The sequence below is a fragment of the Hyperolius riggenbachi genome, chromosome 11 (genome assembly GCF_040937935.1).
Source record: "Hyperolius riggenbachi isolate aHypRig1 chromosome 11, aHypRig1.pri, whole genome shotgun sequence".
Taxonomy (NCBI): domain Eukaryota; kingdom Metazoa; phylum Chordata; class Amphibia; order Anura; family Hyperoliidae; genus Hyperolius; species Hyperolius riggenbachi.
The window spans coordinates 225,528,715-225,600,803 of NC_090656.1; positions in this window are offsets into that span (position 1 = coordinate 225,528,715).

Genomic DNA, 72,089 nt, shown 5'->3' on the forward strand with positions numbered 1-72,089 from the left:
GCTTAGGAATGGGCTACAAACTCCCACGATCTCTTAAAACGTGCACAATTTCAACTGCGCCTAAATGTGTTATTTTAGTAGAGATAGTCAGTGGCATTCTGCTACAATCTTACCAGAAAATGACTGGCTATATTTTCACTTTGGGCTATCTATACGACAATGTCCTGCTATGTTGCTGCCGTTCTGTCTATGGGACTGCAGTTTTTGAATAGGCTCCCTACTGTGGCTTTTCCTGACTATTCCTGTGTATGCTGTGGTTCACAGGTAGCTGTGGTTCACAGGTAACTGTGATGAGGTTAATTGCCTGGTCAGAGTTGTAAAAGGTACGTGTGAACTGTCTTCTTTTGATCAAGTTAATTTAAACCAACATGTCTTCACTGGCCAGCAAACATACTTCAGGAAAAGAAAAAATGTAATTCTGATCGCTGCAATGACTGTGCAAATCTAACCAGGAAGCGATCAGACAATTGACTGTGCAAATCTTCCTGATTCGCCTGTGTTTCTCACGGCTGTTCCGCGACAGCCCTCCCTGGGGTGAAGGCACATAGGCATACATCCACAAGATGTATGCCTATGGGACGTTGCCTCTAATCTGGCTGACGGCTGCCGGTACGGCGGAATAACTCATTGGAGCCTACGGCTCGGTTCATCTGGACAGGTCGTTGTCCTTTACCCTCAGGTTTGACCCGACATGGACCTTTCTGGACAGGGCATTTGTGCCACCGCGTTCGGATGTGGCGTCTGCCAGGACTGCTGACAACGGGCAGTAGGTTGGGTAGGTCAACAGCTAGCCCACTCAAGGGTTCCTTGTTAAGTGTCTGTGGACCTAAGGGAACCCTGCGGGAATCCCTGGACTGTCCCAGCTCCTGACAGACGGCACATGTCTTGCAGTATCTTGCTACATCCATGTTCATCCTGGGCTAATAAAACTGTTTTCGAATACAGGCAAGTGTCTTGCGGACCCCCAAGTGCCTGGCTAGAGGGCTGTCATGTGCAGAGTGCAGCACATGGCCCCTGAATGCACTCGGTACCACAAGCCACTTGGTACTCGCCTGTGGCTTACCTGTAGTGGGCTGCACAGTCTTGCCATACAGTCTTCCACTTTTCCAATATACCTTGAAAGTGGCCCCGTCTGCGAGGGGCTCAGAGGCTTGCTGTCTGAGCGCCTCCAGGCTTGGGTCCCTTTGTAGCGCTGCTGTGAATGCAGCACTGTCAGTTTCAGCCAGCTGGCTCATGTTACATGAGGTCAGCGGCTGACAGTTCTCACTTCTGGGGTCAGCACTGAACTAAAAGTCCGGCACTGAGCCCGCAACCCTTGCAGCACTTTCAGTTTCAGCCAGCTGGCTCATGTCACATGAGGCCAGCGGCTGAAAGTTCTCACTGCTGGGGTCAGCACTGAACGAGGAGTTCGGCACTGAGCCCACAACCCTTGCAGCACTTTGAGTGACTGCTAGCACAGGCACAGCATTATCATTACAATAATTGACATTCTTCACATCATTGACACATGCATTAATGACAGTGACAGGTACAGGAACATTTTCATTACAGACAATTTGTACATTAAACACAGGTACCTTTGACTCAGGTACTATTGAACCCGGTACCCTTGAACTGGGTACATTCAAACCACCTCCCCCTGGTGCTCCCCCAGTGTGTAAAGTACCTGGTGGTGGATGGAGAGTCCGTCTCCTTCCGTGAGCGTCGAGGCAGTTGCGGCAGGTTCGTAATAGGACACAAGCTTGCCCAAATCAGTCCCCAACAACACAGGGACCGAGAGATCATCCACAACCCCAACAACCCTTTCTTTTTTTTTTTTATAGATAATTTTTATTATAGAGTATTCAGGTTACAGAGTGTAGAGACAATTTTACATATCATAATTTCCACATTACAGAGATGTATTTGTAACAATGTGTCAGCGAGAGCACAAGTATCTGATTATGTGGTGATCTGCAGTATCACCACCTAATGCAGATATATCCCTGAACCAAAGTAATCAGTATCTTACTGATAGTAGATCAGCGGAAGGCTCACTAGCACAAAATCAGTACTTTAATAAGAAATGTGATCACAGGTGTTTAGTGCACAGTATACAGGAGTACTCCTATGTGATAGCCCCCTGGCTGTAGGGACTATCACTAATAGAGTGGTCGTACAGGCAAAGTCGGTAACGGATCGGTCGGCAGCAGTACAGAATCGTCAGGCTAATCGTAGTCAAAAGGTAAGCTGAGGTCGGCAACGGGTCGGGCAGATAGGGTACAGAGTCGGAAGGCACAAATCAGAGTCAAAAGTACAGGCAGAAAATCGGCAACAGATCAGATAGCTAAGTACAGAATCAGGAGGCAGAAATCAGAGTCAGAATTTCGAGCAGAGGGTCATACACAATAAATCAACAATAGTAACGAGTTATAATTATAGCTATCAAACAATTCCTATCTTGTGTGAAATCCCCGGTTTCCTCCCGGATCAAAGCACACCGGAACTATCTAAGGTCTGAGCGCTAACACGAAGTATTCGCAACAGCAGACAATGAGCAAATGACATCCCCATGCTTAAATACAGACTGCATGTTTAACCAGCCCGCCCAGAGGGCTGGAACCCATGTCAGCACGTGATTGGCAGGCTGGTGTCAGCTGACTGCAAGATCAGCTGACCCGTCTCCTCAGATTATAAAGGTCCTGCCGTCCCGCCCAAGAGCGTGCTGACCTAACCTGATGTGCAGAGGGGAGACCTGTCCTGCCAGAGGCTATGCAAGATGTCTGAGAGGATGCGGCCGCCGCCGGCGTGATGTCAGACGCTGAAGCGGCAGCTGCAGCACTCTCCACTGGTGAGGTAATACTGCTATACCTGACAGTATTATTTGGGTTTCAACTAATAATGACATAGATGATAACAACACTGGTTATTCTGTATACATTTTTTAAATGTATTAACAAGACCGAATAGTTCTTGCCTGAAAGATAGACAAGTGACTCAAACTATGTGGTCTCATGAACAAAAAGAAAAAAAAAAAGAGGTTTGCATGAAATATCTACCTAAAGTTGAGTTTTTCAAGTGTACTCATTTCTTTGATAGGATACATTTCACTTAATATTGTCCTTGACTCTCACTTTATAGTAATATAGACAGTAAACTTACCAGGCAATCTAATATAACGAGAGTCTCCTTCCCCGGAGGAAAACTGATTGTCCGTGTATTGAGCGAACCTATCGGTAACAACATCTAACGTTATAGTTTCAATAATTTTTCCATTTGCATCCAACTTTTGTAATTTACCATGTTTTGTCTATTGACATCACACATATTGAAGCATTGCTTGATATGCTAGTTAATGAGAAAAGAATATATTGGAGATCTATTATCTTCCTGTCAGTTAAACTTTCATATTCCAACATCCAGAAAGCCTATAGTACACATATATGTTTACTAAGGTACCATTTAGTATATTTGAATGGCTCCATAATAGCTAAAAGATTGGATCTGGGGACATAAAATTTAATGAACGGAGTCCATAGCTTGAAAAATTTGGCTGTGTTTGTAGATCTGTGTTGCTCCGCTTCAAATTTGTTTATGTACACGAGTTTATTCATGACATCGATTACATTTCTGGATGTTGGAGGAGAAGAGAAGACCCATTGTGTTAGTATACTGTAACGATTGTGGAATTATCTCCGTGGTCAGCGCACAAGATGCGCGCCGACACTGCGGAAATCCTCCACAAGCGTTTGAATAACAGAGCCCAGCTTTGGTGCAATGCACCTGTAGAGAGGAATTCCCACCGGCAGGTGGAGCTGTGGAGTACAGAGGAATAAACCCTCTGCACTGCCACAGATGTCAGATGGAAATTGTACGAGGTGAAGCAATACAGGGCAAGATAGCCCCTAGAGAGAGAGTGAGCAAAGAGACAGAATGTATGTATGTCCACCAATCCAGTTGCCACCCGGCGACGGTTGACATACAACAGCGAAAACCAAAGTGAGAAAGCAATCGCAAGAATGGCGATTGCTAATAGAGACACAAGACTGAATAAGACAGAGTGTAACTGAGTAGGGAAGACTCAGCAAACAACCACAATCTGACCAACAAAGAAAATAACAAACGAACTACCTAAACGCGGTCACCGCACGAAAAGCGCAACAGTGACAAAACACTCCAACCCTAATTAACACATGAACCTAGCAATGACGACAGACAAATAACGCGAACGTTTGCTAATCGGTTGCCTCCCACCAGACAACAGCAAGCGTTCGTGCTGGACAAGACAGACTAAAGGAGTAACCAGTAGCAACCGCAGCTAAGGTTATACTCCAAGACAGCAGAAAACAAAGCAAGCGCTCACCAATATGGGCCGCATCTGAATGACTCACCACCTCATATGCACCGCTTAAATAGCTCAAATACACACTCAGCAATCAGACAGATGCAAAACATATGCAAAACTAAACTAAATACTTACCATGCAAAACAGGATAGCACAATGGGTGCTGCTAGCCTGGTAGTTACAGAACTGTGGATACAAAATATAGGTAAAAGGCTGCGCATCCCTGACCAAATACTATACAATTGAATGGTTAATCGCTGTGGCGCACACCGCCCCCCCCTGGACTAAAATGTACGCCCGCATCCAAACAATGCAATACTGGTCTATGGAGAAATTTTAGCTTCCATCATAGTTTTGCATGCAAAAATATAGATATACTGGACATCTGCACTAGGGATGCTCATTCGGATTCCGCGGAAATGCAATTTCCGAAATTCCGATTGGAAATTGCATTTCCGCATCGGAATGCGGAAATCGGTAATGCAAGTGCGTTAGGCGGATTTCCGCCGGAAATCGCGGAAATTTCCGCCGGAAATCGCGGAAATTCCGCCCGACTTTAACATTGATTTTCTCAAAAACTGTAAGGTCTTTTTGAAAACTTTTTTTTGCATCTTGTTCACAAGATTCAGTTTAATAACCCCTGAAAATTTGGTGTTTTTAGGACTTAAGGGGGCTTTGCTATTAACCGCTAAAGTCGGCGGATTTTTACTGTAATGTAAAATGCAGAAAATCTGCTTCTGCCTATTTTCTGCATTTACATTACAGGAAAAATACACCGATTTTAACGGTTAATAGCAAAGCCCCCGTACGTCCTAGAAACACCAAATTTTCAGGGTTTATTAAACAGAATCTTCTGAACAAGATGCAAAAAAAAGTTTTCAAAAAGACATTATAGTTTTTGAGAAAATTGATGTTAAAGTCGGGCGGAATTTCCGTGATTTCCGGCGGAAATTCCGCATTGGAATGCGGAATTTGGTAGCGGAAAGCGGAATCGGTATTTGGCAATGGCGGAATGCGGAATTACCGCGGAATCGGAAATTGGCATTTCCGACCATCCCTAATCTGCACCAACGTTGAGGTAAATCTCCAGAGCAGATGTCCTAACACTAAACTGACCTAAGTTAAAAGCACATGTCTTTACCCTGGCAGCAGCTTCGCTAAAATGTGTAACTTACATTCAATACAGACAGCAGAAAACAAAGCAAGCGCTCACCAATATGGGCCGCATCTGAATGACTCACCACCTCATATGCACCGCTTAAATAGCTCAAATACACACTCAGCAATCAGACAGATGCAAAACATATGCAAAACTAAACTAAATACTTACCATGCAAAACAGGATAGCACAATGGGTGCTGCTAGCCTGGTAGTTACAGAACTGTGGATACAAAATATAGGTAAAAGGCTGCGCATCCCTGACCCAATACTATACAATTGAATGGTTAATCGCTGTGGCGCACACCGCCCCCCCCTGGACTAAAATGTACGCCCGCATCCAAACAATGCAATACTGGTCTATGGAGAAATTTTAGCTTCCATCATAGTTTTGCATGCAAAAATATAGATATACTGGACATCTGCACCAACGTTGAGGTAAATCTCCAGAGCAGATGTCCTAACACTAAACTGACCTAAGTTAAAAGCACATGTCTTTACCCTGGCAGCAGCTTCGCTAAAATGTGTAACTTACATTCAATACAGACAGCAGAAAACAAAGCAAGCGCTCACCAATATGGGCCGCATCTGAATGACTCACCACCTCATATGCACCGCTTAAATAGCTCAAATACACACTCAGCAATCAGACAGATGCAAAACATATGCAAAACTAAACTAAATACTTACCATGCAAAACAGGATAGCACAATGGGTGCTGCTAGCCTGGTAGTTACAGAACTGTGGATACAAAATATAGGTAAAAGGCTGCGCATCCCTGACCCAATACTATACAATTGAATGGTTAATCGCTGTGGCGCACACCGCCCCCCCCCCTGGACTAAAATGTACGCCCGCATCCAAACAATGCAATACTGGTCTATGGAGAAATTTTAGCTTCCATCATAGTTTTGCATGCAAAAATATAGATATACTGGACATCTGCACCAACAATGAGGTAAATCTCCAGAGCAGATGTCCTAACACTAAACTGACCTAAGTTAAAAGCACATGTCTTTACCCTGGCAGCAGCTTCGCTAAAATGTGTAACTTACATTCAATACAGACAGCAGAAAACAAAGCAAGCGCTCACCAATATGGGCCGCATCTGAATGACTCACCACCTCATATGCACCGCTTAAATAGCTCAAATACACACTCAGCAATCAGACAGATGCAAAACATATGCAAAACTAAACTAAATACTTACCATGCAAAACAGGATAGCACAATGGGTGCTGCTAGCCTGGTAGTTACAGAACTGTGGATACAAAATATAGGTAAAAGGCTGCGCATCCCTGACCCAATACTATACAATTGAATGGTTAATCGCTGTGGCGCACACCGCCCCCCCCTGGACTAAAATGTACGCCCGCATCCAAACAATGCAATACTGGTCTATGGAGAAATTTTAGCTTCCATCATAGTTTTGCATGCAAAAATATAGATATACTGGACATCTGCACCAACGTTGAGGTAAATCTCCAGAGCAGATGTCCTAACACTAAACTGACCTAAGTTAAAAGCACATGTCTTTACCCTGGCAGCAGCTTCGCTAAAATGTGTAACTTGCATTCAATACAGACAGCAGAAAACAAAGCAAGCGCTCACCAATATGGGCCGCATCTGAATGACTCACCACCTCATATGCACCGCTTAAATAGCTCAAATACACACTCAGCAATCAGACAGATGCAAAACATATGCAAAACTAAACTAAATACTTACCATGCAAAACAGGATAGCACAATGGGTGCTGCTAGCCTGGTAGTTACAGAACTGTGGATACAAAATATAGGTAAAAGGCTGCGCATCCCTGACCCAATACTATACAATTGAATGGTTAATCGCTGTGGCGCACACCGCCCCCCCCTGGACTAAAATGTACGCCCGCATCCAAACAATGCAATACTGGTCTATGGAGAAATTTTAGCTTCCATCATAGTTTTGCATGCAAAAATATAGATATACTGGACATCTGCACCAACGTTGAGGTAAATCTCCAGAGCAGATGTCCTAACACTAAACTGACCTAAGTTAAAAGCACATGTCTTTACCCTGGCAGCAGCTTCGCTAAAATGTGTAACTTACATTCAATACAGACAGCAGAAAACAAAGCAAGCGCTCACCAATATGGGCCGCATCTGAATGACTCACCACCTCATATGCACCGCTTAAATAGCTCAAATACACACTCAGCAATCAGACAGATGCAAAACATATGCAAAACTAAACTAAATACTTACCATGCAAAACAGGATAGCACAATGGGTGCTGCTAGCCTGGTAGTTACAGAACTGTGGATACAAAATATAGGTAAAAGGCTGCGCATCCCTGACCCAATACTATACAATTGAATGGTTAATCGCTGTGGCGCACACCGCCCCCCCCTGGACTAAAATGTACGCCCGCATCCAAACAATGCAATACTGGTCTATGGAGAAATTTTAGCTTCCATCATAGTTTTGCATGCAAAAATATAGATATACTGGACATCTGCACCAACGTTGAGGTAAATCTCCAGAGCAGATGTCCTAACACTAAACTGACCTAAGTTAAAAGCACATGTCTTTACCCTGGCAGCAGCTTCGCTAAAATGTGTAACTTGCATTCAATACAGACAGCAGAAAACAAAGCAAGCGCTCACCAATATGGGCCGCATCTGAATGACTCACCACCTCATATGCACCGCTTAAATAGCTCAAATACACACTCAGCAATCAGACAGATGCAAAACATATGCAAAACTAAACTAAATACTTACCATGCAAAACAGGATAGCACAATGGGTGCTGCTAGCCTGGTAGTTACAGAACTGTGGATACAAAATATAGGTAAAAGGCTGCGCATCCCTGACCCAATACTATACAATTGAATGGTTAATCGCTGTGGCGCACACCGCCCCCCCCTGGACTAAAATGTACGCCCGCATCCAAACAATGCAATACTGGTCTATGGAGAAATTTTAGCTTCCATCATAGTTTTGCATGCAAAAATATAGATATACTGGACATCTGCACCAACGTTGAGGTAAATCTCCAGAGCAGATGTCCTAACACTAAACTGACCTAAGTTAAAAGCACATGTCTTTACCCTGGCAGCAGCTTCGCTAAAATGTGTAACTTACATTCAATACAGACAGCAGAAAACAAAGCAAGCGCTCACCAATATGGGCCGCATCTGAATGACTCACCACCTCATATGCACCGCTTAAATAGCTCAAATACACACTCAGCAATCAGACAGATGCAAAACACATGCAAAACTAAACTAAATACTTACCATGCAAAACAGGATAGCACAATGGGTGCTGCTAGCCTGGTAGTTACAGAGATTTACCTCAACGTTGGTGCAGATGTCCAGTATATCTATATTTTTGCATGCAAAACTATGATGGAAGCTAAAATTTCTCCATAGACCAGTATTGCATTGTTTGGATGCGGGCGTACATTTTAGTCCAGGGGGGGGCGGTGTGCGCCACAGCGATTTACCATTCAATTGTATAGTATTGGGTCAGGGATGCGCAGCCTTTTACCTATATTTTGTATCCACAGTTCTGTAACTACCAGGCTAGCAGCACCCATTGTGCTATCCTGTTTTGCATGGTAAGTATTTAGTTTAGTTTTGCATATGTTTTGCATCTGTCTGATTGCTGAGTGTGTATTTGAGCTATTTAAGCGGTGCATATGAGGTGGTGAGTCATTCAGATGCAGCCCATATTGGTGAGCGCTTGCTTTGTTTTCTGCTGTCTGTATTGAATGTAAGTTACACATTTTAGCGAAGCTGCTGCCAGGGTAAAGACATGTGCTTTTAACTTAGGTCAGTTTAGTGTTAGGACATCTGCTCTGGAGATTTACCTCAACGTTGGTGCAGATGTCCAGTATATCTATATTTTTGCATGCAAAACTATGATGGAAGCTAAAATTTCTCCATAGACCAGTATTGCATTGTTTGGATGCGGGCGTACATTTTAGTCCAGGGGGGGGGGCGGTGTGCGCCACAGCGATTAACCATTCAATTGTATAGTATTGGGTCAGGGATGCGCAGCCTTTTACCTATATTTTGTATCCACAGTTCTGTAACTACCAGGCTAGCAGCACCCATTGTGCTATCCTGTTTTGCATGGTAAGTATTTAGTTTAGTTTTGCATATGTTTTGCATCTGTCTGATTGCTGAGTGTGTATTTGAGCTATTTAAGCGGTGCATATGAGGTGGTGAGTCATTCAGATGCGGCCCATATTGGTGAGCGCTTGCTTTGTTTTCTGCTGTCTGTATTGAATGTAAGTTACACATTTTAGCGAAGCTGCTGCCAGGGTAAAGACATGTGCTTTTAACTTAGGTCAGTTTAGTGTTAGGACATCTGCTCTGGAGATTTACCTCAACGTTGGTGCAGATGTCCAGTATATCTATATTTTTGCATGCAAAACTATGATGGAAGCTAAAATTTCTCCATAGACCAGTATTGCATTGTTTGGATGCGGGCGTACATTTTAGTCCAGGGGGGGGCGGTGTGCGCCACAGCGATTAACCATTCAATTGTATAGTATTGGGTCAGGGATGCGCAGCCTTTTACCTATATTTTGTATCCACAGTTCTGTAACTACCAGGCTAGCAGCACCCATTGTGCTATCCTGTTTTGCATGGTAAGTATTTAGTTTAGTTTTGCATATGTTTTGCATCTGTCTGATTGCTGAGTGTGTATTTGAGCTATTTAAGCGGTGCATATGAGGTGGTGAGTCATTCAGATGCGGCCCATATTGGTGAGCGCTTGCTTTGTTTTCTGCTGTCTGTATTGAATGTAAGTTACACATTTTAGCGAAGCTGCTGCCAGGGTAAAGACATGTGCTTTTAACTTAGGTCAGTTTAGTGTTAGGACATCTGCTCTGGAGATTTACCTCAACGTTGGTGCAGATGTCCAGTATATCTATATTTTTGCATGCAAAACTATGATGGAAGCTAAAATTTCTCCATAGACCAGTATTGCATTGTTTGGATGCGGGCGTACATTTTAGTCCAGGGGGGGGGCGGTGTGCGCCACAGCGATTAACCATTCAATTGTATAGTATTGGGTCAGGGATGCGCAGCCTTTTACCTATATTTTGTATCCACAGTTCTGTAACTACCAGGCTAGCAGCACCCATTGTGATATCCTGTTTTGCATGGTAAGTATTTAGTTTAGTTTTGCATATGTTTTGCATCTGTCTGATTGCTGAGTGTGTATTTGAGCTATTTAAGCGGTGCATATGAGGTGGTGAGTCATTCAGATGCGGCCCATATTGGTGAGCGCTTGCTTTGTTTTCTGCTGTCTGTATTGAATGTAAGTTACACATTTTAGCGAAGCTGCTGCCAGGGTAAAGACATGTGCTTTTAACTTAGGTCAGTTTAGTGTTAGGACATCTGCTCTGGAGATTTACCTCAACGTTGGTGCAGATGTCCAGTATATCTATATTTTTGCATGCAAAACTATGATGGAAGCTAAAATTTCTCCATAGACCAGTATTGCATTGTTTGGATGCGGGCGTACATTTTAGTCCAGGGGGGGGCGGTGTGCGCCACAGCGATTAACCATTCAATTGTATAGTATTGGGTCAGGGATGCGCAGCCTTTTACCTATATTTTGTATCCACAGTTCTGTAACTACCAGGCTAGCAGCACCCATTGTGCTATCCTGTTTTGCATGGTAAGTATTTAGTTTAGTTTTGCATATGTTTTGCATCTGTCTGATTGCTGAGTGTGTATTTGAGCTATTTAAGCGGTGCATATGAGGTGGTGAGTCATTCAGATGCGGCCCATATTGGTGAGCGCTTGCTTTGTTTTCTGCTGTCTGTATTGAATGTAAGTTACACATTTTAGCGAAGCTGCTGCCAGGGTAAAGACATGTGCTTTTAACTTAGGTCAGTTTAGTGTTAGGACATCTGCTCTGGAGATTTACCTCAACGTTGGTGCAGATGTCCAGTATATCTATATTTTTGCATGCAAAACTATGATGGAAGCTAAAATTTCTCCATAGACCAGTATTGCATTGTTTGGATGCGGGCGTACATTTTAGTCCAGGGGGGGGCGGTGTGCGCCACAGCAATTAACCATTCAATTGTATAGTATTGGGTCAGGGATGCGCAGCCTTTTACCTATATTTTGTATCCACAGTTCTGTAACTACCAGGCTAGCAGCACCCATTGTGCTATCCTGTTTTGCATGGTAAGTATTTAGTTTAGTTTTGCATATGTTTTGCATCTGTCTGATTGCTGAGTGTGTATTTGAGCTATTTAAGCGGTGCATATGAGGTGGTGAGTCATTCAGATGCGGCCCATATTGGTGAGCGCTTGCTTTGTTTTCTGCTGTCTGTATTGAATGTAAGTTACACATTTTAGCGAAGCTGCTGCCAGGGTAAAGACATGTGCTTTTAACTTAGGTCAGTTTAGTGTTAGGACATCTGCTCTGGAGATTTACCTCAACGTTGGTGCAGATGTCCAGTATATCTATATTTTTGCATGCAAAACTATGATGGAAGCTAAAATTTCTCCATAGACCAGTATTGCATTGTTTGGATGCGGGCGTACATTTTAGTCCAGGGGGGGGGGCGGTGTGCGCCACAGCGATTAACCATTCAATTGTATAGTATTGGGTCAGGGATGCGCAGCCTTTTACCTATATTTTGTATCCACAGTTCTGTAACTACCAGGCTAGCAGCACCCATTGTGCTATCCTGTTTTGCATGGTAAGTATTTAGTTTAGTTTTGCATATGTTTTGCATCTGTCTGATTGCTGAGTGTGTATTTGAGCTATTTAAGCGGTGCATATGAGGTGGTGAGTCATTCAGATGCGGCCCATATTGGTGAGCGCTTGCTTTGTTTTCTGCTGTCTGTATTGAATGTAAGTTACACATTTTAGCGAAGCTGCTGCCAGGGTAAAGACATGTGCTTTTAACTTAGGTCAGTTTAGTGTTAGGACATCTGCTCTGGAGATTTACCTCAACGTTGGTGCAGATGTCCAGTATATCTATATTTTTGCATGCAAAACTATGATGGAAGCTAAAATTTCTCCATAGACCAGTATTGCATTGTTTGGATGCGGGCGTACATTTTAGTCCAGGGGGGGGCGGTGTGCGCCACAGCGATTAACCATTCAATTGTATAGTATTGGGTCAGGGATGCGCAGCCTTTTACCTATATTTTGTATCCACAGTTCTGTAACTACCAGGCTAGCAGCACCCATTGTGCTATCCTGTTTTGCATGGTAAGTATTTAGTTTAGTTTTGCATATGTTTTGCATCTGTCTGATTGCTGAGTGTGTATTTGAGCTATTTAAGCGGTGCATATGAGGTGGTGAGTCATTCAGATGCGGCCCATATTGGTGAGCGCTTGCTTTGTTTTCTGCTGTCTGTATTGAATGTAAGTTACACATTTTAGCGAAGCTGCTGCCAGGGTAAAGACATGTGCTTTTAACTTAGGTCAGTTTAGTGTTAGGACATCTGCTCTGGAGATTTACCTCAACGTTGGTGCAGATGTCCAGTATATCTATATTTTTGCATGCAAAACTATGATGGAAGCTAAAATTTCTCCATAGACCAGTATTGCATTGTTTGGATGCGGGCGTACATTTTAGTCCAGGGGGGGGGGCGGTGTGCGCCACAGCGATTAACCATTCAATTGTATAGTATTGGGTCAGGGATGCGCAGCCTTTTACCTATATTTTGTATCCACAGTTCTGTAACTACCAGGCTAGCAGCACCCATTGTGCTATCCTGTTTTGCATGGTAAGTATTTAGTTTAGTTTTGCATATGTTTTGCATCTGTCTGATTGCTGAGTGTGTATTTGAGCTATTTAAGCGGTGCATATGAGGTGGTGAGTCATTCAGATGCGGCCCATATTGGTGAGCGCTTGCTTTGTTTTCTGCTGTCTGTATTGAATGTAAGTTACACATTTTAGCGAAGCTGCTGCCAGGGTAAAGACATGTGCTTTTAACTTAGGTCAGTTTAGTGTTAGGACATCTGCTCTGGAGATTTACCTCAACGTTGGTGCAGATGTCCAGTATATCTATATTTTTGCATGCAAAACTATGATGGAAGCTAAAATTTCTCCATAGACCAGTATTGCATTGTTTGGATGCGGGCGTACATTTTAGTCCAGGGGGGGGCGGTGTGCGCCACAGCGATTAACCATTCAATTGTATAGTATTGGGTCAGGGATGCGCAGCCTTTTACCTATATTTTGTATCCACAGTTCTGTAACTACCAGGCTAGCAGCACCCATTGTGCTATCCTGTTTTGCATGGTAAGTATTTAGTTTAGTTTTGCATATGTTTTGCATCTGTCTGATTGCTGAGTGTGTATTTGAGCTATTTAAGCGGTGCATATGAGGTGGTGAGTCATTCAGATGCGGCCCATATTGGTGAGCGCTTGCTTTGTTTTCTGCTGTCTGTATTGAATGTAAGTTACACATTTTAGCGAAGCTGCTGCCAGGGTAAAGACATGTGCTTTTAACTTAGGTCAGTTTAGTGTTAGGACATCTGCTCTGGAGATTTACCTCAACGTTGGTGCAGATGTCCAGTATATCTATATTTTTGCATGCAAAACTATGATGGAAGCTAAAATTTCTCCATAGACCAGTATTGCATTGTTTGGATGCGGGCGTACATTTTAGTCCAGGGGGGGGCGGTGTGCGCCACAGCGATTAACCATTCAATTGTATAGTATTGGGTCAGGGATGCGCAGCCTTTTACCTATATTTTGTATACTCCAAGACAGACAAAGGAGTTCAACCGCCTCTACTGCCAGGGCGAATGCGATCTAGGAACGAGACCAAACGATTTACTGCCAGCCGCCGCAGTCGACAATACAATCGCATGGACCAGACAAAACAGCACAGGAATAAACAGTACAAATAATACAAAGCCTGACTGCACTATAGAGAATGCAAGATGCACTCCCCAATAATTAACTACACTAAAATATTCGCAAACAATCAGCAGAGGGGCTGAAACTCAAGGTAAGTCCAGCAGAACCAAACCTTTATGACCAGCAGGGAATTCTGGGAGGAAATGGTATTTATACTGCAAGCCATCAAAGGAAGCAGCTAAGCAATTTGCATGACAAGTGGATGTTAATTCCTCACCAGAACAGCAACTCTGAAACTTGCAGAGTGAAGACAGGTCTCTTTTCCAGGGACCTGCAGCACTCAGACCTAAAAAATGGTCAAAAAGCTGTCTGCAGAGCAGATCATTACAGTACCCCCCCCCCCCCCCCCCCCTCTAGGGACGGCTTCCAGACGTCCCTCAAAACTGATATTTTCAACAAAACAGTCTGACTGAACACTCATGAAGGTCGGGTCAGCCCGACAAGGCCCAATTCCAGAGTCAATCCTCCCGAAACCGAACTCATCGGAAGCAGAAGCCACCGAAACATGCCCATCAGTACTACAAGCCTCAGCGTAACACCCATCAAAACTGTGGGTGCCAGAGAAGAACCCATCGAAACTCTTCGAGCAATACCCACCTCCTTCCAGGGACCGTCCAAAAATACCAAACCTCCCACAATACCTATTTGAAGTGTCCCTATCAAGACAAAAGCCGCTGTTGATCCCATTCAGGGTACCAAGAAAAATTTCTCCCAGAATCTCCCAGAACACTTTGAAGCTCCACAGAGATCCCAAGAGGCCAGAATGCTCATTAGGCTCACATGGAGAACTATCAAGAACCCCTATGGAACCCATGGCAATTCCGGATTCAGGATTACCAGGACAACCATCAAGCTCAGGGCTTTCAGGGACCACTTCTGGGCATGCAGGCAGACAGGCAATATCAGAACATGTCTCCACCGAGGAAGCATCTGAGCATGCTGGTAACTGAGACACACTTGGGCATTCACTCACAGAGTGCATCAGGGTACATTAGTACAAGAGAAACTTCAGGACATGTCGAGGAACTGCAAACCTCAGAGTCCCCATGACAAGAAAAAAAACAGGACTGGGCAGAAAATCAACACGAGTAGTGGTCACAAGTACTGGTCTTTCAAAAGAAGAAGTCTCTGTGACTGTAATTGTATCTAACCAAAACTCATCATTGACTACGCATGACTGAAGCTCCACAAGAGCTGAAAAAGTAGTCAGCACAACAGCAATGCCTACTGAAGTGGGCAATACCTCAAAAGGACCCAGGGGGCAGGAGGCATCTCCCAAAAGCTATGCACCCTTTGAGAGGAACTCGGAGACCTCCAGAACATCAACCAAAACCTCAGGAGCATCATTTCCCAAGTTTCTGACAAAGTAATCAAGGATTCTGAACTATCCATGTTACAGGGATAAAACATCAAATACATTTTGCGGACAGGGCAAATGTCCCAGGGATGGTTTTACCATACGCTGAGACTGAATTCCCTCTTCATGAACAGGAATCTGCACAGGAATATCTAGTGGAACAACCACTGATTCTTTGACTCTAATTGCACAGCACGCAAAATCCTGCATAGCAGTCAAACCAGACTGCAATTTCGAAGTGGCAGAAAAACAGATGAGATTAGCTGCAATACCTAGACGAGCCTCTGGGCTCCCTGCAGGAGATTTTATGCAAGGTAATATTGATTCATCCAGAGTACAGGGTGGAAAGTCAGTACTTTCTTCAGAGCAAGAAAGGGACTCACAAATGTCAGTGCGAGTGGACATCATAGTTTCATTCATGGTACAAGGTAGGCTCACAGAAATATTCTCTGGACAAAGCAAAGATCCCTCAGTATCAGATTCGCAAAACCAAAGCACTGTCTCATCCTTAAACTCAGCTAACAATGTCGAATCCGAGGAGTCAGAATGCAAAATTTGCGAATCCAAGATCGCTTTAGGTTGTGAAACTGACGCTTCTAAAGCGCAAGCCTCCGCAATCTGTGGACTAGACTGCAAAGTGTTCAGGACAGAAACACTGGAACAACTTTCATCTGGCAACGTGATTTTACAGGTGTGAACAGGGTGAGACATAGATTTATTTGCAGAAGAAGTTGTGACAACAACATGAGGGACTTTATTAGTCATGTTAGCATGAGGTTGCATAGTTTAGGAATTTTCCCCATAGCAGGATCATAGATGGAAGATCTTAAAGAATTACTGGGAGAAAAAGATCTGTTTTTAAATGACAAGGGATCCCACATATCTTTGACAAAACTGACACATTCATGTTGATCATAATCTGCAGGAACACCTGAGAAACAGGCATTAAATCGTACAGATTCAAACTCCACACAAGCAGTTGCCATGGGACAGAATCTTTCAGAATTCACACTGGTGTCAACAACAGTAGCACCCTCATTCATTTCAGATCGCACAGTGTCTGAACTCACTTGCTTTACCCCAGAAAGGCAGGAACAATCATCCGATAACAATGTCTCTTTATTGAAGTCAATTGATTGGTGTGTGTGCAATTCATCCAAAATCATCTGCCACACACAAATCACCGGATTCACAAAACACTCGTCACACTCATCAGATTCAATCAAAGTGTACACAGAATTAACACAAGCATTAAGAATCTCTCGATGTAAAAATCGCAAAACGCCTTCCAATCAATCTCAAACTCCTCAATCAAAGCCCCAATCTCCCACGGAGCAAATGGAGGCTTAAACAACCCTGTATCGAGGTAACACTCATACGGGTTGGGATCAGGAACATGCATAGATTTTCTTACTCCTTTAATATACTGAACTAGCCGACCCGCGGCGTAGCATACGCCACATAAGAGGGTAGAGGGCAGGAAGGGGGTATTGGGCACAGCAGCAGGGAGGGGGGTTGGACCCCCCCTTAACTGGGTCTCCCACGTGTGCTCGACCTCCAGCTTAAGCTCAGCAGGAACCCCCCCCCTCACCTGAGTCCCCCATGTGCGCTCCCCCTCCTGCTTAAGCTCAACAGGAACCCCCCCTCATCTGGGTCCCCCCTCCTGCTTAAGCACAGTAGCAGCCGCCACTATTAGTAAGAGGCAGCGGGCGGGGATGACTCACCTCTTCCGTGTTCCATCGTGCGTTTCATTGTCGTCACTTCCTGCAATACCGCACACTGTATTGGTGTAATTTGCCTTTTTAAAACAGAAGGAAATCTACAATAATTCAGCTATAAGTGAACATTTGTGGTTACCCACAATGCACTGCTACTAAATATGCAAATTATCCCTTTTCACCCTTGGTAAGCCAAGCAAGCATCCAGAGCCACTGGTGTATAGCAAGCTTATAGCTTTAAATTTTACACAGCCATATCAAACCCACATTTGACAGCCTGTTTCAGATGTTTGGTCCTCATCAGTACATTGCAGGGATTGACATGGCTGTATGAGATAGGGCTTGAACCAGTACAACAGAGTAACCAAGCAGCTCAGGGTGACCCAAACCACTCGGAATGTATAGGTGGATAAAAAAGGACCAAAAAGACCTCCAACTAAAAAAAGCAAAGCTTGGTGTAATTTGCTTTCCTAAAACAGAAGGAAATCTGCAATAATTAAGCTATAAGTGAACATTTGTGATTACCCACAATGCACTGCTACTAAATATGCAAATTATTCCTTTTCACCCTTGGCAAGTCAAGCAAGCCTACAGCTTTAAGTCTTACACAGTCATATCAAACCCACATGTGACAGCCTATTTCAGACTTTTGGTCCTCATCAGTACATGGCAGTGATTGATAAGGTTGTTTGAGATAGGGCTTGGACCAGTACAACAGAGTAACCAAAAAGCTCAGGGTGACCTAAACTACTAAGAATGTATAGGAGGATAAAAGAGACCAAAAATCCCTCCTACTAAAAAAAAAAGCAAAGCTTGGTGTAATTTTCCTTCTTAAAACAGAAGCAAATCTGCAATAATTCAGCTATAAGTGAACATTTGTGGTTACCCACAATGCACTGCTACTGAATATGCAAATTATCCCTCTTTGCCCTTGGTTTGATATGACACTACTTCTTTTTCTTGCTTGGACCAGCCCCTTCTTCTTGCTTGGACCGGCCCTGGGGGCAGGGCGCTACTTCTTCTTCTTGCTTGAAGGTTGAGGCACTTACTCTATAATATATATATAGATAATAATTCTGCCTATCATAGGATCCACATATGCTTTTGCTTGGGGTAATAAAACCTGAGACTGAGAAGTCTCTCTGGATTTATCACATTCAAGTGTGTTCCACATTTCAGAGTTTACAGAAATAATTTCTTTATTTGTAGTTGCTATGGGCAATGGATTTTTCCGCTGGGAAGCCTTCCTAGACTTTCTCCTTTTAGTTTTAGCCGCTACAAGTGGCTGCTGTCTAGATACAAGGGAGCTGTTACTGCATTCATTATCACACTGAGTAGTAAAGGTTCTATATGTCACATCAAACCGCCCACTTCCAGTAAAGTGACAGGTACCACGCCCCTTTCCCCGCCCTTTCCACGCCCCTATAGGTATGTGACGTCAAGCCGCCCACATCCGGCTTAGTGACAGGTACCACGCCCCTTTTCAACCACCCTTTTCTACGCCCCTATAGGTATGTGACGTCAAGCCGCCCACATCCGGTTTACTGACAGATGTTCCGCCCCCTTTTCAACGCCCTCTTCAGGTCTAAGGGTGTGCCCCATTGTGTTGCGAACCATTTTGCCTGATACGTACACCTTAATGAGCCCAGACCATGCCATATATACGGGGCCCATTGTTTGATACGCATCCCTTTATGTTTTATAGCACTTAATATTGTGTAAGCTTTTATTAATAAGGAAGCGGTGGCAGGTTTTATGTGCTTTTTATTAAATCATGATAAAGATACAAATTAACAGCGGGTGAATTTAAAACCGCTGTAAAAGATCATCTTCGTTGGTATAAAAAGACAAACCGAGAGCCCAATATAGTGTAGTAGGTATTAGTCCAAAAGAATGGAGATAAAGGGTAAGTATTATACTTACAAAGCTGGGTTACCGCTAAGGCAACCACTGTATAGGCAGGTGGGGAGTAAAAACCTGTCCCCACTCAGGAATAAAATGTCGCTCTCCGTGATAGAGGAAAAGAGGGTATATCACCCATCCACCAAGGGTGGTTCACTGGATCAATCGATGTACAGAGGCGCCAGTAGGATAAAAAGTACTAAAAAGTTTAAAATAACTGGGTGGTGGCGGTGGACCGACCAACCCAATATAGACACGAAGCTGTCAATTAAAGTCAATGAAAATTTATTCACATACTCCAAAACATACACTGCGACGCGTTTCACGGGCATACAAAACCCGCTTCTTCAGGCATTAAACGATAGGAGTATCACACAGCTATAGGTCCTGAGCAGGCTTAGCACCTCTGTACAGCTTCGTGTCTATATTGGGTTGGTCGGTCCACCGCCACCACCCAGTTATTTTAAACTTTTTAGTACTTTTTATCCTACTGGCGCCTCTGTACATCGATTGATCTTCGTTGGTATATACATATGGTGTTTGCTACTCAATTATACCTCTGCACTGCTTTGTGGGGGTCTAAAACGACAGGAAGCATTAGACGCGCATGACATACGGACAGCATGTATTTGTAATCACAAGCACATGGTCTGACACATAACAAGGAGGCTTTTTAAGTTTAAAAACCAAAAACCGCTGTAAAAGATCATCTTCGTTGGTATATACATAGAGACACAAATTAACAGTATCTGAACTAATAACAATTGTAAAATATTGTTTTAATTGTATGTACATAAAATAACTTTATTACAGAGCATGATATACTGAACAGAAAAAAAAAAAAACAGGTTTTATTTAACTTTATTAATCCACGGGCGGCGTTTTCGTTGTAAACGGTTACGTATCTGACACGGGTTCGATTACGGCTCCCGGCAAACCTTTTAAGTCCTTGTATGAAAATAATTAGAGAGTTAACCAGTGTGTTTGCAGCAAAGGAAGAGTTCTTTTTTTAGGAAGCAAAGTCCCCTGGGTTAGTCCTGGTGATGGAGAGAACATTCGTCGACTGACAGGTGTGCTAGGTGTCGCTGTTGATTCCTCGGGCAATTGTGCTTTTAGATGGTCGAGCATGTCTCTTGTCCTTGTATTACCAACCACACTAGACGGTACATTTAATTCAGCCATGGCATCCATAAATATTTTCCAACCAGGAGGCGCTTTACTCGCTGTCATGGCGTGGTTTTGCGTAGCGCTGCAAACCAAATCAACCATGTTGGATCCAGGAACAATATGGCCTCTGTAAACAAACTCCCCTCTTGCATTCCAAGTAACTGTATCATCAGCCTGAACCAGTCTATTTAACAACAGCGCGGCATTTTTCTTAAAACGTTCATTAACATGATTAAGTATTTCAGCAATATCATCGTATTTGTTACCATTAACATTTGTCAATTGCGTCTGATCAGATGAGGATGGCGTTATCAAAGTTAAAGAAGTTGTTTCTTTTCCAGCCTGTCTGGCAAACGTTAAGTATCTCTGTAACACAGCAGTGTATCTCTTAATTTTTTCATCATCAGGCATGTCATTCCTATGCAAAATGTCACTAATTTCTGCATCTAGACGTTGTGTAACAGTCTGACGTATATCGGGTGCTGTTGCAGAGGGCCTCTTTATTTTGTCAAGTTCTTGTTTGGACACCAAGAACATTTTCTCAGTATGATCCATCATGAGCCACCAACACGGCTAGCAATCAGACTCGTTATTAAGGGGATGGCAAACCCAAGGAGGGAGCCAATAAACCCACCAGACTGATTCACAAGTCGTTTCTTGGTTTTAATGGGAAACGTTTTATCACTCAGTTTCTTTATAGCTTTTCGCCACCTTTTAAGTAGTTTCTTTTGCCGCTCTTTCAGGGGTATCTTCCCTTTTATAATGTTGAGAGCGATCTCACCAATAGCCGAAATCAAATCGTTACTGGCATTTCGTAAAATTGATTTCCGGACAGACGGTTTTGCTTTCACTAGAACTTTTAAAATGGCCCAATTGCGCCTCAGTCTGTTAGACATCTTTACAGCTGTGTATGCACGTTTAAGAATGACAAGTAAGACGGAGAAAATCACTTTTTAGAGCTTTGATTTTTGTACACATACACAGCCGGTAGGTCCGGAGGGAACAGACCCGTTCTCAAGCGGAGCGCGTCTGGAGTATCCGAACGTAAATCTACCAGTAAATAGCCATAAGGCACTTGTGTAGCATCTTCAAAAGCCTCTAAAAAGAAACGTGTTTTACCAGGGTACATTTGTCTAGCCAACGTGGTAATTTGTAATTTATCACGTGGATTTTTAAAAAGCACCATATATTTAGTGTTCAGATTTATGGTTCTGCTTTTCTTACCCTGGCAAAAAACATTTTGAACAAGATACATTATGCTCAGGTTTCTGTGATGGACTTACTTGGTAAATGCCTGCTGTATTTCAAGGTTTTCACAAGCCGCCTCCATGAGATCATCAACAATTGCCAAATTTACCTTGTCAGGTGGGAACAGATCTTCGTCTGTAAAAGTATGCGGTAACCCCTCGACAAATTTGATGTGTGAAAAGAAACGAGAGAGGTCATCATACAGTTTTTGCCAACAAGCATAAAACCAAACAACATTTTAAGGCTTGTGCGATATAAGTGTGTCAGAGTGTAGTAAGAGCTGTTTTACAAAATAACTCTTTCCAGAGTTGGAGGGCCCCACCAAAATACAAGAAAAAGGGTGTTGAAACCGTGGGTCCATAACTGCTTCAGTAGCCAAAAGGCAGTGTGGTAAAGTCATTTACCAATTGTCTCTTAGTGTAAACGCACTTCTGTGTTTTGCGTAGAGGTCTCGTTTCTATGCGCCAAAGCTTCTTATTTCTGACAATGCCCGGCTGTTCTAGGCCTATTGTTTTCTGCGTCTTAGAATCTGAATTTCGGGGGTAATCCAGCACAATGTCTTTCAAGCTGTCAAAATTAATAAGCTGCGTGTTAGCCACATTGAGTGTTATACCCTTAACTTTTAAGGTGGTTTTACCAGTATTTAATTTGTAACCATATGTCTTGGGCCCCGCAGAGACAAACTCTGTAATGTATGTGCCATCAGGTACCTCACTTGTCAACTCACCAAGAAAATCACCCAACGGCGGATTCCAAGCACCCTCTTTACTCACAAAGATGACAGAGTCTGTGTCGTGGTAAAGGACACGTTCTTGCAAACAATCCAGTAATTGATACAATTCCAATCTGGCATAAGCTGTTGTAAAACAGGCTATAAAGATGTTTGTGTTTTTGTTTACCGTATAACGGTCTTTGGTATATTTCCAATTAGCTACAACCGTCTCATCACTAATGAAATTAACCTCGGAAAGCTCGTGGTATGGTAAAAAGGCCAGTTTGAAAAGTTCATCCGGGTCTGAAACTATGCTGGTGTGCGGTAAGTTTGATCTTTGACCAAACTTACCCCACAGGGAGTTCAGGAAAAGTTTGGATATCTGTCGTTTGGCAGGGTTCACAGCTATTTTGTCAGCTCGTAGGTGGATGCCCTCTTTTTTGTAAAATGAGTCAATATAATGTTTTTTGTCCTCATCTTTTTTACACCAGCTGGGGTAGCCAGAAGCCTCTTGCTTATCCCTGAGGTGTAGTTTAATATAAGGCGCAAACAGCTCATCTGTGGTGTTTGGGTTTTGTCAGCAATGGTGATGATCATAAGTGCAACGGTCTGAGATGCCGCATTTGTGGCGGTCGTGTATTCAGATTTGATGACCATATTTGCTTCATGCAGACATACAGTAATAAACAAATGACAGAAAAGTACATTTTCTATGACTTTGAGTGTATGCAGGAGACAGGCACGCACATACCGAATTACATTTATGCAACAACATTATACGGTCCAACATCCTGGGAATTCAGCGGTAAGACATGCACCCGAGACTTTGTACTTTTTTTCACCAGCGGTAAATTTACCGGATATACCTTCATAGCGCATAATGCCGGGAGGTATGATGTCTATTTTGTTGTTCAAGAATTTATCAGGGAAAAACTAGAAATGCGCATAGTGAATCAAGGAGGTCGTCTAATGTGCGTGACCCTGGTAAATTTAAAAATGAGATTCATAGATTCTTTAAATTTCATACCTATGAAACTCAGTAAAATGCCAGAAGCCCTGGGGTTTTCAGGGGCTAAAGGCCATTTCCCACATTTCTTCAACACAGAAGCAAATCAGAGCTATGTAGGCCCCATGCCCCATATACAGTACTATGGTGCGGAATACATGATGTCAGGTGAGAAAAAAGAAATCTTGGAGTGGTATGAGGAACATAAAAATGACACATTTAATTTTCAAGAACAGTTGAAAGCTTATTGCAAGCAGGATGTGGAAATTTTGAGAAAGGCTTGTGAATGTTACAGAGAGCGGATCATGCAAATGACTAGAAAAGAAGTGAGACAGTTCTGCAAACGTAAGAAGGAGTACATTTTAGTGACTAAATGCATTGACCCCTTTCAGCTCATTACTCTGGCCTCTGTCTGCATGGCTATGTACAGATTTAAGTTTCTCCCAACAGACACTATAGCCATTCTACCCGCTGATAACTATCATAAAACACAGAAACGTTATTCCACACCGGCTATACACTGGCTTATGTATGTACAGCATTCAGAGGGCATCTCTATAAAACACGCTCTAAGCGGTGGTGAAAAGCAGGTAGGGAAGTACTTTTTGGACGGATATGCTTTTGTTAATGACGTACACATAGCTTTTGAGTTTCAGGGCTGTTTTTATCACGGCTGCCCCGTGTGTTACAATGAGAGTGATAACAACGATGTTACCAAGTCTACATACGGCCAGTTGTACAACACATTCTTAGCAAAGAAAAGCTACCTCTTAAAATGTGGGTTTACACTGCGCATAATGTGGGAACATGAATGGAATGAAATGGTTGCAAAAGATGATAGGGTCAAAGATTATCTCCTTAAAATGGCGTTCCCAGTACCGCTGGATCCCCGTGATGCTCTTTATAGTGGGAGAACAAATGCTATCAAACTGTATCACAAAACACAAGTCGATGAAACCATTCATTATTATGATTTCACAAGTCTTTACCCTTTTGTAAACAAAACCAAAACATACCCTGTAGGTCATCCTGAAATCATTTTTGACGACTTTGGGTACATAAAAAAATACTTTGGCATTGCTAGAGTGAAAGTGTACCCACCTAGAGATTTATTTTTTCCAATCCTCCCTGTAAAACTGAACAAAAAACTCATGTTCCCCTATGCTACACATGTGCTCTGAATACACTGACAGACATCTGCAATCACACGGATGAACAACGCTCACTGACAGGTACCTGGTGCACTATAGAACTCACTTTAGCTGTAGAGAAGGGCTATAGGATTGCAGAAGTTTATGAAATCTGGCACTTCCCAAACACCACAGATGAGCTGTTTGCGCCTTATATTAAACTACACCTCAGGGATAAGCAAGAGGCTTCTGGCTACCCCAGCTGGTGTAAAAAAGATGAGGACAAAAAACATTATATTGACTCATTTTACAAAAAAGAGGGCATCCACCTACGAGCTGACAAAATAGCTGTGAACCCTGCCAAACGACAGATATCCAAACTTTTCCTGAACTCCCTGTGGGGTAAGTTTGGTCAAAGATCAAACTTACCGCACACCAGCATAGTTTCAGACCCGGATGAACTTTTCAAACTGGCCTTTTTACCATACCACGAGCTTTCCGAGGTTAATTTCATTAGTGATGAGACGGTTGTAGCTAATTGGAAATATACCAAAGACCGTTATACGGTAAACAAAAACACAAACATCTTTATAGCCTGTTTTACAACAGCTTATGCCAGATTGGAATTGTATCAATTACTGGATTGTTTGCAAGAACGTGTCCTTTACCACGACACAGACTCTGTCATCTTTGTGAGTAAAGAGGGTGCTTGGAATCCGCCGTTGGGTGATTTTCTTGGTGAGTTGACAAGTGAGGTACCTGATGGCACATACATTACAGAGTTTGTCTCTGCGGGGCCCAAGACATATGGTTACAAATTAAATACTGGTAAAACCACCTTAAAAGTTAAGGGTATAACACTCAATGTGGCTAACACGCAGCTTATTAATTTTGACAGCTTGAAAGACATTGTGCTGGATTACCCCCGAAATTCAGATTCTAAGACGCAGAAAACAATAGGCCTAGAACAGCCGGGCATTGTCAGAAATAAGAAGCTTTGGCGCATAGAAACGAGACCTCTACGCAAAACACAGAAGTGCGTTTACACTAAGAGACAATTGGTAAATGACTTTACCACACTGCCTTTTGGCTACTGAAGCAGTTATGGACCCACGGTTTCAACACCCTTTTTCTTGTATTTTGGTGGGGCCCTCCAACTCTGGAAAGAGTTATTTTGTAAAACAGCTCTTACTACACTCTGACACACTTATATCGCACAAGCCTTAAAATGTTGTTTGGTTTTATGCTTGTTGGCAAAAACTGTATGATGACCTCTCTCGTTTCTTTTCACACATCAAATTTGTCGAGGGGTTACCGCATACTTTTACAGACGAAGATCTGTTCCCACCTGACAAGGTAAATTTGGCAATTGTTGATGATCTCATGGAGGCGGCTTGTGAAAACCTTGAAATACAGCAGGCATTTACCAAGTATGTCCATCACAGAAACCTGAGCATAATGTATCTTGTTCAAAATGTTTTTTGCCAGGGTAAGAAAAGCAGAACCATAAATCTGAACACTAAATATATGGTGCTTTTTAAAAATCCACGTGATAAATTACAAATTACCACGTTGGCTAGACAAATGTACCCTGGTAAAACACGTTTCTTTTTAGAGGCTTTTGAAGATGCTACACAAGTGCCTTATGGCTATTTACTGGTAGATTTACGTTCGGATACTCCAGACGCGCTCCGCTTGAGAACGGGTCTGTTCCCTCCGGACCTACCGACTGTGTATGTGTACAAAAATCAAAGCTCTAAAAAGTGATTTTCTCCGTCTTACTTGTCATTCTTAAACGTGCATACACAGCTGTAAAGATGTCTAACAGACTGAGGCGCAATTGGGCCATTTTAAAAGTTCTAGTGAAAGCAAAACCGTCTGTCCGGAAATCAATTTTACGAAATGCCAGTAACGATTTGATTTCGGCTATTGGTGAGATCGCTCTCAACATTATAAAAGGGAAGATACCCCTGAAAGAGCGGCAAAAGAAACTACTTAAAAGGTGGCGAAAAGCTATAAAGAAACTGAGTGATAAAACGTTTCCCATTAAAACCAAGAAACGACTTGTGAATCAGTCTGGTGGGTTTATAGGCTCCCTCCTTGGGTTTGCCATCCCCTTAATAACGAGTCTGATTGCTAGCCGTGTTGGTGGCTCATGATGGATCATACTGAGAAAATGTTCTTGGTGTCCAAACAAGAACTTGACAAAATAAAGAGGCCCTCTGCAACAGCACCCGATATACGTCAGACTGTTACACAACGTCTAGATGCAGAAATTAGTGACATTTTGCATAGGAATGACATGCCTGATGATGAAAAAATTAAGAGATACACTGCTGTGTTACAGAGATACTTAACGTTTGCCAGACAGGCTGGAAAAGAAACAACTTCTTTAACTTTGATAACGCCATCCTCATCTGATCAGACGCAATTGACAAATGTTAATGGTAACAAATACGATGATATTGCTGAAATACTTAATCATGTTAATGAACGTTTTAAGAAAAATGCCGCGCTGTTGTTAAATAGACTGGTTCAGGCTGATGATACAGTTACTTGGAATGCAAGAGGGGAGTTTGTTTACAGAGGCCATATTGTTCCTGGATCCAACATGGTTGATTTGGTTCGCAGCGCTACGCAAAACCACGCCATGACAGCGAGTAAAGCGCCTCCTGGTTGGAAAATATTTATGGATGTCATGGCTGAATTAAATGTACCGTCTAGTGTGGTTGGTAATACAAGGACAAGAGACATGCTCGACCATCTAAAAGCACAATTGCCCGAGGAATCAACAGCGACACCTAGCACACCTGTCAGTCGACGAATGTTCTCTCCATCACCAGGACTAACCCAGGGGACTTTGCTTCCTAAAAAAAGAACTCTTCCTTTGCTGCAAACACACTGGTTAACTCTCTAATTATTTTCATACAAGGACTTAAAAGGTTTGCCGGGAGCCGTAATCGAACCCGTGTCAGATACGTAACCGTTTACAACGAAAACGCCGCCCGTGGATTAATAAAGTTAAATAAAACCTGTTTTTTTTTTTTCTGTTCAGTATATCATGCTCTGTAATAAAGTTATTTTATGTACATACAATTAAAACAATATTTTACAATTGTTATTAGTTCAGATACTGTTAATTTGTGTCTCTATGTATATACCAACGAAGATGATCTTTTACAGCGGTTTTTGGTTTTTAAACTTAAAAAGCCTCCTTGTTATGTGTCAGACCATGTGCTTGTGATTACAAATACATGCTGTCCGTATGTCATGCGCGTCTAATGCTTCCTGTCGTTTTAGACCCCCACAAAGCAGTGCAGAGGTATAATTGAGTAGCAAACACCATATGTATATACCAACGAAGATGATCTTTTACAGCGGTTTTAAATTCACCCGCTGTTAATTTGTATCTTTATCATGATTTAATAAAAAGCACATAAAACCTGCCACCGCTTCCTTATTAATAAAAGCTTACACAATATTAAGTGCTATAAAACATAAAGGGATGCGTATCAAACAATGGGCCCCGTATATATGGCATGGTCTGGGCTCATTAAGGTGTACGTATCAGGCAAAATGGTTCGCAACACAATGGGGCACACCCTTAGACCTGAAGAGGGCGTTGAAAAGGGGGCGGAACATCTGTCAGTAAACCGGATGTGGGCGGCTTGACGTCACATACCTATAGGGGCGTAGAAAAGGGTGGTTGAAAAGGGGCGTGGTACCTGTCACTAAGCCGGATGTGGGCGGCTTGACGTCACATACCTATAGGGGCGTGGAAAGGGCGGGGAAAGGGGCGTGGTACCTGTCACTTTACCGGAAGTGGGCGGTTTGATGTGACATATAGAACCTTTACTACTGCATCTCCCTCCTCCAGGCCCTCTCTGCACACTGCCTGTGTATTATTTAGAGTAGGGCAGCTTCTCTCTTATCTTTTACAAGCTGGATAAATCCTCCTCTGAGCTGGCTGGGCTTTCACATACTGAGGAATTACATACAGGCAGAGCTGTCTGCACTCTGCAGGAAGAAACACCTGACACTTCAGTGGAAGATAGCTGCAAGGGGAAAGAAACACACAAATTATCTCTTGAGATTAAAAAGGAAGGCTGTATACAGCCTGCTTGTGTATGGATGTATTTTCTATGTGTGGACAGACTGTACATCAACCTACTTCCTGTTTTGGTGGCCATTTTGTTTGTTTATAAACAAACTTTTTAAAACTGTTTTTAACCACTTTTAATGCGGCGGGGAGTGGCGAAATTGTGACAGAGGGTAATAAGAGATGTCCCCTAACGCACTGGTATGTTTACTTTTGTGCGATTTTAACAATACAGATTCTCTTTAAGCCTTTCACATTCCAAGAAATGCACTTTAACTCAGGGAGGAAACCAAATAAAACAGTTTGCTTGTAAGGTCATTGATGAGATAAGAAAGGAGGACTGCGTCGCAGCAGAGCGCAGTCATTCCTCGTACTTGTATCGTGTGATCTCAAATGGACAGGATGCGATGGAAATTAACTTATTAACCAGATGATAACAATAAACTATGTACAACGTCAGCAAATAAATGCTTCTCAATTGACTCCCTTGTTTCCCCCTGTGAACAGCATAACAAGAGAGAGTATCTCGCCAAATAGTCGTGACTGACCCTCCTTCGCAAAAATTGCTGGGGGGGAGCAGCCCCGGCCACATCCGGTGTACGTATAGATATCAGTAATAATTCTCGTCATATCATTATGTGTGCACATCTAGCTCCGGTCCTTATAGGAGCTGTTGCTGAAAAGAAAAAGTCAATAATAGACATTTTAAAGTTTTTTTTCTCCACACATTGAAACAACATAGTGCTATGTCTGATGTAAATTAAGACTAGTAGTATATGTCTCGCAGAGGCATTGAACCTAAATAAAACTCAAACATTCTAGTGTTCACCTCAGTTTTAGAAAAACATCATTAGTAATATTGTTGTCCACCATCACCCACTTTTTTTTTCCTTTTCTCCTTCCCTCTCCTCCCCCTCCCCCCCCCCGCCCCTTTCCCTTCTTCACCCCCTTTTTTTGCATATACAACAAGCATAGCAGTACCGGAGGTTTATATTGGGTCACATGGAAGCGTTTCATCCCCAGAGTCGTTTTGTTCCATGGAATCATCCTGTATCCACGGAGATTTAGGAGGCGAGCCCTCCAAAGAGTCATCTGCAGTAGGTGAAGTGTGTCTTCTCATGTTTGGTGAACTTGGTGGTGACTCCGCGGTCTGTAGATCTTGAGCATAGCTAAGCGCCTCAGAGGCATCAGTGAATGTTTTAACAGAAGAATCTGAGTGGAAGATTCTAAGCACTGCTGGGTAGATAAGGGCAAAGCGGGTCTTCTTGTGTATCAATAGCTGGCATGCTGGGGAGAACTCTTTCTAGGCTTTGGAGACTTCTGCTGAAAAATCAGCGAAAATCAAAACTTTGTTACCATCAATTTCCAGACTTTTTCGAGAGCGGAAAGCATGTAAGATTTTATTTCTGTCTGTATAATCTAAATAACGTGCAAGCTTGGACGAGGGAAGAATAGACGAGTCAGGATTGGTCAGAGAGGAGTCATTTGCACCCACTAACCTGAAAAGAAAGTCAACATGTATGCCTTAATCTCATCAGATAAAAAGATTCAGGCCTTTTCAGAGTTGGTATGTATCACGAGACCTGGAGGAAATCAGGTGGAGAAAAAATAGGGATAACTTGACAGAAAAAGAAAGAAAAGCTTTAGAGGAACTCAGGACAGAGGACAATATAGTGATCAGAGGTAGTGTTGGGCGAACAGTGTTCGCCACTGTTCGGGTTCTGCAGAACATCACCCTGTTCGGGTGATGTTCGAGTTCGGCCGAACACCTGACGGTGCTCGGCCAAACCGTTCGGCCACATGGCCGAACTAAGAGCGCATGGCCGAACGTTCCCCGAACGTTCGGCTAGCGCTGTGATTGGCCGAACGGGTCACGTGGTTCGGGCCCGAACGCGCTCTGATTGGCCGAACGGTCACGTGGTTCGGGTAAATAAATACCCGAACCACGTCATATCTCCGCCATTTCTCTGTGGGTTTAGCTTTGGGTAGGCAGGCAGGGTAGTTCGCTCTCCAGCCACGCTAGCCAGGGTCCCCCCCAGTCATTGTGTGTCGCTGCTGGGAACAGTAGTACACCGCTCGCTCAGCCACACTATATATATAGCATTGTTTACTGCCACTGTGTACCTCGCTCAGCCACGCTATATATAGCATTGTGTTTTCTGACACTCTGTGTACACGGCTTAGCCTGGCTATAAAGCATTGTGTGTACTGCCACTGTGCACCTCGCTCAGCCATGCTATATATAGCATTGTGTTTTCTGACACTCTGTGTACACGGCTTAGCCTGACTATATAGCATTGTGTGTACTGCCACTGTGCACCTCGCTCAGCCACGCTATATATAGCATTGTGTTTTCTGACACTCTGTGTACACGGCTTAGCCTGACTATATAGCATTGTGTGTACTGCCACTGTGCACCTCGCTCAGCCACGCTATATATAGCATTGTGTTTACTGCCACTCTGTGTACACCGCTCAGCCAGACTATATACCATTGTTTACTGACACTCTGTGTACACCGCTCAGCCAGACTATATACCATTGTTTACTGACACTCTGTGTACACGGCTCAGCCAGACTATATAGCATTGTGTGTACTGCCACTGTGCACCTCGCTCAGCCACGCTATATATAGCATTGTGTTTACTGCCACTCTGTGTACACGGCTTAGCCTGACTATATAGCATTGTGTGTACTGCCACTGTGCACCTCGCTCAGCCACGCTATATATAGCATTGTGTTTACTGCCACTCTGTGTACACCGCTCAGCCAGACTATATACCATTGTTTACTGACACTCTGTGTACACCGCTCAGCCAGACTATATACCATTGTTTACTGACACTGTGTGTACACCGCTCAGCCAGACTATATAGCATTGTGTGTACTGCCACTGTGTACCTCGCTCAGCCACGCTATATATAGCATTGTTTACTGACACTCTGTGTACACGGCTCAGCCAGACTATATAGCATTGTGTACTGCCACTCTGTGTACACCGCTCAGCCAGACTATATAGCATTGTGTTTACTTCCACTCTGTGTCTGCTGGGCCTAGGAACAGTAGTACACCGCTCACCTGCCACTGTATAGCATTGTGCTCTGTGTCGCTGCTGGGAATAGTGGTACACCGCTCACCCGCCACTGTATAGCATTGTGCTCTGTGTCGCTGCTGGGAATAGTGGTACTGTATAGCATTTCTGTACTGCCACTGTACTGCTGCCAGTCAGGGTGTAATGTAAGGATAAGTGAAATGAGGAAGAAATCCGGTGAAAGAGGAAGGGGCAAGGGAAGAGGTGTTTCCCCTGACGGTTCACGTACAGGCCACAGGGGAGCACCCAAGAAAACCCACTCAATACCGCCCATGTTGTCCAGGACAACAACCCTCACAAATCCAAAAGAACAGGACCAGATAATTACTTGGATGACCTCTCAAGCGTCCAGCAGTGGGTTAAGCAGCACCAGCACATCACGCACGAGGTCCGAGTCCTCAGCCAGTTACAAGGAGCCAGTGGGCACAAAGCTGACACAACCGGCAGCGACACCACGCACACAACTGCCAGATAACCAGTCCGATGAATTACCTCAGGACACAATGGGGTATTCGCAGGAGCTATTCCCAGCCCAACAAACTTCCACCTTTCAAAGGTCAATGGAGGAACAGCCAGAAATGTTGTGCCCGGATTCACAACCATTAACTGTGGGAAATGCACCGCGCACTGAAATACAAGGCGAGTCCGAGGAGGACTCGGAAACCCAAATCCCAGAGCAAGTTGGGCAGGAGGGGTTGCAATTGCAGGAGGTCGGCCGACAAGATCTGGAAGACGACGTTGGAGTGAGCTGCGCAGAGGTTGTTCTGGGGAGCTCTACTCCACGGCGGCGGCCCACAATGACATATGACGAGTTTGAGGAGATGGAAGAGGAGGGTATGGACAATGTGGACAGAGACCCAGATTTTGTTTGTGAACGAGAACATCGCCGTCGTAGCAGCAGCACAGATGAGTCTGTTGAAGAACCCACTGCTGCACGAGTTCGCCTTGTGCCACAAGGTAGGCGGCGCGCAATTTCAGGCACCACAAGCGTGGAAGTTCAAGTGAGAGGCAAAAGAGGAGCAAACAGAAATCGCCAGCAAGGAGGCAGGTGCTCCAAAGTCTGGGCTTTCTTTGAAGACTGCACTGAGGATGTTACCATGGCGATTTGCAAGGTGTGCAAGACCCGCCTGAGCAGGGGGAAAAGTATTAACAACCTCTCCACCACCAGCATGAGCCGCCACATGCTATCCAAACATCCCACTCTGTGGGCAAACGCGGCAGGACAGGGTACCAGCAACACTGCCTCCCTTGGGTTCACCAGACTCACCACCAGACCCGCCTCAGCAGCAGCAGTAGCCCAGCCATTGCGTGGTTCACAACATTCACAAACATCAGACGACGCTGACACTGTCACTTTCCGGAGTAGTGCTCTTGAGGTCTCCCAGTTTTCATCAAACACAACAACCAACAGCCCTTCCGTGTGCATCGCTACGGTTCAGTTGTCTGTGTCGGAGATGTTTGAGCGCAAGAGGAAATTGCCAGCAAATGACCCCCGGGCCGTGGCAGTAACAGCCAGCATAGCCAAGCTTCTGGCCTGCGAAATGCTGCCATATCGAGTTGTGGAGACAAACAGCTTCAAGGGCATGATGTCAGTGGCCATCCCACGTTACGTGGTTCCCAGCCGCTACCACTTTGCGCGCTCTGCAGTGCCTGAGTTGCATGAGCACGTGGTCAGCAAAATAACCCGAAGCTTGAAGAATGCCGTTGCCTGCAAGGTTCACCTCACCACTGACACTTGGACGAGTGCGTTCGGCCAGGGTCGATACATCTCCCTTACCGCGCACTGGGTGAACCTTGTGGAGCCTGGCAGCGATTCCTCACCTGCTACGGCGCGGGTGTTGCCCACGCCGCAAACAGCTGCACCGCCATCCCTCCCACTGGATAACAACAGCAGCACCTACCTCTCTGACTCCTTCTCCTCCAACGCATCTCAAAGCTGTACCTCATCCGGAAACGCTAACCCAGCAGCAGTAGGAACGTGGAAGCAGTGCAGCACAGCTGTTGGCATGCGTCAGCAAGCGTTGCTGAAGCTGATCTGCCTTGGGGATAAGCAGCACACAGGGGAGGAAATTTGGAAGGGAATAAAGGAACAGACGGATTTGTGGCTGGCACCGCTGGACCTGAAACCGGGCATGGTTGTGTGTGATAATGGGAGTAATCTCATTCGCGCTTTAAGGTTGGCTAAGCTGACACACATCCCTTGCCTGGCGCACGTGATGAACCTAGTAGTTCAGCGGTTCCTGAGGACATACCCAGGCATGGCCGATCTTCTGTTGAAGGTGCGTCGAGTGGCCAAACATTGTAGAAATTCCAGTACTGCTTCGGGGGCACTCGCCAAGATGCAGGAGCGCTTCAATCTCCCCCACCATCGCTTGCTGTGTGATGTCCCTACGTGCTGGAATTCTACGCTGCACATGCTAGCACGCTTTTGTGAGCAGAAGAGTGCAGTGGTCCAGTACATGACGGCGCAGTACCGAGGCGCATCCGGACAGCTGCCAAGATTCTGTGGATCCGATTGGGCCAACATGTTTGACCTCTGCCAATTCCTCCAAAATTTTGAGCAATCCACGTTGCTTGTGAGCAGTGACAACTCTTCAGTCAGCATTACCATACCACTGCTGTGTTTACTGAAGAGGTCAATGTTGAAAATCAAGGAAACAGCTGTCATGATGCAACTGGGGGAATCTGAAGGAGAAAACGATCAGCGTGATGGTACCAACATCAGGCCATCCGCCTCAGGGAACGCTGGCCCCAGCAGCTATGACGAAGAAGAGGAGGAGGAACAGCTGGAGTTGGAGCAGGAATTTCATGCCACCACTGACGAGGGCCAGAGCGGTGCACGTTGGACTTCCACAATTCAGCGCGAATGGTCAGCAGAAGCAGACCAGGAGGAAGGTGACGACTATGATGCATCACAACAACTATCACAACGCTCACAAGAGGATGATGAGGATTCTGGTAGGACTCTGGCACACATGGCTCAATTCATGCTAGACTGCATTGAACGTGACCCACGCATTGTGCGCATTCTGGACAACACCAATTACTGGGTTTATACCCTTCTGGATCCACGGTTCAAACACAATGTTCCAAAACTGCTTGAAGAAAGAGTCAGACAGGTCAAAATGGAAGAATACCAGCAGGCCCTTGTGGAGACTTTAGAGAGGAGATTGACATCCTCCCCCTCCTCTAGCCAGTTGTACGCCGACAGACTGACTTCCGCAAACCCAGGACGACCAGGAGGGCAGCAAACAACGCAAGCCGCAGCTAGTGCCCAAAAGGGAATGGTATCGGCAGTGTCCTTGGAGTGGGAAAATTTTCTGACACCCATGCAGCAGCAGCCCACTGAACAGCAAGCGTGCAGATCCACCTCCAACACCGATCGCCTGGAGAAGATGGTCAAGGACTACATGTCAGATGACGTAGCTGTGTTGAACAATCCATCCGCACCCTTCAACTATTGGGTATCGAAGCTAGACACCTGGCACGAACTGGCAATGTACGCAATAGAGGTGCTGGCTTGCCCGGCAGCCAGCGTTATGTCAGAACGCTGTTTCAGTGCTGCCGGAGGCATCGTCACAGATCGGCGTATCCGCCTCTCCACAGAAAATGCAGACCGTCTGACTCAAATTAAAATGAATCAATCCTGGATTGGAAATGACTACGCAACACTCCAGGACCCCAACCAAGTAACATGACCAATGAACATCTGGGATGGTGTAGCGTTTCCGGTCCCTGTTTATTGAACCTCTCATCTGTATTACATTTATGACTGCATGGCGGCAAAAAGCATTGCTGCTATATCCACACGCTTTTTGTCCTCATGCAAGGCCTGGGTTGTTGTGTCTCAAAAAGCATGGCCTTCTCCTCCTGCGCCTGCTCCTGTTCCATCACGTGTGCTGCTGCTGCTGCTGGGTTAGCGTTGCCGGTCCCTGTTTATGGAACCTCTTATCTTTATTACATTTATGACTGCATGGCGGTACAAAGCATGCTATCCGCACGCTTCTTGTCCTCATGCAAGGCCTGGGTTGTTGTGTCTCACAAAGCGTGGCCTTCTCCTCCTGCGCCTCCTCCTGTTCCATCACGTCTGCTGCTGCTGGGTTAGCGTTGCCGCGTGGTCCCTGTTTATTGAACCACTTATCTTTATTACATTTATTACTGCATGGCGGTACAAAGCATGCTATCCGCACGCTTCTTGTCCTCATGCAAGGCCTGGGTTGTTGTGTCTCACAAAGCGTGGCCTTCTCCTCCTGCGCCTCCTCCTGTTCCATCACGTCTGCTGCTGCTGGGTTAGCGTTGCCGCGTGGTCCCTGTTTATTGAACCACTTATCTTTATTACATTTATGACTGCATGGCGGTACAAAGCATGCTATCCACACGCTTCTTGTCCTCACGCAAGGCCTGGGTTGTTGTGTCTCACAAAGCGTGGCCTTCTCCTCCTGCGCCACCCTCCTCCTGTTCCATCACGTGTGCTGCTGCTGGGTTAGGGTTACCGGTCCCTTTTCCTGGAACCTCTTATATGTATTACATTTATGACTGCATGCCGACAAAAAGCATGTTACCTGTGCAAAGAAAACAGACATTTCCCGCATTTAAAAGACAGTTTTCCCTTTGAAACTTTAAAATCGATTTTCTCAAAAACTATAAGCTCTTTTTGCTAAAAAAAATTTCCTCTTGTACCCACTCCCAAGGTGCACATACCCTGTAAATTTGGGGTATGTAGCATGTAAGGAGGCTTTACAAAGCACAAAAGTTCGGGTCCCCATTGACTTCCATTATGTTCGGAGTTTGGGCCGAACACCCGAACATCGCGGCCATGTTCGGCCTGTTCGGCCCGAACCCGAACATCTAGATGTTCGCCCAACACTAATCAGAGGTAGTGACAAAGGTGGAAATATAGTTTTATGGGCAAAAGAAGCTTACTTTTCAGAAATGGGGAGACAATTGATGTATGAGGATACCTATGTAAAACTGGAAGATAATCCTTTTCCTGAAATTATAAAAAAAGAGAGATATGATACTGGACGAAGAGTTGGCTAATTAACTAATTACGGCGGGTGAGTATGGATTTATGAAAACAAAGACATACAAGATGCCGTGTTTGTATTTAATACCAAAGATACATAAGAACAGGACATGTCCACCTGGGCGCCCAATTGTATCTGCAATTGAGGGCAATTGCCCTCTCGAGAAAGTGGGGACCTTCATTGACGAAAATATAAAACACATCGTCGAAAGATTACCGTCTTTCGTAAAAGATACGCGAGATATATTTTACATAGTTACATAGTTACATAGTTATTTTGGTTGAAAAAAGACATACGTCCATCGAGTTCAACCAGTATAAAGTACAACACCAGCCTGCTCCCTCACATATCCCTGTTGATCCAGAGGAAGGCGAAAAAACCCTTACAAGGCATGGTCCAATTAGCCCCTAAAGGGAAAAATTCCTTCCCGACTCCAGATGGCAATCAGATAAAATCCCTGGATCAACATCATTAGGCATTACCTAGTAATTGTAGCCATGGATGTCTTTCAACGCAAGGAAAGCATCTAAGCCCCCTTTAAATGCAGGTATAGAGTTTGCCATAACGACTTCCTGTGGCAATGCATTCCACATCTTAATCACTCTTACTGTAAAGAACCCTTTCCTAAATAAATGGTTGATAATGCTTGAGGACTTTGAGATTCAGGAAAACAATTATCTGGTGGGCATTGATATTGAATCGTTATATACCTCCATCCCACATGAGTTGGGTATGGAGGCTGTCAGTTACTACCTTAGACAATAAGTTGGTATGTCCAATGGAAGAAATCAGGTGATTATGGATTTACTGGAATTGGTTCTGGCACATAATTGCTTTTTAGCGGATAGAGTGTTGTACAGACAGGCCAGAGGGATGTCAATGGGGGCCGCGTGCGCACCGGCATATGCATGCTTACACCTGGGCGCCTGGGAGTGACAGGATGTTTGTGTGAGATCTGACTTTGGTGAGCATGCGGCCCTCTGATTAAGATATGTAGATGACGTCCTCCTGGTCTGGAGAGGTACTGAGCCAACTTTGTTAACCTGCTGGGCTGGCCGCAGGAGGTTTTTTTTTGCCTGATTTTTTTTCTATCATGTAGCTAGCCTAGCGCTAGCTACATGATTCTCCCCTTCCTGCAACCTCCCTCCCACCCAGGGCTGGGACAAGGTCCAGCACCAACAGAGGCTGAGCTGCCCTAGTGCGCCCCCCCCCCCTTTATTTGAAAAATTGTGACAGGAAACCCACGGGACACATATATTGAGAGTATTGAGTTTACAGTCTACGTATTGGAGTAGAGTGGCTGGCACAGATTTTTACTTATATTATTTGATTCCGTATTAGCCCCCGAGGTTTCAGGAAGAGGTAACTCTCGCTGCTTTACTGGGTTACTAATAATTAATCAAACCCTTAGTCACGTATCCCCATACTACAAATTCTGCTGCACTGCACCTATAATAAACACACATGTGGGAGTCTACCTCCCACATGTGTGTTTATTATAGGTGCAGTGCAGCAACATGTATGTTTATTATACGCCTGCAGACAGGGGAAGACTAGGACCTTTTGGCCTGAGGGTAAACACAAACTAGAGGCCCATTATCATGGCAGCCCCAGCTGTGCCAAATGACATCACGCACGCACCCCATGTCGTATATGCCAGTAGTCACGTGGAGCGCCAATGCGGAAATACAGAAAGAACACTCTAGGGACAGCGTGACAGGTAAAGTACAGGCATGAAGGGGGGGGGCCTTATCAGTATTGCAGTCCCACATCAGACAGGCTACTTGCCTGTAATTTGACTCCTGTCCCTGCCAGTCTCTCACACAAGTCTGAAAGCAACCCTCACCAGGATTGCACTTTTACTTAGCTTTCCTGTATGACAAGAAGACACAGCCAGCCAGCGCTAGGGGAAGAGGGAAACAAAGGTAAATGAGAGAGAGCTGGTGCCCACCAACAGTGTGTCTGATTTGAAAAGCGCTTGGCTAATGTTACCCTATGACGGTGTTCTCATAGCAGCGTTGGGATTTTTTCAAAATTACAAATACACCGCATGTAGCATTTTTTGGAGCAATTTATTAAAAAATCGCTCTGAAAATCGCTTCACAAAATCACACTCACAAATTGCTAGCGATTGCTATTGCGATTTTGTCATGCACTAGCCCAGAGAGAGGAGGAGTGGAGAGAAATTGAGAATAGCCTGAGATGGAGCAGAGAGCTTATCTGTATTGCACATCACACAGAGGCTACTTGCCTGTAATAGGACTCCTGTCCCTGCCAGTCTCTCACACAAGTCAGAAAGTAGCTCTCCTGTAGTCTAGGGACTGTCAAAAACTTTTCAACTTGTATAACACCTTATCCACACATGCAGTCATAATAACAATGGGGAGAGACCAGACAGAGGTTTGCCCACAGACCCTTCAGGCAAGCTCTGCATCATGCTGTGTATATTTATCAGCTTGCCTGTACTCTAATTGCACTTTTATCAGCTAGCCTTAAGTTTCACATTGCCTTAGAACAACAAACCCCAATACACTAGACACCAGACCTGCCCTAAATCACTGAATGAAAGGCGGCCTGGGGGGAGATTGCCCCCCTTCCCCCCTGGCCAGTCCGCCCCTGCCTGCAGATCTTTCTATACCTAGTCACAGTGACAGTCAGAATCAAGTACTCACTCATCATAACATGAAATATGGCGGGGTGGGTGCCACTCGAATCCTAACAACTATATCTAGCAGACAGAGGGACATTTACATGGAGGAGATAACTCACTCAGACAGACAACACCAGCAGCCAGCGTCAGAAGAAGGGGCGGGACTTTCACATGATCTTCCAGCCACAGCATAGGCTCCTACGTCAGATGCACGCTGCCCTGCCTGGCTCTCTCTCCCTGCACAAACACATGCTCAGCTGGAGAGAGGAGCGGTGGTGGCATCATCATCGCCATAGCAACCAGTCCAGCGGCAGCCTGCAATTACTCGAGAGGGAGAAGCAGAGAGACAAGCCACCCACAGCAGCAGTAGCAGCACACCGACAGAAGGAGGATCGGAGGCACATAGTACAGGGCAGGCAAGATAGGCAAACAGGCTACAGATAGGAATGATAAAGCCAATCTTGCGCCCCTGATGACCTCAGTGACCCCCGCCCCGAGGCTGGAGCCTCCCCAGCCTATGTGTCGGCCCGGCTCTGCTACCACCCTTCCGATCGCCGCGGGCGATCATGCCCATAAGGAAATCCGGTTCTGAACGGGATTTACTTTAGGGTTTCCCCCATCGCCATGGCGATGAACGGAGTGACGTCATCGACCTCGTGATGTCACAGGGACTCCCGATCCACCCCAAAGTGCAGCCTGGCGGCGATTGGCCAGGCTACGCACGGGATCTGCGGGGGGGGGGGGGCCCTCTTTCGTGTTGGGTAGCAGTGGATCAGCAACAATCAGCGACGATCAGAGCAAACACGAAGCTAGCAAAGTGCTAGCTGCGTGTTTGAAAAAAAATTATCAAAATCGGCCCACCAGGGCCTGAGCGGTGCCCTCTATTGTCTCTGGACAAGCTCAGCTCATCCAGAACGCTAGGGAGGTTAACATTTTTGGCAGAATTGAACAATAATACTCAAAATTTGAAAATAACCTATACCATAGATAAACAAAGTATAACCTTTTTGGATTTGAAAATCAAAAAGGGAGAAAAAGAATTGGAACAAGTGTGTATAGAAAAGAAACAGCGGGAAACACTTACTTGCACGGTGACAGTTTCCATCCAGTAGCTCAAAAGTGGGGGATCCCATATGGGCAGATGGTTAGACTGAGACGGAATTGCTCTCGAGAAAAAGAATTCCAAATTGAAGTAGGTAAAACATGTGATAGATTTCAGAAAAGAGGGTATCCGGAACATGCGCTCGAAAAGCTAGGGATAGAGCCATGGCATAAAATCGGGAGACAGCCTCAAAAAAGAAGAAAAAACGAAATGATGATGGTAAAGTGAGATTAATAACAAGGTATGGTTCACAATGGCCTCAATTGAGGGAGATACTCAATAAACACTGGTACATTTTGGAGAGGGACCCTGTTCTTGCACGCATTGTGGGGTCATACTCGGCAATAACAGCAAGAAGCTCCCCAAACCTAAAGGATGCCTTGGTCAGGACTGAAGTATACTCTAGAACACAGGGGACCAGAATGGAGGGTAGGTTTTTTAGGCCCACCCCCAGTTGGAATGTACCCGTGCTGTAAGTGTACCTACTGTAAATTGGTAGAAAAAACAAAAACCTTTGAAAATGCAAAAGGTGATAGACAGTATGACATAAGGATGTTCATGAACTGTAACACAGCAGGGGAAGTATATATGATTACATGCCCATGTAGCCTAAAATATGTTGGCAAGACTGGCAGATTACTAAAAAAGCGTATGGTGGAGCACATGGCGAATATAAAAAGTGCGGATGAAGACAGCCCTCTGGGCACTCATTTTGCTGTATTCCATAATAGTGATCCCAGTTTGATGAGGTTTAAAGGGATAATTAAGCCCAGGCAACGTTTAAAGAGAAACTCCGACCAAGAATTTAACTTTATCCCAATCAGTAGCTGATACCCACTTTTACATGACAAATCTATTGCATTTCACAAACAGACCATCAGGGGGCGCTGTATGACTGATATTGTGGTGAAACCCCTCCCACAAGAAGCTCTGGGACCGCGGTACTCTGGGCAAACTGCCACAATGTAACAATGTTCACAGACAGGAAATGGCTGTTTACAGCTGTCTGTAACAGCCAGAACAGCTAGAAACAGCTACATAACCTGCCCGCAGTAACAATGTCACCATGTAATACATGTCAGAAAGTGAATCTGGGAGAGGAAAGATTTTACAATGAGCAAACACTGACTAAATCATTTATACATAATTATTGTAAAAAATGAAGCACTTTTTGTATTACATTATTTTCACTGGAGTTCCTCTTTAAGGGGAGGAGATTATGATTAACCCTTTCGCGTTCCACGGTTTTTACAACTTAAAGTTTCTGGCGTTTTTGACACTTTAGCTGTGTCGTTTTGATACAGCAGTAACTTTTTAATTATCTATGCCGTCTTGGTGATACATATCTTGTTTTTTTAGTACAATCTACACTTTCTTTGGGTAATATTTATCTCCCCAAACTATTTTGTTTTATAGTCCATATATGGGGAAAAATTAGGCGTAAATGCAGAAAACAAATCTTTTTTTCATTTCTTTTGCAGCTTTTTTTCCCCTAACTTTATTGAATGATTGTTGCTAGCTAACAGCAACAATCATTCACAGGACCATTCACGTGACTGTGCACACGCAGGAGCACGCACGTGCACGCGCAGTGGCGGCAGACAGCGCGGTTTAATGCAGGATGTAGATTCTATGTCCTAGAACATACAGGGGGACCAATTAGGACGTAGAATCTACGTTCTAGAACTTAAAACAGTTAAACATTGTATCAGGTGGAGAGTCGGTGGATATACACTCTGGGAACTTTTTATCCAGGAGGATTGAATATGGATTTTAATCTGGCTGTTTTTTTGCCTGATTGCATGTAAGGATGTACGGTTTCTGATTAATCCAGTCTTTTCTGCCACATATGGGGTCAGATGGTCATAATAAAAGGTACAAAAATAGGTTAAAAATTAGCTATTTATTTAATGTGGGATAGTAAAGAGTTTACTTTAGTGAATGGGATTAGATAGATAGGACAGTAAGTGCATCTGTATGATGAACAATAATGATTGGTTGTGTGTGGGGAGGTCAATATGATCTCTAGCAGTGTGAGAAATAATAATCCATCTCTATTTTTAAAGTAGGATGAGACCAATAGAAACAGTATTCATTGGTTATGTGTAGGGAGGTCAATGTGATCTCTTTCAGTATTCCATCTATTCTTTAAGTGTAAAAAAGAAAAAAGAACAAGAAAAGGAAGATAACATTATGGAATGAAAACTGATTAAGAATAACTGAGATGGCAGTAAGGAAATAGATCAAAAGAGAATAAGATAGCCACAAACTATGTGAGTTCATCTGTATGAAGAAATTGATAACGTAATATTCATTTGTATGAAAAAATTGACAGCGCAAAGTTCTGTGATTAATGAAAACTGCCCAGAAGGCTGAGACATAGGACATGAGGGGAGGTGACTATGATAATAAATGGGCTGAAGTATAGAGATGGCCCAAACGGTTCGCCGGCGAACGGTTCCAGGTGAACTTCCAGTGGTTCGCGTTCGTCATGTAACGCAAACTTTTCCGGAAGTTCGGTTCGCCCCCATAGTGCACCATTAGGGTCAACTTTGACCCTCTACAACACAGTCAGCAGGCACATTGTAGCCAATCAGGCTACACTCTCTCCTGGAGCCACTCCCCCCCTTCTAAAAGGCAGGCATCGCCGGCCATTACACTCACTCGTGTGCCTGCATTAATTAGTGAAGGGACAGCTGCTGGCAGACTCTCATAGGGAAAGATTAGTTAGGCTCTTGTAGGCTTGTTAGCTTGCTCCTGGCTGATTGTTATTGCTAAAATAGCACCCCACAACAGCTCTTTTGAGAGCTAAGGTTCTCCTGATGTGTTTTTTTTGTCACTGTGTCACTGACACTGCATTATACAGCCCTATCTGTTGCAGCTGGACCTTGATAATTGCTATTACTGTGCCATCCAGGCCCTGCCTGACTATCTATACTGGGACACCTACCTATGCCTACCTAACTACTGGGAAACCTACTTACCTATACGGGGACACCTACCTATGCCTACCTATACTAGGGCACCTACCTATGCCTACCTACCTATACTGGGTCTCCTACCTATGCCTAGCTAACTACTGAGGCACCTACCTAGGCCGATCTACCTATACTGGGACACCTACCTATGCCTATCTACCTATACTGGGGCACCTACCTATGCCTACCTACTGTACCTATACTGGGACTCCTACCTATGCCTAGCTAACTACTGGGACTTCTACCTATGCCTAGCTAACTACTGGGGCACCTACCTATGCCTAACTACCTATACTGGGACACCTACCTATGCCTACCTACCTATACTGGGACTCCTACCTATGCCTAGCTAACTACTAGGGCACCTACCTAAGCCTATCTACCTATGCTGGGGCACCTACCTATGCCTACCTACATACAAGAAGATAATAAGGTTGTTGCTTCATTGTGGAAAGACCAAATTTGAACAGCTGGACAGTCACTGTTGTTCTATCACTGAGCTACCACAGCCCGGCGACCATATGGACTTAAAAACCGCCACGGCCTGCACTCTCGCCATGATGCGAACCAGTCCAGCATGGCTGTCACTACGCAAACAGCTGTTTTATTATTATTAATTTTTATTTATATAGCGCCAGCATCTTCCGTAGCGCTGTACATAGTACAAACAAATAATGGGGAACAAATATACATAAGAAATACAAGACACTGTACAGTCATGACATTGAATAGAATAAATACAGATACATACATAGTTGATATGTAGTTGGTACATGTGCATATGTTAAAATAACAGCAGTATGAGAAACACTAGGAGGAGGTCCCTGCCCTTGCGGGCTTACAATCTAGAGCAGGTCCGGATTTACACCACAGGAGCCTATAGGCACAGATGTCCTTACACCCTAAACTTCACCCTCCAGAAACCCAGAAACCCCCACTGAACCACACCGCAAGTGTGCTGGCTGTCCCAGCTGTCACTTCTCCCTCACCCGTCATAGGTAGCTACAGGTGTCCCTTAGCATTAGGTAGCCACCTAGTGGTGCCCCAGGTGAAGGAAGATCTTGTCATTGGAATCCCGAGAGCCAGGTGACTAAATTGCTCAGCACTCTATATAGGGAAGGAAGGAAGCACTAGGGGAGGGAAGTGAGCCGCCCCTCCATCATCAGGCGCCTGTCTACAGTCCCTTATGGTAAATCCGGCCCTGATCTAGAGGGTAGTGGGGAGGAAACAAAATGGAAGGAAACACAAGGATTAGTGGGTGAGCCAGTGTGCCTTCAGTGCTGCCTATAGGAAATTATAGGCTTGTCTGAACAAGTGTGTTTTCAGAGTACGTTTGAAGGTTTCCAGACTCGTGGCATGACGAACCGGCTGAGGGAGGGAGTTCCAAAGGAGAGGGACAGCCCGTGAGAAGTCTTGGATGCGAGAGTGAGAGGAGGTGACTAGGCTGGAGGACAAAAGGGTCTCCTGTGAGGAATGGAGGGTCTGGGCGGGGAGGTATCTGGAGATTAAAGAGGAAATGTATGGAGGCGATAGCTTGTGTAGAGCTTTGTATGCAAGTGTGAGAAGTTTAAACTGGATCCTTTGGGCAACTGGTAGCCAATGGAGGGATTGGCAGAGAGGGGCTGCCTCAGAGGATCTAGAAGAGAGGTGGATGAGACGGGCCGCAGAGTTTAGTAGGGATTGGAGAGGTGCCAGTCTGCTTTTTGGTAGACCACAGAGTAGGGTGTTGCAATAGTCAAGACGGGAGATGATTAGGGCATGCACAAGCATTTTAGTTGCTTCTTGTGAAAGGAAGGGACGGATTCTGGAAATGTTTTTGAGATGAAAGTAGCAAGAGGTAGTTAAAGTGTTAATATGTGGTTTAAAGGAGAGCTCAGAGTCCAGAGTTACCCCTAGGCAACGAGCTTTGGGGGTTGATGCTATTGGGGTGTTATCTACATTGATTGTGACAATGGGAGGTGGAACAGAGAGCGAAGGTGGAAATATCACAATCTCCGTTTTGCTCATATTGAGTTTAAGGAAGCGGGATGACATAAATGTAGATACAGCAGATAGACATTCGGGGATTTTTGATAGTAGTGTGGAGAGGTCTGGGGCAGAACAATAAATTTGGGTGTCATCAGCATAGAGGTGATATTGAAACCCAAAAGAGCTTATTATCTGTCCCAAGCCATGGGTGTAAATGGAAAAGAGGAGGGGTCCAAGTCTGACCCTTGTGGTACTCCCACAAACAGTGGGCGTGGAGAGGAGTTGGTATTGGCATAGGAGACCATGAAAGAACGTCCAGACAGGTAAGAGTTGAGCCAGGAGTGTGCTAGGCCCTTGATTCCCAGTGTTGAGAGGGTCTGGAGAAGTAGGGTATGATCAACAGTGTCGAAGGCAGAGGACAGATCTAGGAGTATTAGTACCGAAAATCTGCCTTTGGCTTTAGCAGCTAGGAGGTCATTGGCAACCTTAGTGAGAACGGTTTCCGTAGAGTGTTGAGGGCGGAAGCCAGACTGGAAGGGGACCAACAGGGAATTAGCAGAGAGAAAGTTAGACAACTCTGAGTAAATGTGGCGTTCCAGAAGTTTGGAGGCAAAGGGAAGGAGAGAGACTGGGCGGTAATTAGGAAGGGCAGTAGAGTCTAAAGAGGGTTTTTTGATTAGTGGTGTTATGATAGCTTGTTTAAATGAAGAAGGAAAAATGCCAGTAGAGATGGAAAGGTTAAACAGTGTTGTTAAAGCAGGAATGAGGGGGGAGGAGAGCTGGGGGATAAGATGAGAGGGAATAGGATCTGAGGCGCATGTAGTAAGATTAGCTTTAGAGATTAGTGAAGAAAGACGCTGTTCAGTTAAGGCTGAGAAGATTGTTAGCGGGCAGGAGGTTTGAGTGGGTGAGTGGGTATGTGGAGAGGGATAGTTGATAGTAGGGGAGCTGCCGGGCAGAGAGGAAAAAGGAAGAGGTGATTGGACCGGTGAAGAGGGTTGCTTTTGAAAGCTGTTCTGTAGTGTTTCAATTTTGCTCACAAAATATGCTGCAAAGTCTTCTGCAGACAAGCTTGTGGTTGTAGGGGGAGGCGGGGGGTGGAGAAGAGAGCTGAAGGTGTTGAAAAGTTGTTTAGGGTTATGGGATTGTGAAGAAATGAGTGTAGAGAAGTATGACTGCTTTGCAAGTGAGAGAGCGTCCTTGAGCTGCAGCAGCGTGTTTTCATAGTGGGCGAAGTCATCTGCATTGGAGCTTTTCCTCCACTGCCGTTCTGTTGCCCTGGACTGTCTTTTCAGTTGTTTGATGGGTTCAGTCAGCCAGGGCTGTCTGTTGATGCGGTGGGGGCGGAAGTTGGTGAGAGGGGCGGCTGTGTTCATGACAGCGGTGACTGTGGTGGAGTAGTAGATGGATGCTGACTCGGGGTCAGTGTAGGATGACAGGGAGCCTAGGGGTTTTAGAGCATCAGCTAGGGAGCAGAGGTTGAGGTTGCGATAATTCCTGCATAGGCGTGATGGCTGCACTATGGTAGCTGGAGGAGGCAGGAAGGGGCTGATTGTAAAAGTTATGAGATTGTGATCTGAAAGGGGGAATAAAGAGTTATTAAATGTGGAAACTGGGCAGAGCCGGGTAAAAACTAGGTCCAAAGTGTGGCCATCTTTGTGGGTGGAGGTTGAGGACCACTGGGAGAGGTCATAGGATGAGGTGAGTGAGAGGACTTTTGTGGTAGTGGAACAGTTAGTGTCTATGGGGATGTTAAAGTCCCCAATGATGATGGAAGGAATGTCAGTGGATAGAAAGTGGAGAAGCCATGTTGAAAAGTGGTCAATGAAGGTGGAGGCTGGTCCAGGAGGCCGGTAGATGACAGCAACCTGGAAGTGGTGAGGGGAGTAGATGCGGACAGCATGAGCCTCAAAAGAAGAGAAAGCCAGAGAAGGTGCAGGTGCAAGCGGTGTAAAGGAGCAGTGTTCGGAAAGAAGAATTCCCACCCCACCCCCATGTTTGTCACCCGATCTAGGTGTGTGGCTAAACTTGAGGCCACCGTATGAAAGGGCAGCTGGAGACACAGTATCAGATGGGGTTAGCCATGTCTCAGTGAGCCCCAGGAAGGTGTAAGCATTAGTGATGAACAGATCATGGACATGGGCTAGTTTATTGACTACAGAGCATGCATTCCAGAAGGCCCGAGATATGAGAGGGGGAGAGCTGGGAAGGCAAGGAATGGTGATCAGGTTACATCGGTTAATGTGCGTGGAGGAGTGAGGATGGTCAGTGCGGGATGTGGTATTTACAGTGCGGCCTAGGAGAGGGTCCTGGATTGGGTGATATGTCCCCAGCAGCAAGTAGAAGTAGTAGGCAGAGATGAGAGAGGTGAGGATGTGATTTGTATGTGACAGAGGGCTGTTTAAGAGATGTGGAGGAAGGAATGTGTGATTTGAGAAATAAGAATAGTTCATGAGTAGAGAGAAGAGAGGATGGTAGGAGAGAGGGAGCAATGTAGATGTCATTGCTGGCAGCTGGAGGGGTGAGTGATGTAGGTATTTTAATGTAGGTATTTTAAGTAGTGGGGCTGACAGGATAATGGCTGTAAAAAAGATATTAAACATTTTGCAAGTTGGTGTGTGTGTATAATTAGGGAAAATAAGAGTTAAAGAGTGCAGGGTAGTTTGTGTGATTTTATCAGGTGTATGTGGATGGTTGAAATGAGGGTAGTTCAGGGGTTGATAAACATGAGCTGATGATGGAGGTCATGGAAACCAAAGAGAAAATATCATACCAGTGTTAGATCAGCAGATGAGCAGCCATGGAGAGTTTTGTGCTTGTTCTCATCTGTTCACTTCTGGTTCAATTCTGGGCTAATTCTGAGTGTCTTATACTCCCTTAAAGATATGCCCTTTAAGTATATGCCCTGCTGACCAAAACGGTCCTGCTGACCTTAGAGTTCTACTATTATAGGCCCTAACTGAGTTTGTAGTTAATAGGCAGACTGCTTTCAGGTGAGAGTTGGCTGGCCAATTTGTCTCACAGGGGCAGGGTGTAACGATCGGTGAAGCACAGAGAGAATCTGATTACCGGTGATCTGCAGTATCACTGGGAATACAGATATATACCAGATTATATGTGATCTGCAGTATCACCGATAATCCGATATACAAGCTAACCTCTGTTCACCTGAGTAGAGTGTAGTGTTTGGTGTAACAGTAACACTTAGAGGACAAGGCCTTGGTGCAGCAAGGAGTGCTGCACAGATTCCTTCCGCAGACCTGAGCTCTCCAAGACGGGAGGAGTCAGACTGACAGTAGAAAGGATTGTCTGAAAGTGACCCTCAGGAGGAAGGGTCGCTAACAGAGCGAGGAACCGCCTCTAACGGTAAGGTCGGTTCTCGAGGTTGGACAAGCCAGGTCGTACACACACGGACAGATACAGTACAAGATCAGAAGACAAAGGCGGAGTCAAAGTACAGGCAGGGTTCGGCAACGGGGTATCAGATATATCGAGGTACAGAATCAGGAGGCAGAAGCGGAGTCTAGGAACGAGCCGGGGTTCGGGAACAGAGTATCAGAAGTATTGAGGTACAAGATCATAGTTCAGGGGGATGGTCAGGGCAGGCAAAGGTCATAACAGATAAACACAATCAAACTAGTACTTTAGCTATCAACAATCTAGCTAAGTGTAGGATTACAGCTCCAGCTGGTCCCGGCACACTTGCGGATCTGACTACGGATCTGGGTGCTCCCACGTAAGTGATCGCAATGCCAGACACTAGAGAAGTGACCAGCTAGCAGTATATATACACTGGTATCCTTCCAGCACCACCCTAAGTGCTGGACCAATGAGGAGTGGAGCCCGAGTCAGCTGACCACCCTGGTCAGCTGACTCATTTCTGCCTGCCATAAAATCCCTGTCTGAGTGCGCGCGCGCGTCACTCTAAAGCCAGAGGGACTACGAGTCCCAGCCACAGCAGCCCCGCTCTGCGGAGTATCCGCAGCGGGACCATGCGCGCTAACCGCCGCTTCCAACGCGGCGGTTTCTCCGCGCTCCACAGAACTCTGCACGGAGACAGCCGCCTCACACTGCGAGGAGGCGGCTGCCTCTCCGTGTGCGTCCCCACTGTGCGCGGAAAGAGCCGCCTGCCGCTGTCTCATGGCGGCGGCTCTTCCGCGTTTTCTCACAGTACCCCCCCCCCCCCCCCCCGAGGAGTGGACTCCGGACAGCTCCTTCCGGGCTTTTCTGGATGTAAAGCATGAAACTCCCTCACTAACTCATCCGCATGCATACGGTTCCCAGGTACCCATTGCCTCTCCTCAATGCCATACCCTTTCCAATGTATGAGATATTGTACCGAGTTTTGTACCATGCGTGAATCTAATATCTTTTCCACTTCATATTCGGGTTGGGCATCTACCAACATGGGAGGAGGAGGAGTGGGACCCACCTGGACTGCTGGTTTAAGAAGGGACACGTGGAAGGACCTTACCCCCCGCATGCTGGTGGGAAGGTCAACGGTATAAGTAACATTATTAATCTTTTTTGCTACCGGAAATGGACCGACAAACCTGGGGCCCAATTTATTTGAGGGCTGTTTCAGGGCCAAATGACGTGTGGACACCCAAACCAAGTCTCCTGGCTGGAAGCTCCACTCTACTGAACGTTTTTTGTCAGCTTGACCCTTCTGACTAAAAAACGCCTTTCATAAACTATCTCTCACCGTGCGCCAAATGTCTTTAAAAGACCTCTGCCAGGCCTCCAGAGCTGGAAACGGGGTGGAGGCCACTGGCAATGGTGAGAACTTGGGCAATCTTCCAGACACAACCTGAAACGGAGAGAATCCGGTGGAAGAGCTTTTCAAATTGTTTTGTGCGAACTCCGCGAAGGGCAGAAATTTGACCCAGTCGCTCTGTGTCTCCGCAACATAGCACCTCAAAAATTGCTCCAATGACTGGTTGATTCTCTCCGTTTGCCCATTGGTCTGTGGGTGGTAGCCCGATGAAAATGACAGCTTCATGCCCATTTGTTGGCAGAATGCCCTCCAGAATCTAGAAACGAACTGGACTCCGTGCAGCCGGAATGCCGTGCAGCCGGAACACATGTGTAATAAACAGGTCAGCCAATTCCTGGGCCGAGGGGAGTCCTTTCAAGGGCACGAAATGGGCCATTTTACTGAAGTGGTCGACTACCACCCAAATGACCGACATACCTTCTGACTTGGGAAGTTCACCCACAAAATCCATGGACAAATTAGTCCATGGCTCACTCGGGGTGGGTAAAGGCCAGAGGCGGGACAAGGTCCTCCAGCACCCAAGGCTGAGACACCAAAGTGCGCCCCCCATCCCTCCCACCCCAGCCATCACACGCTGATTGCTATTAGACTAAGAGGTGCCACAGGGCCCACAACCTCCCCAACACCTTAATATCTAGTTATCTGGCTTGCAGTCATTGCTATGTATCTTCTTTTCTTATTTCTTTCTGCTTAAAACACAATTAAGAATGACAGCTGAATGAATTGTGCGCCCCCTCCTACACTGCGCCCTGAGGCTGGAGCCTCTCCAGCCTATGCCTCGGCCCGGCCCTGGTAAAGGCTGCAAGGTACCCACAGGTGCCAGCCGGGAGGGTTTACTCTTGGCACAAATCGCACATTCCCTCACGTATTCCTTGCAATCTGCTGCCAAGGACGGCCACCAGGCGCATCTGGCTACCAGATCCTGTGTTCTAGATGCCCCCGGATGCCCAGCATTTTTGTGCGCATGGAACATCTCTAGAACCTGGAGACGGAACGGTAGCGGAATGAACAGCACCCCTGCGGGCTTCCCTTCCGGGATGTCTTGTTGAAAGGGAATTAAAGTCCCCTTCCAATCCTCCCAAGTCTCTGTTGCGGCTAGTACCAACCTCTGGGGAATAATAGTCTCTGGAATGGAGGGCTGTGCTGTCTCTGACTCGAAACACCTGGATAACGCATCCGCCTTGACATTTTTGCTACCCGGGGTGTACGTAATAATGAAAGAGAACCTAGAGAAACATAATGACCAACGAGCCTGACGAGGGCTCAACCTCTTAGCCCCCTCGATGTACTCTAGGTTTTTGTGGTCAGTGTAGACCGTGACTGTATGCTCCGCTCCCTCTAACCAATGTCGCCATTCCTCGAAAGCTAACTTAATGGCTAAGAGCTCTCTGTTGCCAATATCGTAGTTCCTTTCCGCAGGGGAGAACCTATGGGAGAAGTAAGCACACAGGTGCATTCTACCCTGCAAGCCAGATCGCTGAGACAGCACAGCCCCCACCCCGACCTCCGAGGCATCCACCTCAACAATAAACGGAAAAGACGTATCCACATGTCTGAGGATGGGTGCAGAACAAAATAGGCCCTTCAGGGTGGCAAAAGCCTGTAACGCCTCAGGAGACCAGTGAGTGGTATCTGCCCCTTTCTTGGTGAGACTGGTAAGTGGAGAAATGACCGTAGAGTACCCCTTTATGAACCTCCTATAATAGTTGGCGAAGCCAAGAAACCGCTGAAGAGATTTCAAGCCTACCGGCTGAGGCCATTCTAGAACAGCGGAGACCTTGGCAGGATCCATCGACAGGCCTGTGGTGGAAATTATGTACCCCAGGAAAGCGACAGATGTTACCTCGAAGATACACTTTTCTAGTTTTGCGTACAATAGGTTCTGCCTTAGCCTGTTCAAAACGAACCTCACATGGGTCCTATGTTCAGAGAGATTGTTGGAGAAGATAAGAATATCGTCTAGGTAGACTAGAACAAATTTCCCCAACACCTCTCTGAAGACCTCGTTGATGAGTTCCTGGAAAACGGCCGGGGCATTACATAACGCGAAGGGCATCACCAGGTACTCATAATGCCCGTCCGGTGTATTAAAGGCCGTTTTCCACTCATCGCCCTTTCTTATGCGTACCAGGTTGTACGCACCCCGTAAATCCAGCTTAGAAAAGATCTGGGCGCCAGTGATCTGTGTGAACAAATCGTCTATCAGGGGTAGCGGATAGCGATTCTTAACTGTAATTTTGTTGAGACCGCGGTAATCGATGCAAGGCCGCAGGCCTCCGTCTTTCTTTTTTACAAAAAAGAAGCCTGCCCCAGCAGGCGACCGGGACGGGCGAATGAAACCTTTGGCCAGATTCTCCCTGATGTACACCTGCATAGCCAATTTTTCGGGCCCCGACAAATTGTACAAATGACCCCGGGGGGGGGGGTACACAACCAGAACGGAGATCAATGGGACAGTCGAAAGGGCGATGTGGAGGTAATTTATAGGCTGCTTTGGGGCAGAATACATCAGAATATTCAGCATACTGGTCTGGTACACCTCACACCTGAACTCTGGTTTGCCCCAATGTTAACTTCCCCAAACACTCTTGAAAACAATGAGGAGACCAAGAGGTTAATTGACCTGTGGCCCAGTCTATGTGCGGTGAATGGATTTGCAACCACGGCATGCCTAAGATAATAGTGGAGGTTGACATGTGTAACACAAAAAATTGTAACTGTTCCCCATGCAATACCCCTATGGTGAGTTTCACCACCGGAGTCTGTGACAGAGCACGATTCCGTTGCAGAGGGGAATCGTCCACTGCCGTGACCTGAATGGGGGGTCTCACGGGAGTGAGTGGAAGACCCAACTCCTGAGCAAATTCGAAGTTCATAAAATTAGCCGCTGAGCCAGAATCAATAAAAGCTTCAGTGGATACAGATTTATCCTCCCATGTGACAGTACAAGGGAGAAGCAATTTTTTCTCTTTAAGGGGTGAAATTTGTGCGCCCAGGGTGTCACCCCCCACTACTCCTAGGCAAACTCGTTTCCCGACCTGTTAAGGCAGTTTCGCACCCTATGTCCTGCTGCTGCACAATACAGGCACAGCTGTTCCGTCATTCTCCGCCTTCGCTCCACCTGGGTCAGTTTCGATCGACCAATCTGCATTGGTTCAGCGGGGGCAAGGCCGGGGAGGGTGAGACAGGCGGAGAAGGTGTTACTAGGGGAGTAGCGGATGGTGCCGCGTACGATGTCACCCTGACACGGTGACTGCCTCTAGCCTGCCTCTGATGGCGTAGCCTGCGATCAACTCGAATGGCCGATGATATGGCCTCATCAACAGTCTTGGGCTCGGGTACGGTTAACATTAGGTCGGAGACCTCCTCCGACAACCCAGACAAGAAGTAATCCATCAGGGCAAAGTTGTCAAATATAGCGGTGACTGACCACCTACGGAATTCTGCCGCATAATCCTCGACCGAACCTCTGCCTTGCCGCAAAAGTTTGAGCTTCCGCTCAGAGGACGCGGCAAGGTCAGGGTCGTCGTAAATTACGGCCATGGCCTTAAAGAATTCCTCTACCGAGGTCAGAGCTGTATCAGTAGGGGGTAGGTTGTATGCCCAGGACTGGGAGTCACCAGTCAGCAAAGTTTTAATAAAGATGACCCGTTGGGTCTCAGTCCCCGAGGATCGGGGTCTCAACTCGAAATACGATAACACTCTACTCCTGAAATTCCGGAAGTCAGACTTGTGGCCGGAAAATTTATCAGGTACAGGCATACGTATGTCATCACTAGGAGGGGATCGCACTGAATCAACTGACGTCTGGAGGGTTTTCACAGAGCCTGATAAGGCATCAATCAAGGCCTTGTGCTGGCCCAGTGCTTGATGGATGTTATCCACCGAAGTGGCAAGCACAGTCAGAGGATCAGTGCGTGATTCCATCTGTTTTTTGGTCTGGCGTTCTGTAACGATCGGTGAAGCACAGAGAGAATCTGATTACCGGTGATCTGCAGTATCACTGGGAATACAGATATATACCAGATTATATGTGATCTGCAGTATCACCGATAATCCGATATACAAGCTAACCTCTGTTCACCTGAGTAGAGTGTAGTGTTTGGTGTAACAGTAACACTTAGAGGACAAGGCCTCGGTGCAGCAAGGAGTGCTGCACAGATTCCTTCCGCAGACCTGAGCTCTCCAAGACGGGAGGAGTCAGACTGACTGTAGGAAGGATTGTCTGAAAGTGACCCTCAGGAGGAAGGGTCGCTAACAGAGCGAGGAACCGCCTCTAACGGTAAGGTCGGTTCTCGAGGTCGGACAAGCCAGGTCGTACACACACGGACAGATACAGTACAAGATCAGAAGACAAAGGCGGAGTCAAAGTACAGGCAGGGTTCGGCAACGGGGTATCAGATATATCGAGGTACAGAATCAGGAGGCAGAAGCGGAGTCTAGGAACGAGTCGGGGTTCGGCAACAGAGTATCAGAAGTATCGAGGTACAGGGGGATGGTCAAGGCAGGCAAAGGTCATAACAGATAAACACAATCAAACTAGTACTTTAGCTATCAACAATCTAGCTAAGTGTAGGATTACAGCTCCAGCTGGTCCCGGCACACTTGCGGATCTGACTACGGATCTGGGTGCTCCCACGTAAGTGATCGCAACGCCAGACACTAGAGAAGTGACCAGCTAGCAGTATATATACACTGGTATCCTTCCAGCACCACCCTAAGTGCTGGACCAATGAGGAGTGGAGCCCGAGTCAGCTGACCACCCTGGTCAGCTGACTCATTTCTGCCTGCCATAAAATCCCTGTCTGAGTGCGCGCGCGCGCGTCACTCTAAAGCCAGAGGGACTACGAGTCCCAGCCACAGCAGCCCCGCTCTGCGGAGTATCCGCAGCGGGACCATGCGCGCTAACCGCCGCTTTCAACGCGGCGGTTTCTCCGCGCTCCACAGAGCTCTGCACGGAGACAGCCGCCTCACACTGCGAGGAGGCGGCTGCCTCTCCGTGTGCGTCCCCACTGTGCGCGGAAAGAGCCGCCTGCCGCTGGCTCATGGCGGCGGCTCTTCAGCGTTTTCTCACACAGGGCTAGTCAAACATATGCAAAGGCTCTATTGAATAGCTAAGAAGTAGCAGGAAGTGGCCTAATTTAATTATGCATACCATTTGAGAAAGAGAGATTAGCAATGCAGGTTTCAGAGGCTTTCAATCAATCAGTCAGGAAATATTGCATAGAGTCAAATGCATACCATTTGTTTGCGGTGCGTTACACAGTGCATTTGGTGTGTTAGTGTGAAGCAGAAGTCTAATTACACTACCTGATTGATGTATATACACATGCAAGATGTTTTAAAGCACTTTAGTCCTGCAATTTAGCATTCAATGTGATTTCTGCCCTTAAAACGCTGCTTTGCGTCAAATCCAGATTTTTCCCCGGGACTTTTGGCATCTATCCCACTCATCCATGCAAAAACTCAGATGTTAGACCCCTTGAAACATCTTTTCCATCTTTTGTGGCCAGCATAATTGTTTCTAGTTTTCAAAGTTCGCCTCCCCATTGAAGTCTATTGCGGTTCGCGAAAGTTTGCGCGAAACGTACCCTTCGCGGAAGTTCGCGAACCAAAAATCGGAGGTTCGGGCCATCTCTAAAATGCCCCCATGGGAGCTGTCTTGCTTAGATATGCCACTGGAAGGTTTTGGGCAAATATTTGAAAAAAAAAAAAAAAAAAAAATATATATATATATATATATATATATATATGTATATATATAAATATATATATATATATGTACATCAGTGCCCAGGACCTGGTTATGTATTAAAGCATTAATTGTTTTGAGTCATTCTCTTTCATTGCATTTAGCACGTAATGTGACGCGCACAAAGGTTTGTGCGCGTAAAAGTTAGCATGCGGTTACGTGCGCACGCTAACTCGGCAAAGTGTGCGCATCACCGTGTGACAACCTTCGGCTGCGCGTGCACGTAAATCTTTACGCGCACAAACCTTTGCGTGCATCACATTGCATGCTAAATGCACTGCTTTGTGAATCAAGCCCCATGTATGAAGATATTTAGTAGATCCGAGTTGATGAGAAGATATGTGAGGTATTGTCCAGGTTGCAACACAGAAGCACGAGTAGTTGAAGACGTAACATCCAATTCCAAACTGTATACAAACAGCATGAGATACCAGTTCATCATCTCACACTCCCACTTGTCCTCAAGGGAGACAGGAGGACAAGAAGGGTGGGTTCTTTGTGGGAAATCCCCATTTATAGGGAACTTGCATTGAGAGTAATGACTTTGTTATTGGTTGTAAATCATGTCATAATTGAAGGGTTTTTTGGGACAAGTCCGCATATAATGGTATTTGATCATATGCCTAATTGTGCTAATAAAAGCTTCCTTGGTGTGATAAAATAGAAACTTAGCAATCACATCACGAGGGATATTGTCTGAGAGATGTGCAGGCTTATGCTGGGCATACATGGAGCCTTTGCCCCTTATCAATCGAGCTGCTGATGGCTTGATTGATAATATCCGACAGGTCCGATCACCTGCCGGATAGATTCCCCGCTCGATCCCCGCAGGCGGAAAATAGCGGGAAAACAAGCGCAAGATAAGTAAGGAGCGCCCGCGGGGACGAGCGGGGATCGATGCAGGCGCCGGCGGGGACGAGCGGGGATGCGCCGGGACCGAGCCAGTGGCTCGATCCGGCGCATAATCGAGGCCGTGTATGCCCAGCATTAGGAAGGCAATGAGCCTGGTGTATAGTTAACTCTAACTCCGATAAGGCAAGTATTGAAGCTTTAGTGAATTTCATAGCAAAATGTTTTAGTTCCCTTGGCGCAACTTGTTCTGGGGTGTCTTGGAGCTTCAAATTACTCCACCTACTCCTATCTTCCAAATCTGCTGTTTTAGCTTTCAACCAGTTAAAGGCCTCTTGCACACTGCAAGCGATTCCGATTCAGATTCCGCTTTTTAATCAGTTTTTACATCCGATTCAGATTCCGATTTGCAGTGTGCAAGGAGCAAACTGAAAATCGGAATCTGAATCGGATGTAAAAACTGATTAAAAAGCGGAATCTGAATCGGAATCAGTTGCAGTGTGCAAGAGGCCAATATCTGATGAGTGGATTTCTGCAGTGTCAATCGTTGCATTATATACAGATGTCAATTCTGCTGCTCTCTGCTCACTATTGTCTACTCTTTCCCCCAGCTCATTCATATCTTGTTGTAGCGAGCATGTCATGACCAGGGCCGGTTCTATCAGGAAGCAAGGTGAAGCATTTGCATCAGGCGCAGAGATTACAGGGGCAGCATGTTTGTACTGTGTTTACACTTACAGCATGCAGTCAGAGTAGGAGGAGAAGCGAGAGGAGAGCGAGGTGAAGAGGTTATCATTGGGGGAAAGCAGCTTATTGTGCTTTGTGAGGAGTCTGACAGTGAGTGAGGAGGAGGAGGCAGGAGAGCATCATTGGGGGAAAGCAGCATGTTGTGCTGTGTGAGGAGTCTGACAGTGAGTGAGGAGGGGGGAGACAGGAGAGCATCATTGGGGGAAAGCAGCTTATTGTGCTGTGTGAGGAGTCTGACAGTGAGTGAGGAGGGGAGAGGCAGGAGAGCACCATTGGGGAAAAGCAGCTTATTGTGCTGTGTGAGGAGTCTGACAGTGAGTGAGGAGGGAGGAGGCAGGAGAGCATCATTGGGGAAAAGCAGCTTGTTGTGCTGTGTGAGGAGTCTGACAGTGAGTGAGGAGAGAGGAGGCAGGAGAGCATCATTGGGGGAAAGCAGCTTATTGTGCTGTGTGAGGAGTCTGACAGTGAGTGAGGAGGGGGGAGGCAGGAGAGCATCATTAGGGGAAAGCAGCTTATTGTGCTGTGTGAGGAGTCTGACAGTGAGTGAGGAGGGGGGAAACAGGAGAGCATCATTGGGGGAAAGCAGCTTATTGTGCTGTGTGAGGAGTCTGACAGTGAGTGAGGAGGGGGGAGGCAGGAGAGCATCATTGGGAGAAAGCAGCTTATTGTGCTGTGTGAGGAGTCTGACAGTGAGTGAGGAGGGGAGAGGCAGGAGAGCAGCATTGGGGGAAAGCAGCTTGTTGTGCTGTGTGAGGAGTCTGACAGTGAGTGAGGAGGGGGGAGACAGGAGAGCATCATTGGGGGAAAGCAGCTTATTGTGCTGTGTGAGGAGTCTGACATTGAGCGAGGGGGGAGGCAGGAGAGCATCATTGGGGGAAAGCAGCTTATTGTGCTGTGTGAGGAGTCTGACAGTGAGTGAGGAGGGGGAAGGCAGGAGAGCATCATTGGGGAAAAGCAGCTTATTGTGCTGTGTGAGGAGTCTGACAGTGAGTGAGGAGGGAGGAGGCAGGAGAGCATCATTGGGAAAAAGCAGCTTGTTGTGCTGTGTGGGGAGTCTGACAGTGAGTGAGGAGGGGGGAGGCAGGAGAGCATCATTGGGGAAAAGCAGCTTGTTGTGCTGTGTGAGGAGTCTGACAGTGAGTGAGGAGGGGGGAGGCAGGAGAGCATCATTGGGGGAAAGCAGCTTATTGTGCTGTGTGAGGAGTCTGACATTGAGCGAGGGGGGAAGAGGCAGGAGAGCAGCAGTGTTTTGTTTGACTTGCACAGCAGAAGGGAGGAGGTGGCACTGCTGTCCTGACTGAGGAGGAATCGAGTGGCTGAGGGTGAGCAGTTAGTTTGTCGCAGACTCACAGCCAGCCAGTGTGTTTAGCTGCAGTATGTCATGTGAGAACATTATCTGAAGCAGAGTAAATTGCCGGGTGCTGTGCAATCGTTCCAAATCAGGGGATTGGGGGGAGGGGGGCTGGGGGGGATATTGTATTCTCACAAGTTTGCCTCAGGCAGCAAAAAATCGAGAACTGGCCCTGGTGACATGACTGCCATGTCTGCTAGGAGGGATCGTTTAGGAATATCCTTTATGTAATGTTTGGAAGTCACCTGGTCGGAAGCCGGGAAGCTTTCAAAGGAAATAATGATAATTTAAAGAACAAGCGACACCCATGCTAACCTAGAAATAAAAACACACATATATAAGTAGATAAATACTACTTCTACTTACATAACAGATGTATTGTGCTATCCACGTAATGATTCCTGTGAATCTTATAAAGGAAAAGCAGAAAATCTTATTCTAGGCAGTGGCCATCTTGCCAAGCTAATGCTGATGTTATATCCTCCCTGACTCTTGTTTTCCCCCCTCCCTTCTCTTGCTCATTGTGTATTCATTAGCTGCCCTCCTCCCAGAGTCTTCAGACACTCCCACTGAGGTGTATACTAGGAACTGCGCTGTCATTTGTTTATTTACACATCCAATCACTGAGTCACCTCAGCCTTGCTTGCAAACACAAGTAATCAGAGCAGCGGCTAGGCAGGGAAATAAATGGAAGAGGAGGTGTATATTATAGATAAAAAGAAATCCCAGCATTCAACTCTTTGGCACTAGGACCAGCACTCCTAAAGTATGTGATAACTACAAACCATAACAGCAGGAAAAGTTTTGCAAGTTTTGAATGTAGGATTAGCATCTTTATCACTTAATACACTCAGACCAGTTGCTGTTGAAATTTGATTTTTATGGTAACAATACTGCTTTAAGCTAGCATCTGGAAAATGCAGCAGGCCTACCTGTGTATCCCCGCCAGTGTCGGACAGCCATGGTCTGCAGGGCCGGTTCAAGTAACAATTGGGACCTAGGGCAAAATTAAACTGGGGGGCCCCCAACAGACACCCCCCAAACAAAAAGCATCATTAGAGGCCCTCTGTTGCAGCCAAATTTCCCTGAGCTGGCTGCTGACCCTCCCTCAATCACCTCCCAACTTAACAGACTCTGCAGAATCCCTGGGGAGCAACAGTTAAGATGGGGAGTGACACCTTGGGGGCCCCTACAGGCTCTGGGGCCCTGGGGCAATTGCCCATTTTTCCCTATGGTAGCTTCGGCCCTGATGGTCTGGTTTTCACTGGGCTCCATGACGAGGTAGAGCCTGAGGATGAGGGGCAGAAGCCTGCCGGCGGGGCGCCTGCATCGTATAGACCGGGGCTTTGCTGGAGACTAACAGCTGCAAAAGAGAGAACCTCTCCATCTTGGCTGGTTATGGAATGAGACGCGGACCTTTGAGGGGCCCTTCATGCGTTTTTTGATCGCATCGCACTCTATGATCATCTCCTACATCCTTCTAGGTAATAGAAGTTTGCGGGTGGCAATGATTTTAGCCATACCGCTCAACTTTCTGAGATAAGAAAGAGGGACACTTAAGACACGCCCATGCCACACCCTTAACCACATCCACACCATACCCCAAAACATGCATATGATAAGGAATTTATAAGCGACAGGTACATAATTAAAAAAAAAAAAAAATCAATTAAAACACGCAATACGTTATGTCAGTTGATAGGAATAAAGTTTGTCATTGCATGCTGTAGTGGGTGTTCAGTTGCAGAGAGTGCTAATTAATGCAGGTATGTGCTATGCTGCAGTCCATTCAGTGAGTTCTGAGCAGCAGCTGGTAGTAGGTGATCACTCCCATCACCCACCTCCCTCCCAATAACATCACACATATAATACTGGACTTCCTTGCACTGGAGATGGCTTGAACCTCCGATTTTCGGTTCGCAAACCGCGAACGCGAACTTCCACAAAAGATCAGTTCGCGCGAACTTTCGCAAACCACAATAGACTTCAATGGGGAGGCGAACTTTGAAAACTAGAAACATTTATGCTGCCCACAAAAGTGATGGAAAAGATGTTTCAAGGGGTCTAACACCTGGAAGGGGGCATGGCGGAGTGGGATACACGCCAAAAATCTGGATTTTACGCAAAGCAGCTTTTTAAGGGCAGAAATCACAATGCATGCTAAATTGGAGGCCTAAAGTGCTTTAAAACATCTTGCATGTGTATACATCAATCAGGGAGTGTAATTAGAGTACTGCTTCACACTGACAGACCAAACTCACTGTGTAACGCACCGCACACAGCTGTTTGTGTTGTGATGGCCGTGCTGGACTGGTGCGGTCCATGGCCAGAGTTCAGGCAATGGCGGTTTTCAAGCCCATATGGTCGGGCTGAGGTAGCTTAATAACAGAACAACAGTGACTGAGTATCCAGCTGATCGAATTTGGTCTGTCCACAATGAAGCAATGACCTTATTATCTTGGGTGTGCATCCCCCCCCCCCCTAGACACTCATATAGCCGGCGGTAATTGCTTCATTGTGATACGCAAGCCCCTTCACAGTGGCAAGGTAACGACCACGAAGGGGAATTGACATATGTACATGCCTTTTGTTTAGAAAAATTAGGCAGGCATGTACACGCACTAGAAAAATTATTATAGTAGCCGCTACTAGCAGCGGCCTTAAAAATTCAGGAATCCGCCTGGAGTCCTGGACTCTGTTGGTGGTGGCGGAGAAGGCAGTCAAGCGGCCTGCAGGCAGAGATGCTGTGTGGGGACCGACTTAGTCTTGGGGCAGGCAGTCACACGGCATGCAGGCAGAGATGCTGTGTGTGGGGACTGACTTAGTCTTCGGGCAGGCAGTAGCCCTCCGGGATCCATGCCTCATTCATTTTGATAAAGGTGAGGTACTAAACACTTTTGTGACTTAGGCGACATCTCTTCTTAGTGATAATGCCTCCAGTTGTGCTGAAGGTCCTTTCTGACAGGATGCTTGCGGCAGGGCAAGACAGAAGTTAGATGGCAAATTGGGAAAGCTCTGGCCACAGGTCAAGCCTGCGCACCCAGTAGTCCAAGGGATGCCATTTGCACAGATTTGGATCCAGGCGTACTATCCATCTCCTCTTGCTCTTTCTCAGTGACATCAGGTAAGTTCTCCTCCTCCCCCCAGGCATGAACAATACCACGGGAACATTGAGCAGCATAAGCCCCCTGTGATGCCTGCTGCGGTTGTTCTTGTGCCGCCTCAAAAAAAAAAACACCTTCCTCATCATCTGAGTCTGACTCCTCTTCCCCACATGACTCTTCCTCCTCCTCCCCCCTCTGTGCTGCCGCAGGAGTTGAAAATTGAATCCCACATCTCTTCCTCCTGTTTCTGTTCCTCTTCACGCTCCTCCACAGCTTGATCCCCCACTCTACGCACGCACACTCCAGGAAAAAAGCATAGGGGATCAAGTTGTTGATGGCGCCTTCACTGCGACTCACCATGTTTGTCACCTCCTCAAACGGCCGCATGAGCCTGCAGGCATTTCACATGAGTGTTCAGTTCTTGGTCCAGAACATCCCCATCTCCCCAGACTGTGTCCTTCTACTGTAGTTGTAGAGATACTGGATGACAGCTTTCTCCTATTGTAGCAGGCGGTCAAACATGACCAGGGTCGAATTCCAGCGAGTCGGGCTATCACAAATCAAGTGTCTCACCGGCAAGTTGTTTCTCCGCTGAACGTCCACAAAGCGTGCTATGGCCATGTAAGACCGCCTGAAATGCCCACACAACTTCCTGGCCTGCTAGGACATCCTGTAAGCCTGGGAACTTAGACACAAATCTCTGAATGATGAGATTCAGCACATGTGCCATGCAGGGAACATGTGTCAACTTTCCCAAATTCAAAGCTGAAATGAGATTGCTGTCGTTGTCACACACCACGTTGCCGATGTCCAGTTGGTGCGGGGTCAGCCACTGTTCCAACCTGTTTGTTAAGAGCAGCCAATAGAGCTGCTCCAGTGTGACTCTCCGCTTTGACACCGTCATAACTGGCATGCAGCATAGGCCCTGGGGAGCTGGGGCTGTGTAGCTGGAGAGGAGATTGCAGCACCAGTAGAGTTGAACTGCCACTCAGCCAAGGAGGAGGAGGAGGATGACAGCAAAGAGGATGTAGCAGGAGGAGAGGAGGTGGCAGCAGGCCTGCCTACAAGCCATGGAGGTGTCACAAGTTCCGTTGCACAGCCACGTACTCCCTGCTTGCCAGTTGCCAGCGGTCACGAGGTTGACCCAATGGGCTGTGTAAGTAATGTACCTACCCTGACCATGCTTAGCAGACCAGGCATCCATGGTCAGATGGACCCTTGACCCAACGCTGTGTGCCAGAGATGACACCACTTGCCTCATGGTACAGTTTGGGTATCGCCTTTTTTGAGAAATAATTGTGGCCTGGTATCTTCCACTGTGGTGTCCCAATGGCCACAAATTTACAGAAGGCCTCAGAGTCCACCAGCTGGTATGGTAACAACTGGCAAGCTAACAGTTCCGCCAAGCCAGCTGTCAAACGCCGGGCAATGGGATGACTGGCAGACATTGGCTTCTTCCGCTCAAAGATTTCCCTCATGGACATCTGGCTGCTGTTGGGGGCAGAGGAGAAGGAACCACTCAAGGTGAGAGGCAGAGTGCAGGAGGGTGGCTGTGATTGTGAAGGTGCAAGGGAGAAAGCGGCTGAAGATGTTGCACCTGAAGGAGGAAGAGGAGAAGGAGGGTGGCTTTTCTTTTGTGTCACACAGGTGCAGTGAAAGGTATGCAGTGACTGGTATTACAATACAATGTGCAGTTGTCACACAGGTGCATTTAACAGGTATGCTCAGAGTGGTATATTACACAACGTGCGGTCACACAGGTACTGTGAACAATTATGCAATGACTGATATTACAAATGTGCACCTGTCACAGACACACAGGTACCGAACAGGCACAGTGACACTGCGTGCGCTCACGTAGGTAGGTGGGTGCACTGAAGTGAACAACAGGTAGGTATATGCAGTGATGGGTATTACAATGTGGACCTGTCACACACAGACAGGTTCCGGACAGGCACAGTGACACTGCGTGCGCTCACGTAGGTAGGTGGGTGCACTGAAGTGAACAACAGGTAGTCATATGCAGTGATGGGTATTACAAATCTGCACCTGTCACACACACAGGTAGCACTGACTATGCTGGGCCTGGCAGTGGCACAGTAGAATTTACCAAGGCTGTCTATGCAACATATATGTCTGTGGGACACACACACACACACACACACACACACACACACACACACACACACACACACACACACACACACACACACTAGATCACAAGAACAATTAGCTCTCAAAAGAGCTGTTGAGGGGTGCTTTTTTAGCAATAAGAATCAGCAAGGAGCAAGCTAAGAAGCCTACAAGAGCCTATCTAAGCTCTCCCTATAGCTCTCTCTGCAGTAGCTCTCCCTTCTCTAATTGCTGCAGACACATGAGTGAGTGAAAAACCTGACGCTGCCTGCCTTGTATAAGGGGGGGGGGCTCCAGGAGGGAGTGTGGCCTGATTGGCTACAATGTGCCTGCTGACTGTGATGTAGAGGGTCAAAGTTGACCCTCATGATGCACTATGGGGGTGGATCAAACTTCCGGTAAAGTTTGCGGTTCTCCGCGATCGCAAACTCCGGAAGTTCGCCGGCGAACAGTTCGGGCCATCTCTACCTTGCACCTCTCCTCATTTTGTTCCCCTCAGTACTCACACTACATCATCTCTAGTGACAACCTGTCCTATAGCCTTTGCATGTTCACTAATGTTCCTCCCTATTCTTCACCCCACACATGTTAAACTCATACTACAAAGATGCTGTACGACTGAACAAGATTGTACAGTGTATGGGGGGTTAATGTGCATTGGCAGCATATATCTGGCGGAGTAAAGCATAATTAGCAGTTTAACTTCTCTTCCAGCAGTTGCAGGGTTGCCTTAAACCACTATAAACAGATGTAATAACACTTACAGTCCCTCTGACTGTAGCAGGGTAGTTCATCTGTAAAACCTGCTCTGTCAGGTAAGCCCTTCTAGCTAGTATTAAATTTTGTTTAACCACTTTACCCCCCACGGTATGGATTTCTCCGTCCCTTTTTCCCCCCTTATAAAACCAAGGGACAGAGAAATCCGTATCTCCCACGCTACCACCGCTGTCCGCGCTCCCCGCCGCTCGTGCACGCCGCCGCCCGCTCGCCCGGAGATCAATGAACGGGAAAATCCATTCCCGTTCGTTGATCTAAGCCCCCGCAATGATCTGCTGCTTCTATGAGAAACAGCGCAATCATTGTAATTTTCCCAGCCTCATAGTGCTTCCTGTAAGTGTCCTTCCGGACGCTTACAGGTCGCATGAAAACAAACTCACTGTGGCCATCTTGTGGCCAAATAGTAAAACTACACCCTAAAGCATTTTACATATACAAATACATTAGTTTTACACAATAAATTAACTCATTACCTCCCACACAGGGACATAATTTAAACAGTTTTATAACCGGGATAAATGGTCAAATACATTTCATGGGTTTTAATTACAGTAGCATGCATTATTTAAAAACTATAATGGCCGAAAACTGAAAAATAATAATTTTTCCCACATTTTTTCCTATTTTCCCATTAAAACACATTTAGAATAAAATAATTCTTGGCATAATGTCCCACCTAATGAAAGCCTAATTGGTGGCAAAAAAAACCAAGATATAGTTCATTTCATTGTGATAAGTAATAATAAAGTTATAGACGAATGAATGGAAGGAGCGCTGAAAGGTGAAAATTGCTCTGGTGTTCAAGGGGTAAAACCCCTCAGTGGTGAAGTGCTTAAAATGGGCGGTTTTAGCTTCTAGCTTATCAGACTTTTACATGGCTCTTCCTCAAATGCTACAGCCACTGATAAATCACCCCCATTATTTGATCATGTCCCAGCAGTCTTGTTGCAGGGGACAGGGGCTGCAGCGTCATCCACAATACAGGACTCTTATGCCTCATACACACGGGCTACAACTGTCGCAGCAACCACGTGGCATGCGCGTGTTGCGGCGACAGGTCGTCCGTGTGTATGAGGCACGCACCCCGAACCATCGCTAGTTGCTGCTGTCGCCAGGCGATTGGCACGGCCAATCGCCGGCAACAGCTGTCATTGCAACTTCGCCGCAACATCGACGCAACTGTCGCTAGTCCGCCGCGTGTATGCGGACTAGCGGCTGGAACTCCATACACAATGTATGGAGCTTCCGGCGGGGGGACGGTGGGGGGGAGGAACCTTTGGTGACAGCTTCTGCTGAATCGGTGTCCCTCTGTGTGCCGTGTGTACGGCTGTTGCACAGAGGGATCTGGCGACGAGCTGTCGCTGCTTTTTCTTTTTTTTTTTTTTTTATGGCTCATGTGTATGAGCCTTTAGATGTGAGCTGCTTCAGCAGAAACACTCTTACATGCATCCTGTGGATGGCAGGAGAGGGGGAGAGCTAGCTGCAGCCATGCTGTCTGTGTCTCCTGCATGCTGTACAGAGCAGAGCCTTGCAGCCTGTGTGTGTGTGGATGGCAGGAGAGGGGGAGAGCTGGCTGCAGCCATGCTGTCTGTGTCTCCTCTCCTGCATGCTGTACAGAGCAGAGCCATGCAGCCTGTGTGCGTGGATGGCAGGAGAGGGGGAGAGCTGGCTGTAGCCATGCTGTCTGTGTGTCCTGCATGCTGTACAGAGCAGAGCCATGCAACCTGTGTGCGTGAATGGCAGGAGAGGGGGAGAGCTGGCTGCGGCCATGCTGTCTGTGTCTCCTGCATGCTGTACAGAGCAGAGCCATACAGCCTGTGTGCGTGGATGGCAGGAGAGCTGGCTGCAGCCATGCTGTCTGTGTCTCCTGCATGCTGTACAGAGCAGAGCCGTGCAGCCTGTGTGTGTGGCTGGTAGGAGATGGGGAGAGCTTGCTGCAGCCTTGCTGTCTGTGTCTCCTGCATGCTGTACAGAGCAGAGCCGTGCAGCCTGTGTGCGTGAATGGCAGGAGAGGAGGACGGCTGGCTGCAGCCATGCTGTCTGTGTCTCCTTGCATGCTGTACAGAGCAGAGCCATGCAGCCTGTGTGTGGATGGCAGGAGAGGGGGAGAGCTGGCTGCAGTCATGCTGTCTGTGTCTCCTGCGTGCTGTACAGAGCAGAGCCATGCGGCCTGTGTTTGTGGCTGGCAGGAGAAGAGGATGGCTGGCTGCAGCCATGCTGTCTGTGTCTCCTGCATGCTGTACAGAGCAGAGCCGTGCAGCCTGTGTGTGGATGGCAGGAGAGGGGAGAGCTGGCTGAAGCCATGCTGTCTGTGTCTCCTGCATGCTGTACAGAGCAGAGCAGAGCAGAGAGCCATGCAGCCTGCATGTGTGGCTGGCAGAAGAGGGGGAGAGCTGGCTGCAGCCATGCTGTCTGTGTCTCCTGCATGCTGTACAGAGCAGAGCTGTGCAGCCTGTGTGTGTGGCTGGCAGGAGAGGGGGAGAGCTGGCTGCAGCCATGCTGTCTGTGTCTCCTGCATGCTGTACAGAGCAGAGCCATGCGGCCTGTGTTTGTGGCTGGCAGGAGAGGGGGAGAGCTGGCTGCAGCCATGCTGTCTGTGTCTCCTGCGTGCTGTACAGAGCAGAGCCGTGCAGCCTGTGTGTGTGGCTGGCAGGAGAGGGGGAGAGCTGGAGGGGAGCTGTCACATCAGTAGGAGGATCTTGCTGGGTGGGCACATGTTCAGAAGCAGCACCAGTCCCTCCCCATACAATCAGCAGCACCGTGCTACCTTATGTGAGGAAAGGGAGGGAGAATGCAAGACAGAAGGAAGTAACCCGGGACATCATAGGGAGGGGGCGGGACCTGGGATTTAGGGGTGGAAACTGGGATAGTCCCACCCAAATCGGGTCTGTTGTGAGCTCTGATTTTAGCTGGTTTGGTGTAGCTGGAGATACAGCTCTTCCCTCACATGTCCATCCTGTCTCACTGGGAGATACGCTCCCCCCTGAATTATAAAACCTTATACAGTACAGTAACAATGAGACTGCACTCCCATGTACACATAATCTGCATTTTAAGTGAAAAATACTTCTACTACCAGGAACATGCTTTAGAAAAAAGTTTGTACAGTTCACAGGTAGTGATGTCAGGGGGAGGAGAGATGTCAGGGGGAGGAGAGATGTGTTGTTAGGGGGAGGGGTGATGCCATTGGAAGAGGTGATGTCAGGGCAGGGGTAGGGGTGATGTCAGGGGAGAGGTAATGCCAGGTAATGCCAGGGGAAGGGGTGATGTCAGGGGGAGGAGTGATGTGGTGACATCATCATATCCTGCTGAGATACACAAAACCAGACTTGGATGACACAGGAACCATGCCGACAAGCTGTTCCAGCACTACACCCAGCAGTGGCTGGATAGTGTAATTGTTAAGGGCTCTGCCTCTGATACAGGAGACCTGGGTTGAAATCTAGGCTCTGCATGTTCAGTAAGCCAGCACCTATTTCTGTAAGGAGTTTCTTCGGCAAGTCTCCTTAACACTGCTACTGCCTACTGAGTGCGCTCTAGTGGCTGCCTCACAAGCGCTTTGAGTCCGACAGGAGAAAGGCGCTATACAAATACAAATACTGCAATTATTATTGTTCTGTCCATTTCAGACACCAGCAAAGATGCCCTTCAGAGCCCAGGAAAAGAGTAAGAAATCTGCATCCCAAAGAGAGAAAGGGAGGTTAAGAGAGAAGTACCAATGAGAGAGAGATAACGTAGAAGTAGCGAGAGGAGCCATAAATATTATCCGGTGTTGCATCAGTAGAGAGAGAATGAAGCAATGAAGAGAAAGAGAACCCTTATATGATGTGTGTTATATGTTGGATGTTTTGAGATTTTAATCAAATGATCAATCACTGACGGATTTGATTTCTATCTAGCTAGGGCCCTGCTGGATAAGAAATTATGTCTGTACGATGTCATGCGATTGAGATATCAAAGCTATTGTTTAATATAGTAATAATTATACAATATTGGTTAACAGTATATAATGCTAGGATTTAAAATGGACATTCAAAGTCTGTTGAGGTTGTGTTCTTTCCTTGTGGAATTTAAGGCCACAAGTGTCATGTAGGAAATAGACCGCTGTCCAGCCAGACTTCTGGCAGCAGAAATTAAAACCTGACTTTAAAGAGTAACTGTCAGGCTGCAGAAGCTAATTTAAACCTCTATTCTCCTGTGTTAAACAGTTTAGAAGGAAGCCAAAAAGGCATTAGTGAAGATAAAAATCTCAGTTACCTTTGATGTGTGCTTATCAGCAAAGCTGTTATAGACCCAAGAGAACGCAAGCCGCATACTATACTGCAAAGCATTCTGGGGCCCTCCCCTCGGCTGCTAATGAGACGTTACAGCAGCTTGTAATCAGTCCAGCGCGTAGCACTGATAAATCTCCGGGCAGAGTACACTGCAGGAGTCAGCTATTGTTCCTAGCCACATGGCTCATTAATATTCACTGCACACTGTGTTATTCAGTACGAGCTTTTCTGTGATCAGGAAGCAGGCAGGACATGACGACACATTTGACAGAAAAACATGGAGCCTGCCATGAGCTGTCAGGAGCATCTATCTCTGCATATACTATATACAAATTCTGTGAAATCCAAACGTGGACAGTGAAATGCATATGTAATGTAAGTACAGCCAATCTTTAGCTACTGATATATGTGTTTATTTTCTCTGAGACCTTATACCTAACAGCTCCTCTTTAACCAACAGGTGGTTGCGGCGGTGATGTAACTCCACCCTAAGTTATTCTAAGTTAATGAAGAGCCGTAGTTTATGATATAACCATATGTAGTAAACCTCAAAGATTACATCATAGCATTATTGCTGATCCAATTAAAAAGGCAGAAGCTATTTAGAATAGGAGGAGGAGTATATGAAAAAGATCATGTAATGAATAGTCCTAAAAAAGGAATTGTACCCAGTGTCAGATAAGGCAGGATTTTATCATCTGTTGTGTATATAAGAACCAGCAGGGAAGTCTGGACGGTCATTCATTCTCACACACACTCATACACACTCATTCATTTTCTTTACATGACAGACACATATACAAATATACATATGCTCAAAGAAGATTACTACAAACAATAGATTCCATATACAGATTATACAGCAATTTACTCATTCTGTTTTTATATCTTTTGTAACTGATTTTTGATGTACCAAAGAACTGTACCTTATTGAATATTGAACATCTACGAAGATCAATAACTGTCACAGTCACTAACCTGGTTCTGGCGGCAGGTACACACGGGGTCCAGCACGTGCGTGTGTGTGGGTGTGTTGACATGCTCTCCTTCCGGGGGGGTGTGTTGACGCACATCGCGTCCGCTGGCGCATGCGTGTGGAGGTCCGCGTTGGACGCGGATTCTTTGTGCGCGTGCGTTGGCGTGACGCGTAGCACGTCGCGTCTGCTGGCGTATGCGTATGGGGGTCCGCGTTGGACGCGGATTATTTGTGCGCGTGCGCTGGCGTGACGCGTAAGCACGTACGTGCATGCGTACACCATTTTGGCGCCTAGAGGCCTATATAAACCAGGAAGCAGCACTCACAACTTGCTGTAGTATTGCAGCTTGTGTTGTTATGTGACCTGATCCTTCTCTGCCCTGATTCCTGAATCCTGTTGATGACCCTGGCTTGTATGACTATCCGATCTGTTGCCGATCTCTGCCTTGTCCGACTTCCCGCTCTGGTGTTGACCCCGGCTCGTCTGAGAATCCGAGTTGCTGCCAATCTTTGCTTTGTCCGAGTTCCTGATCTGTTGCCGACCTCAGCTACGTTCACCGACCAAGAGCTGTTCCGGAGATTATTCATTCATGCTTTAAGACTCCCTGGTGCTGGTTCAGTCTGCCTATCGTTCCTTCATCAGAGATATACTTCATCAGCCACTGAAGTACACGGATCATTATCTGCATCTCCGGCTCTCCTGCCCTGTGCTGCCTGGCGCCTCCTGTTCCAACCTCAGGGGCAATCGGCAGTGATCTGCAAGGGAAGCTGTCCTCCACGTTTCGGTATCCGAAGATTCAGGTACGTGAGTTCAACTAACCTGACAGAATACTACAGCCACAAAATGGATACCACGGAGGCAGTTTCCGTCCTGTCAACCCTGTGCACTCAAGTTACAGCCCTCACAGACTCCATCAAGCAATTACAAACCGGATACACTCATCTAGAAGGGCGTCTGGATTCTCTTGCTTCCACCGCTTCAGCTCCTCCAGTAAATCTTCCTCCTGCACCAGTAGTTCCAGCCCCATCTACTGCACCTCCGTTATTACTTCCTGCACCTGAGCCACGTGTTCCGTTACCTGAATGTTTTGCTGGGGATCGTGCCAAGTACAGAGCCTTTAGGAATGCTTGCCAGTTGTTCTTCTCCTTACAACCCAGGACATTTGCCTCTGAAGAGACTCGAGTAGGGTTTATTATCTCACTATTATTAGAGGAACCTCAGGCTTGGGCTCATAATCTCATGGAACGAAAAGATCCTGCTCTGATCTCAGTAGTCGAGTTTTTCAAAGCTATGTCTACCTTGTATGATGATCCCCAGAAAGAAATCACAGCAGAGAGTACGTTGAGGCATCTTCGCCAGGGCCGTAGGCCGGTTGAAGAATACACGGCAGAATTCCGCCGTTGGGCTATTGATACTACATGGAATGACTCCGCCCTCCGCTATCAGTATCGTATGGGACTTTCCGAGAGTTTAAAAGATGAGATAGCTCGGGTTGGATTACCAGAGACATTGGAAGGCCTGATTCAGTTATCAATTCAGATAGACCGGAGGTTCTGTGAACGCCAACTTGAAAGGGCGGGATTTTCCCGTCCACCCTGGTTCTCTGCTGCCAGCACCAATCCAGCTAGTTCTCCCACCCAGACCCATCAAGGTGCGTCTACTGATTCCAGTGAGCCAATGCAGTTAGGAATGATGCGTCCATCCCTCTCCCCGGATAAAAGAAACCGTCGCAGAAAGGAAAATCTCTGCATGTACTGTGGAAATCCTGGGCACTATGTAAGAACATGCCCTGTAAAATCGTCAGGTAAGAAAACA